The following is a 60,948-nucleotide window of genomic DNA, read 5'->3' on the forward strand; positions in this document are numbered from 1 at the left end:
TGACTTCTCAAGACTTGGGACAAGAACTTCTCAAGACTTGGGACGAGTGACTTCTCAAAACTTGGAACGAGTGACTTCTCAGGACTTGGGACAAGTGACTTCTCAAGACTTGGGACAAGAACTTCTCAAGACTTGGGACAAGGACTTCTCAAGACTTGGGACAAGTGACTTCTCAAGACTTGGGAGTCTAGTCCTGATAAGGATGGGACAGGTCAAATTTAGAAGGAAAAACTTTCAAATTTTTCGAAAAATCAAAAAACGCTGCAAACCTTCTGAAATGCGCACAAAACCAAAAATTTTCGGAATATTCGGAAAAAAATTAAAAGTTGAAATTTTTCAAAAATTCTTAGTTTTGTGCGCTTTTTGGACGATTTGCCACGTTTTTCGATTTTTCGAAATTTTTCGAAAAAATTGAAATTTCTCAAAGGGGTACCCCTTTGAGAATTTTCAAAAATTTTCGAAATTTTAAAAAAATTAAAAACGACTGCAAATGGCGCGAAACGCGAAGAAAACTAAGAATTTTCGAAAAAATTTGAATTCAGCTAAGACAGGTGAGGCACAGCCCTAAACAAGCAGACAAGACTTGGGACAATAACTTCTCAAGACTTGGGACGAGTGACTTGTCAAGACTTGGGACAAGAACTTCTCAAGACTTGGGACAAGAACTTCTCAAGACTTGGGACAAGAACTTCTCAAGACTTGGGACGAGTGACTTCTCAAGACTTGGGACAAGTGACTTCTCAAGACTTGGGACAAGAACTTCTCAAGACTTGGGACAAGTGACTTCTCAAGACTTGGGACAAGAACTTCTCAAGACTTGGGACAAGAACTTCTCAAGACTTGGGACAAGTGACTTCTCAAGACTTGGGACAAGTGACTTCTCAAGACTTGGGACAAGAACTTCTCAAGACTTGGGACAAGGACTTCTCAAGACTTGGGACAAGTGACTTCTCAAGACTTGGGAGTCTAGTCCTGATAAGGATGGGACAGGTCAAATTTAGAAGGAAAAATTTTCAAATTTTTCGAAAAATCAAAAAACGCTGCAAACCTTCTGAAATGCGCACAAAACCAAAAATTTTCGGAATATTCGGAAAAAAATTAAAAGTTGAAATTTTTCAAAAATTCTTAGTTTTGTGCGCTTTTTGGACGATTTGCTACGTTTTTCGATTTTTTTAAATTTTTCGAAAAAATTGAAATTTCTCAAAGGGGTACCCCTTTGAGAATTTTCAAAATTTTTCGAAATTTTAAGAAAATTAAAAACGACTGCAAATGGCGCGAAACGCGAAGAAAACTAAGAATTTTCAAAAAAAATTGAATTCAGCTAAGACAGGTGAGGCACAGCCCTAAACAAGCAGACAAGACTTGGGACAATAACTTCTCAAGACTTGGGACGAGTGACTTGTCAAGACTTAGGACAAGTGACTTCTCAAGACTTGGGACAAGAACTTCTCAAGACTTGGGACAAGAACTTCTCAAGACTTGGGACAAGAACTTCTCAAGACTTGGGACGAGTGACTTCTCAAGACTTAGGACAAGTGACTTCTCAAGACTTGGGACAAGAACTTCTCAAAACTTCGGACAAGTGACTTCTCAAGACTTGGGACAAGAACTTCTCAAGACTTGGGACGAGTGACTTCTCAAAACTTGGAACGAGTGACTTCTCAAAACTTGGGACAAGTGACTTCTCAAGACTTGGGACAAGGACTTCTCAAGACTTGGGACAAGTGACTTCTCAAGACTTGGGAGTCTAGTCCTGATAAGGATGGGACAGGTCAAATTTAGAAGGAAAAATTTTCAAATTTTTCGAAAAATCAAAAAACGCTGCAAACCTTCTGAAATGCGCACAAAACCAAAAATTTTCGGAATATTCGGAAAAAAATTAAAAGTTGAAATTTTTCAAAAATTCTTAGTTTTGTGCGCTTTTTGGACGATTTGCCACGTTTTTCGATTTTTCGAAATTTTTCGAAAAAATTGAAATTTCTCAAAGGGGTACCCCTTTGAGAATTTTCAAAAATTTTCGAAATTTTAAAAAAATTAAAAACGACTGCAAATGGCGCGAAACGCGAAGAAAACTAAGAATTTTCGAAAAAATTTGAATTCAGCTAAGACAGGTGAGGCACAGCCCTAAACAAGCAGACAAGACTTGGGACAATAACTTCTCAAGACTTGGGACGAGTGACTTGTCAAGACTTGGGACAAGCACTTCTCAAGACTTGGGACAAGAACTTCTCAAGACTTGGGACAAGAACTTCTCAAGACTTGGGACGAGTGACTTCTCAAGACTTGGGACAAGTGACTTCTCAAGACTTGGGACAAGAACTTCTCAAGACTTGGGACAAGTGACTTCTCAAGACTTGGGACAAGAACTTCTCAAGACTTGGGACAAGAACTTCTCAAGACTTGGGACAAGTGACTTCTCAAGACTTGGGACAAGTGACTTCTCAAGACTTGGGACAAGAACTTCTCAAGACTTGGGACAAGGACTTCTCAAGACTTGGGACAAGTGACTTCTCAAGACTTGGGAGTCTAGTCCTGATAAGGATGGGACAGGTCAAATTTAGAAGGAAAAATTTTCAAATTTTTCGAAAAATCAAAAAACGCTGCAAACCTTCTGAAATGCGCACAAAACCAAAAATTTTCGGAATATTCGGAAAAAAATTAAAAGTTGAAATTTTTCAAAAATTCTTAGTTTTGTGCGCTTTTTGGACGATTTGCTACGTTTTTCGATTTTTTTAAATTTTTCGAAAAAATTGAAATTTCTCAAAGGGGTACCCCTTTGAGAATTTTCAAAATTTTTCGAAATTTTAAAAAAATTAAAAACGACTGCAAATGGCGCGAAACGCGAAGAAAACTAAAAATTTTCAAAAAAATTTGAATTCAGCTAAGACAGGTGAGGCACAGCCCTAAACAAGCAGACAAGACTTGGGACAATAACTTCTCAAGACTTGGGACGAGTGACTTGTCAAGACTTAGGACAAGTGACTTATCAAGACTTGGGACAAGAACTTCTCAAGACTTGGGACAAGAACTTCTCAAGACTTGGGACAAGAACTTCTCAAGACTTGGGACGAGTGACTTCTCAAGACTTAGGACAAGTGACTTCTCAAGAATTGGGACAGGAACTTCTCAAGACTTGGGACAAGTGACTTCTCAAGACTTGGGACAAGAACTTCTCAAGACTTGGGACGAGTGACTTCTCAAAACTTGGAACGAGTGACTTCTCAGGACTTGGGACAAGTGACTTCTCAAGACTTGGGACAAGAACTTCTCAAGACTTGGGACAAGGACTTCTCAAGACTTGGGACAAGTGACTTCTCAAGACTTGGGAGTCTAGTCCTGATAAGGATGGGACAGGTCAAATTTAGAAGGAAAAACTTTCAAATTTTTCGAAAAATCAAAAAACGCTGCAAACCTTCTGAAATGCGCACAAAACCAAAAATTTTCGGAATATTCGGAAAAAAATTAAAAGTTGAAATTTTTCAAAAATTCTTAGTTTTGTGCGCTTTTTGGACGATTTGCTACGTTTTTCGATTTTTTTAAATTTTTCGAAAAAATTGAAATTTCTCAAAGGGGTACCCCTTTGAGAATTTTCAAAATTTTTCGAAATTTTAAAAAAATTAAAAACGACTGCAAATGGCGCGAAACGCGAAGAAAACTAAGAATTTTCAAAAAAAATTTGAATTCAGCTAAGACAGGTGAGGCACAGCCCTAAACAAGCAGACAAGACTTGGGACAATAACTTCTCAAGACTTGGGACGAGTGACTTGTCAAGACTTAGGACAAGTGACTTCTCAAGACTTGGGACAAGAACTTCTCAAGACTTGGGACAAGAATTTCTCAAGACTTGGGACAAGAACTTCTCAAGACTTGGGACGAGTGACTTCTCAAGACTTAGGACAAGTGACTTCTCAAGACTTGAGACAAGAACTTCTCAAGACTTGGGACAAGTGACTTCTCAAGACTTGGGACAAGAACTTCTCAAGACTTGGGACAAGAACTTCTCAAGACTTGGGACAAGTGACTTCTCAAGACTTGGGACAAGTGACTTCTCAAGACTTGGGACAAGAACTTCTCAAGACTTGGGACAAGGACTTCTCAAGACTTGGGACAAGTGACTTCTCAAGACTTGGGAGTCTAGTCCTGATAAGGATGGGACAGGTCAAATTTAGAAGGAAAAATTTTCAAATTTTTCGAAAAATCAAAAAACGCTGCAAACCTTCTGAAATGCGCACAAAACCAAAAATTTTCGGAATATTCGGAAAAAAATTAAAAGTTGAAATTTTTCAAAAATTCTTAGTTTTGTGCGCTTTTTGGACGATTTGTTACGTTTTTCGATTTTTTTAAATTTTTCGAAAAAATTGAAATTTCTCAAAGGGGTACCCCTTTGAGAATTTTCAAAATTTTTCGAAATTTTAAAAAAATTAAAAACGACTGCAAATGGCGCGAAACGCGAAGAAAACTAAGAATTTTCAAAAAAATTTGAATTCAGCTAAGACAGGTGAGGCACAGCCCTAAACAAGCAGACAAGACTTGGGACAATAACTTCTCAAGACTTGGGACGAGTGACTTGTCAAGACTTAGGACAAGTGACTTCTCAAGACTTGGGACAAGAACTTCTCAAGACTTGGGACAAGAACTTCTCAAGACTTGGGACAAGAACTTCTCAAGACTTGGGACGAGTGACTTCTCAAGACTTAGGACAAGTGACTTCTCAAGACTTGGGACAAGAACTTCTCAAGACTTGGGACAAGTGACTTCTCAAGACTTGGGACAAGAACTTCTCAAGACTTGGGACGAGTGACTTCTCAAAACTTGGAACGAGTGACTTCTCAGGACTTGGGACAAGTGACTTCTCAAGACTTGGGACAAGAACTTCTCAAGACTTGGGACAAGGACTTCTCAAGACTTGGGACAAGTGACTTCTCAAGACTTGGGAGTCTAGTCCTGATAAGGATGGGACAGGTCAAATTTAGAAGGAAAAATTTTCAAATTTTTCGAAAAATCAAAAAACGCTGCAAACCTTCTGAAATGCGCACAAAACCAAAAATTTTCGGAATATTCGGAAAAAAATTAAAAGTTGAAATTTTTCAAAAATTCTTAGTTTTGTGCGCTTTTTGGACGATTTGCCACGTTTTTCGATTTTTCGAAATTTTTCGAAAAAATTGAAATTTCTCAAAGGGGTACCCCTTTGAGAATTTTCAAAATTTTTCGAAATTTTAAAAAAATTAAAAACGACTGCAAATGGCGCGAAACGCGAAGAAAACTAAGAATTTTCGAAAAAATTTGAATTCAGCTAAGACAGGTGAGGCACAGCCCTAAACAAGCAGACAAGACTTGGGACAATAACTTCTCAAGACTTGGGACGAGTGACTTGTCAAGACTTGGGACAAGAACTTCTCAAGACTTGGGACAAGAACTTCTCAAGACTTGGGACAAGAACTTCTCAAGACTTGGGACAAGAACTTCTCAAGACTTGGGACAAGAACTTCTCAAGACTTGGGACAAGAACTTCTCAAGACTTGGGACGAGTGACTTCTCAAGACTTGGGCCAAGTGACTTCTCAAGACTTGGGACAAGAACTTCTCAAGACTTGGGACAAGTGACTTCTCAAGACTTGGGACAAGAACTTCTCAAGACTTGGGACAAGAACTTCTCAAGACTTGGGACAAGTGACTTCTCAAGACTAGGGACAAGTGACTTCTCAAGACTTGGGACAAGAACTTCTCAAGACTTGGGACAAGGACTTCTCAAGACTTGGGACAAGTGACTTCTCAAGACTTGGGAGTCTAGTCCTGATAAGCATGGGACAGGTCAAATTTAGAAGGAAAAATTTTCAAATTTTTCGAAAAATCAAAAAACGCTGCAAACCTTCTGAAATGCGCACAAAACCAAAAATTTTCGGAATATTCGGAAAAAAATTAAAACTTGAAATTTTTCAAAAATTCTTAGTTTTTTGCGCTTTTTGGACGATTTGCTACGTTTTTCGATTTTTTTAAATTTTTCGAAAAAATTGAAATTTCTCAAAGGGGTACCCCTTTGAGAATTTTCAAAATTTTTCGAAATTTTAAAAAAATTAAAAACGACTGCAAATGGCGCGAAACGCGAAGAAAACTAAGAATTTTCAAAAAAATTTGAATTCAGCTAAGACAGGTGAGGCACAGCCCTAAACAAGCAGACAAGACTTGGGACAAGCACTTCTCAAGACTTGGGACAAGAACTTCTCAAGACTTGGGACAAGAACTTCTCAAGACTTGGGACAAGAACTTCTCAAGACTTGGGACGAGTGACTTCTCAAGACTTGGGACAAGTGACTTCTCAAGACTTGGGACAAGAACTTCTCAAGACTTGGGACAAGTGACTTCTCAAGACTTGGGACAAGAACTTCTCAAGACTTGGGACAAGAACTTCTCAAGACTTGGGACAAGTGACTTCTCAAGACTTGGGACAAGTGACTTCTCAAGACTTGGGACAAGAACTTCTCAAGACTTGGGACAAGGACTTCTCAAGACTTGGGACAAGTGACTTCTCAAGACTTGGGAGTCTAGTCCTGATAAGGATGGGACAGGTCAAATTTAGAAGGAAAAATTTTCAAATTTTTCGAAAAATCAAAAAACGCTGCAAACCTTCTGAAATGCGCACAAAACCAAAAATTTTCGGAATATTCGGAAAAAAATTAAAAGTTGAAATTTTTCAAAAATTCTTAGTTTTGTGCGCTTTTTGGACGATTTGCCACGTTTTTCGATTTTTCGAAATTTTTCGAAAAAATTGAAATTTCTCAAAGGGGTACCCCTTTGAGAATTTTCAAAAATTTTCGAAATTTTAAAAAAATTAAAAACGACTGCAAATGGCGCGAAACGCGAAGAAAACTAAGAATTTTCGAAAAAATTTGAATTCAGCTAAGACAGGTGAGGCACAGCCCTAAACAAGCAGACAAGACTTGGGACAATAACTTCTCAAGACTTGGGACGAGTGACTTGTCAAGACTTGGGACAAGAACTTCTCAAGACTTGGGACAAGAACTTCTCAAGACTTGGGACAAGAACTTCTCAAGACTTGGGACAAGAACTTCTCAAGACTTGGGACAAGAACTTCTCAAGACTTGGGACGAGTGACTTCTCAAGACTTGGGACAAGTGACTTCTCAAGACTTGGGACAAGAACTTCTCAAGACTTGGGACAAGTGACTTCTCAAGACTTGGGACAAGAACTTCTCAAGACTTGGGACAAGAACTTCTCAAGACTTGGGACAAGTGACTTCTCAAGACTTGGGACAAGTGACTTCTCAAGACTTGGGACAAGTGACTTCTCAAGACTTGGGACAAGAACTTCTCAAGACTTGGGACAAGGACTTCTCAAGACTTGGGACAAGTGACTTCTCAAGACTTGGGAGTCTAGTCCTGATAAGGATGGGACAGGTCAAATTTAGAAGGAAAAATTTTCAAATTTTTCGAAAAATCAAAAAACGCTGCAAACCTTCTGAAATGCGCACAAAACCAAAAATTTTCGGAATATTCGGAAAAAAATTAAAAGTTGAAATTTTTCAAAAATTCTTAGTTTTGTGCGCTTTTTGGACGATTTGCCACGTTTTTCGATTTTTCGAAATTTTTCGAAAAAATTGAAATTTCTCAAAGGGGTACCCCTTTGAGAATTTTCAAAAATTTTCGAAATTTTAAAAAAATTAAAAACGACTGCAAATGGCGCGAAACGCGAAGAAAACTAAGAATTTTCGAAAAAATTTGAATTCAGCTAAGACAGGTGAGGCACAGCCCTAAACAAGCAGACAAGACTTGGGACAATAACTTCTCAAGACTTGGGACGAGTGACTTGTCAAGACTTGGGACAAGCACTTCTCAAGACTTGGGACAAGAACTTCTCAAGACTTGGGACAAGAACTTCTCAAGACTTGGGACAAGAACTTCTCAAGACTTGGGACGAGTGACTTCTCAAGACTTGGGACAAGTGACTTCTCAAGACTTGGGACAAGAACTTCTCAAGACTTGGGACAAGTGACTTCTCAAGACTTGGGACAAGAACTTCTCAAGACTTGGGACAAGAACTTCTCAAGACTTGGGACAAGTGACTTCTCAAGACTTGGGACAAGTGACTTCTCAAGACTTGGGACAAGAACTTCTCAAGACTTGGGACAAGGACTTCTCAAGACTTGGGACAAGTGACTTCTCAAGACTTGGGAGTCTAGTCCTGATAAGGATGGGACAGGTCAAATTTAGAAGGAAAAATTTTCAAATTTTTCGAAAAATCAAAAAACGCTGCAAACCTTCTGAAATGCGCACAAAACCAAAAATTTTCGGAATATTCGGAAAAAAATTAAAAGTTGAAATTTTTCAAAAATTCTTAGTTTTGTGCGCTTTTTGGACGATTTGCCACGTTTTTCGATTTTTCGAAATTTTTCGAAAAAATTGAAATTTCTCAAAGGGGTACCCCTTTGAGAATTTTCAAAAATTTTCGAAATTTTAAAAAAATTAAAAACGAATGCAAATGGCGCGAAACGCGAAGAAAACTAAGAATTTTCGAAAAAATTTGAATTCAGCTAAGACAGGTGAGGCACAGCCCTAAACAAGCAGACAAGACTTGGGACAATAACTTCTCAAGACTTGGGACGAGTGACTTGTCAAGACTTGGGACAAGAACTTCTCAAGACTTGGGACAAGAACTTCTCAAGACTTGGGACAAGAACTTCTCAAGACTTGGGACAAGAACTTCTCAAGACTTGGGACAAGAACTTCTCAAGACTTGGGACGAGTGACTTCTCAAGACTTGGGACAAGTGACTTCTCAAGACTTGGGACAAGAACTTCTCAAGACTTGGGACAAGTGACTTCTCAAGACTTGGGACAAGAACTTCTCAAGACTTGGGACAAGAACTTCTCAAGACTTGGGACAAGTGACTTCTCAAGACTTGGGACAAGTGACTTCTCAAGACTTGGGACAAGAACTTCTCAAGACTTGGGACAAGGACTTCTCAAGACTTGGGACAAGTGACTTCTCAAGACTTGGGAGTCTAGTCCTGATAAGGATGGGACAGGTCAAATTTAGAAGGAAAAATTTTCAAATTTTTCGAAAAATCAAAAAACGCTGCAAACCTTCTGAAATGCGCACAAAACCAAAAATTTTCGGAATATTCGGAAAAAAATTAAAAGTTGAAATTTTTCAAAAATTCTTACTTTTGTGCGCTTTATGGACGATTTGCTACGTTTTCGATTTTTTTAAATTTTTCGAAAAAATTGAAATTTCTCAAAGGGGTACCCCTTTGAGAATTTTCAAAATTTTTCGAAATTTTAAAAAAATTAAAAACGACTGCAAATGGCGCGAAACGCGAAGAAAACTAAGAATTTTCAAAAAAATTTGAATTCAGCTAAGACAGGTGAGGCACAGCCCTAAACAAGCAGACAAGACTTGGGACAATAACTTCTCAAGACTTGGGACGAGTGACTTGTCAAGACTTAGGACAAGTGACTTCTCAAGACTTGGGACAAGAACTTCTCAAGACTTGGGACAAGAACTTCTCAAGACTTGGGACAAGAACTTCTCAAGACTTGGGACGAGTGACTTCTCAAGACTTAGGACAAGTGACTTCTCAAGACTTGGGACAAGAACTTCTCAAGACTTGGGACAAGTGACTTCTCAAGACTTGGGACAAGAACTTCTCAAGACTTGGGACGAGTGACTTCTCAAAACTTGGAACGAGTGACTTCTCAGGACTTGGGACAAGTGACTTCTCAAGACTTGGGACAAGAACTTCTCAAGACTTGGGACAAGGACTTCTCAAGACTTGGGACAAGTGACTTCTCAAGACTTGGGAGTCTAGTCCTGATAAGGATGGGACAGGTCAAATTTAGAAGGAAAAATTTTCAAATTTTTCGAAAAATCAAAAAACGCTGCAAACCTTCTGAAATGCGCACAAAACCAAAAATTTTCGGAATATTCGGAAAAAAATTAAAAGTTGAAATTTTTCAAAAATTCTTAGTTTTGTGCGCTTTTTGGACGATTTGCCACGTTTTTCGATTTTTCGAAATTTTTCGAAAAAATTGAAATTTCTCAAAGGGGTACCCCTTTGAGAATTTTCAAAAATTTTCGAAATTTTAAAAAAATTAAAAACGACTGCAAATGGCGCGAAACGCGAAGAAAACTAAGAATTTTCAAAAAAATTTGAATTCAGCTAAGACAGGTGAGGCACAGCCCTAAACAAGCAGACAAGACTTGGGACAATAACTTCTCAAGACTTGGGACGAGTGACTTGTCAAGACTTGGGACAAGCACTTCTCAAGACTTGGGACAAGAACTTCTCAAGACTTGGGACAAGAACTTCTCAAGACTTGGGACAAGAACTTCTCAAGACTTGGGACGAGTGACTTCTCAAGACTTGGGACAAGTGACTTCTCAAGACTTGGGACAAGAACTTCTCAAGACTTGGGACAAGTGACTTCTCAAGACTTGGGAGTCTATTCCTGATAAGGATGGGACAGGTCAAATTTAGAAGGAAAAATTTTCAAATTTTTCGAAAAATCAAAAAACGCTGCAAACCTTCTGAAATGCGCACAAAACCAAAAATTTTCGGAATATTCGGAAAAAAATTAAAAGTTGAAATTTTTCAAAAATTCTTAGTTTTGTGCGCTTTTTGGACGATTTGCCACGTTTTTCGATTTTTCGAAATTTTTCGAAAAAATTGAAATTTCTCAAAGGGGTACCCCTTTGAGAATTTTCAAAAATTTTCGAAATTTTAAAAAAATTAAAAACGACTGCAAATGGCGCGAAACGCGAAGAAAACTAAGAATTTTCGAAAAAATTTGAATTCAGCTAAGACAGGTGAGGCACAGCCCTAAACAAGCAGACAAGACTTGGGACAATAACTTCTCAAGACTTGGGACGAGTGACTTGTCAAGACTTAGGACAAGTGACTTCTCAAGACTTGGGACAAGAACTTCTCAAGACTTGGGACAAGAACTTCTCAAGACTTGGGACAAGAACTTCTCAAGACTTGGGACGAGTGACTTCTCAAGACTTAGGACAAGTGACTTCTCAAGACTTGGGACAAGAACTTCTCAAGACTTGGGACAAGTGACTTCTCAAGACTTGGGACAAGAACTTCTCAAGACTTGGGACGAGTGACTTCTCAAAACTTGGAACGAGTGACTTCTCAAGACTTGGGACAAGTGACTTCTCAAGACTTGGGACAAGAACTTCTCAAGACTTGGGACAAGGACTTCTCAAGACTTGGGACAAGTGACTTCTCAAGACTTGGGAGTCTAGTCCTGATAAGGATGGGACAGGTCAAATTTAGAAGGAAAAATTTTCAAATTTTTCGAAAAATCAAAAAACGCTGCAAACCTTCTGAAATGCGCACAAAACCAAAAATTTTCGGAATATTCGGAAAAAAATTAAAAGTTGAAATTTTTCAAAAATTCTTAGTTTTGTGCGCTTTTTGGACGATTTGCCACGTTTTTCGATTTTTCGAAATTTTTCGAAAAAATTGAAATTTCTCAAAGGGGTACCCCTTTGAGAATTTTCAAAAATTTTCGAAATTTTAAAAAAATTAAAAACGACTGCAAATGGCGCGAAACGCGAAGAAAACTAAGAATTTTCGAAAAAATTTGAATTCAGCTAAGACAGGTGAGGCACAGCCCTAAACAAGCAGACAAGACTTGGGACAATAACTTCTCAAGACTTGGGACGAGTGACTTGTCAAGACTTAGGACAAGTGACTTCTCAAGACTTGGGACAAGAACTTCTCAAGACTTGGGACAAGAACTTCTCAAGACTTGGGACAAGAACTTCTCAAGACTTGGGACGAGTGACTTCTCAAGACTTAGGACAAGTGACTTCTCAAGACTTGGGACAAGAACTTCTCAAGACTTGGGACAAGTGACTTCTCAAGACTTGGGATGAGTGACTTCTCAAGACTTGGGACGAGTGACTTCTCAAAACTTGGGACGAGTGACTTCTCAAGACTTGGGACAAGAACTTCTCAAGACTTGGGACAAGAACTTCTCAAGACTTGGGACAAGGACTTCTCAAGACTTGGGACAAGTGACTTCTCAAGACTTGGGAGTCTAGTCCTGATAAGGATGGGACAGGTCAAATTTAGAAGGAAAAATTTTCAAATTTTTCGAAAAATCAAAAAACGCTGCAAACCTTCTGAAATGCGCACAAAACCAAAAATTTTCGGAATATTCGGAAAAAAATTAAAAGTTGAAATTTTTCAAAAATTCTTAGTTTTGTGCGCTTTTTGGACGATTTGCCACGTTTTTCGATTTTTCGAAATTTTTCGAAAAAATTGAAATTTCTCAAAGGGGTACCCCTTTGAGAATTTTCAAAATTTTTCGAAATTTTAAAAAAATTAAAAACGACTGCAAATGGCGCGAAACGCGAAGAAAACTAAGAATTTTCGAAAAAATTTGAATTCAGCTAAGACAGGTGAGGCACAGCCCTAAACAAGCAGACAAGACTTGGGACAATAACTTCTCAAGACTTGGGACGAGTGACTTGTCAAGACTTGGGACAAGAACTTCTCAAGACTTGGGACAAGAACTTCTCAAGACTTGGAAGTGGTAGTGTCTTGTGTGAATCTTGTACGTAATTGCCAAAACAAACCTCTGCCTTGTATTAAAAGTGGTAGTGTCTCGGTTGAATCACGCACGTCATTGCTAAAAGAAACCCCTGCCTTGTCTTGGAAGTGGTAGTGTCTGTGTCATGACCTTGACCTAACAGTGACATCAATGTTACAAGAGAATAATCACTCTGATAACTGATGAAGATGTGAGGGCGAAATAATGTACAACAGTGGTCCCCAACGCGGTGCCCGCGTTGATACGTAAAGAGGTTATACTGAATAATAAAGGCCGTTCAACCATGAACATTATAAAATCAAAGCACAGTTCTCTACGTACCAATGCCCATCTTGACGATTGCGAGCAGCAACATCATCCTACTCTCCCAAATTTGAAAAACTGGCCGCTGAAATGCAGTGCCAAACATCACACTAACTTCCCACTTGAGTAATAATAATTGTACTTATAAAAGTACGTATTTTTGATTGCGTGGTTTCTTGTATCAATAAACGTCGTGTTGTTTTGTGTATTATTTGGTGTCCATATCTTATTTGTCCAGAGAAAAGAAAATTTGGCTTTGTTAATTGGTTGGCGCCCGCCACGATCTCATAAACTCTGAAATGTGCCCTTGGGCAAAAAAAGGTTGGGGACCACTGACGTAAGGCAATACATGCCAAACATTACCATCAGTGCGTTTGGTGTAATCACGCACGTCTGCTGATATCGAAGTTTCAACGTTCCTACGTGCGGACATCCGTATATCCCATGTACACATAAGATAGAGATTAAATACATTTCTTTTGTACATTCATGTATGTCTGATGGTACTCATGTTGATATGGGTTGCCATTATCCACACATTGAAGGCAGATTCAGATTTATTTATGACGGATTTTGCTCGACTGTCTTAACTACCACGCACCGTGGGACATAGCCGCAGAGCTCGACCGTCCATGTACGACGCAGTGCGAAGAATGAATCAATAAGAGAAGGGGGGGAACTCCAAATTAAAATATAAATAAACATCAGCAGCTTACCGTGTCTCGTTTGTGTGCGGTGTGCGGTAGTTGGCTGCCTGAGTCAAAGTCACACGGTGCGTGATATCTGACTGGCTAACTTCTTCGGTGCGTGCTACTTTCCGCGTTGCCTGACAGCACAAGTCCCTCGGCGATACCGACTACATAAGAATAAAATTAAGAATATATATACGCATGTGTATATAAATATGGATATATATTTTTGAGAGAATAAGAAATTTGGGTAGAATCAAAAAAGAGTAAAAACATAATATAATAAGAAATCACATAAATTACGTTGCCGTGGGTTCTGTGTGTGCGCGCGAGTGCGGTGCATGCTACTTGGTCGGTCGAGTTCCGAGTCAATGTCCGGCGGTGCGTCGTAGTCAGCAGGTCCCGTTCTGAGGCAAAGTCAGACGGCGCGCGGTAGTTTTCTGTTTTGCTTGGCACCAAACCCCCAGACAATAAATCAAAAGGAAATGACAAAACTCCAGAATAACGTACTTGCGAATGTCTGCTGGTTAGGTAACTAAGAAATCAATCATATAACCAGCAGACAGTTCATAGTCACCAAGTTTGTGCAAACGTAAGACATGCGAAACAACACTGATAAATGTCAAATCACAATTTATAATAAGATGATAAAATATTTAAAATATCATTTCACGTTCCGCATCGAATGATCGATTTAGAAATTGGAACGTCTCTTACGACATGTTTCGGTTATATTTAACCGTCTTCAGGTATAAATTAGATTGGTAAATTTAAAACTCGAATTACAACCCTTTACAATGTTATGCAGTTTATGGAAGATGTTCTTATCAGAATTACTCTTATATATTAGAACGAAGGTATTGTTTTTTATATGGCGTGGTTCATCTGATGTTCATTATTAGTCTGTAAAGCAATGATTTAAAGAAAACATTAATAAATATGGAGTAATATAGAAAACAAAACGATGGAAGTAAATAAATGATAAAATCAACATAAAATGCATCAGCTTGAGACTGGGAACAAGCTCTAGGGGAAAATAAATCCAAAAACGTAACCAGATTAGAAGTGGTGGATTTGGATTTACTAAAACCATGTTGACAAGGGATTCATTTAGAATTAAAATTATAAGAAACATGGTATGTACAATAATTTCAAATATTTTGGAAACATTATTAATTATGGTAGTAGGTCTATAGTTTATAACAGAAATAGTTTTGTCTTCTTTTTTGAAAACTGGAACAATAGCTGCTTGTTTCCACAAAGTGGGAAATTGTTGCTGAGAGAAGCTAAAATTGAAAATAAATTTAAGAATAGTAGCAAGGATTTCAGAACCCTTAATAATAACTTGGTATACCATCTAGTGCAACGCTTTATAGCATTACGAATATGTCTGCGTTTGCGGGTAATATTTTCTTTGCGATATGGGAATGAAATAAAAGTAACGAAATGGATATATGGCTTTTATTTAGCACAACAAATATACAGCCACCTACAGATGCACCCGATGCACCCTAGTCAAACAATATCTATGCCACTGAACTGGTAGCTAGCTAAGAACACAGACAAGCCAAATCAACTCATCCACATGAGAAAGTACCCTGCTTTGGACGCAACCAAACCCAACAAACCTAAGTTACTAAGGACGTATGCTGTTACGGACACAGCCTAGCCCAACAAACCTGAAGCGGATTAGACGAACGAATGAAGACAACTGTGGACGCAGCCTAGCCCAACTAAATAAAGCGTATGCAGTAGTATCCCGTTTCGGACGCAGCCATCTCCCAGTAATCTGTTTCGTACGCGGTTTACGGAAAATAACTCTGCTTCGAGCAAAGCCTTGCCTAAGCAACATATGTTCGTAGTGAGGTCGGTGAATGGTGGTGACCTGTCAAGTATGTGTAAGAAGCCTCCTGAGCATAGAGCACAGCCAAACTAAATTATGCCCATAACAGAGCAGATCGCTGCAGAAAAAATCGTGTATATTGAAATTAAACAAAATTTTTGTTTTGAATCGTTTAATTCATTTGCAACTTACATTTATTGAATACAGGGTAGTGGTATGAGAAGTAGGATACATATGGCTTTGAAATTATTTGAATACCTCTTGCAAATGTCAAATCTATACAAGTTTTCCCTTGCGTGGTTGGTTTGTCCAAATTATTCACTAGTTCAAGTTTAAAGAATTTCTGAAGGTACGCACATCAGAGTTCTAAATTTTCGTCACTATTATATTCTAGTTCGAATGTTCGAACGTTTTCACGTCAAAAAGTATGGCCAAACATATCTGGAACTGAGCACGTAACCTGCGACGGACGTAGCCTACTCCAACCAATCTATGCAATTGAGCCTGTATCCTGCTTAGAACGCAGCCAACTATCAGAAAATTAAACACGCTAGGATGTAGCTCGCTTGCCTCGCAAAAATTACCGATAGCCTTAACCTGCTTCAGATGCAGCCTTCACCAACATACGACTCCCACGTACTTGATGCAGCCTCGGCTAAAGAACCTATTCACGCTTTGGACGCACACTAAAGTAAACAACCTATGCCAATCAGGTGGTAGCCTGTTTTAGACACAGCATAGCCCAATCACCCAATACACTCGAGAAAGTACCTTGCTGTGGACGTAGCCTAGCCACACCAACCTATGCCTCTAAGAATGTAGCATTTTAGGGAGTTGTCATCAGACCTCACTTTATCATAACTACATATCAACTGTATGATACTACAATTTTAAATTCAGTTTTACTTAATTGCATCTTTCCTTCTGTATCTTTATCAGTTGTATTGTACTATAAATCATCTTGTATCTTCTTAAATAAGTTGCCTGTCTGCTTCCTCGCACAAACAAGAAGCAATGACAATACAAACACATTTACAGATCACTTAATGTTACTGCTACAGTGCGCCGGCCATGCATAAGCAACATAAGGAACCCATCACCAGTAGAAGGAAGAATTAGAACTTTGTTAGTCGGTTAATAGACACACAATATCTTTAAGAGTGATCTGTTAATGTGTATGTAAGCATCATCTGTTGCATTTATGGCTTCCCATCTCATGAACATAATGTACTACTTCAACTTTAATAAGTGTTTGCCAGAAATGTTTTAACGCTTAAAGATTACCATAGTAAAGTGAACAAGTTAAATAAATTTCTTTATTTTTCTTCTATCTAAATTAAACGTTAAGAATTAATTTAATTCAATTTTTCTGTATTTGAAACAATTTATTATATTTCAAAATTTCATGTGCTCTTAAACATTCTTTTCTGTGCTTCCGTGCACTCCAGTTCTTCTTAAATCACTTTCTTTCAATCATTCTTGTGATAGACTTCCTAAGATATCAATTATAGTGAGCAATTAGCCAGCTACGGACGCAGCATAGCAAAGGACACTGCCTAGTACTATCGTAATATCCACGTTACAAATTATCCTCCTCTGGACGAAGCCTGACACAACAAACCTATGCAAGTAAGGCAGTAAGCTGCTATGGACGCGGCCTTCAACACAGTCGATCTCTTCGGACAGAGCCTTGTCAACCCAACCTGTGATTTATTCAGCCACTAGGAATCTATGTACGCAACCCAGACTGACCAATGTTTGCCTGTGGTCTTGTTGCCTTCTACGGCCACAGCTGGGCCAAACTAAGCACGTGAAAAGATTTATTGCTACCGCAGCAACCTAGGATTAATAACAAACCTCTACAGTGGTGGCCTATTTCAGACACAAAGTAGGCAAGCAAACATAAACCTAACTGGTACAGCACTGCACATGCAGCATTACCAAACAAACCCATACAACTGACAAGGCACACGGCTACAGACGCAGCCTAGGCTAAGCAAGATATTCACGTCAACCAGTCGCCTGGCATGGACAAAGCATCGCCCAACAAAACTATACATGTCGACCACTAGCCTGATGGCCAGCTACTGACGCACTCTAACCCAGACTTCTTAAGCCCTGCAGATGCGGGATAGCCGAACGAAAGTGTGTACCTGAGATCGTAGCCAACTACGGACACGGCGCACCCTCAACAATTCATGCAAGTGAGCCAGCATCCTGCTACCTATTCACGCAGAGCACGTACCTTGCTGTTTCTATAACCTACAGAACATGATGTATCACCATTTTCTTTTAGCCTGATTCCAACGCAGCTGCTCCTACTCCTAGTAAATCCAAGCTATCCTCCAAGAGCTGAAAATCTCGAAGACGCAGCATACGCAAACTACACCGTGACCCTTTTCGGGTGGCCTGATTCAAACGAATCCACAATAAAAACATACATATGCTAGTGAACATTTCGGTAGAGGTGGCGTGACATGTGAGAAAGTAGGTGTGCCTCTTCGCAAGCAGAAAAGACTAAAGGCTGATGGATACATGCCTACGCTTCCGACCTCCTTGTCATAGTAGAGTAGTAGTAAACTATGTCTTATGCAGGAAATGTCTGAGAAGTGTTCGCCAAAAAACAAAATTGACAGCACAATCTTCCACGTGCCTCATGGTGGTGGTCCAGGGGGCAAGTAAACAGAGCGAAATGCACAATGCAACCAATTTCCTTCCATCCATATCTCTGCTTCTTAAAATAAATTAAAAAATAAGTCACTCTGCCTCAGTCTCTCCTTGAGGCTGACACTTGCCGTGGTGAGCCTCGTGGTCAACCAAACTCAAATACTTTACCTACTCAGAGTGTGTCATACTCTACATTTAATGGGGCTACACGCAATCTGCCTACCTCTTTGACCGTTCTAAACAGCCAACAGAGGGCACATGTCAATGTCTGATTTCAAATCAGAATGAAATTTCAAAATTCCTTTGCGTTCGTCGGACTCCGTTAGAGACAATAATAACTCTACGTGATCGAAAAAATCAACTACCTTTGCACGTTGCACCAAGTACTGCACCATACGCCATTCAAAGTAAGCTAATGAACGATACCGCAACACACGCACAAAGAGCCCTTCGCTTCGAGTCCCCTCCAGAACACGCCGCGTCCACTGGTACGTGTCCGATGCACTGGCGTACATGAAACACAAACACAGAATATAAGTCAAACATACCAACCACCGATCGCCAATGCTCAGAAATGACATCGATAAAATGGAAAGAAAACAAACCTTTTAACAGTATCGGCCTTTCTGAAGTTAAAATGGGGAGGTTCTTGGTGTCATTACATCCACCGGCAATCCCATTTTATGTAAACTGGATGTAAATGAACAATGATAAGGAGATATAAATACAATATCAATTTCAAAAGAATCAAACATGAGCAAACATTTACAAAGTTCAAAACCACGACAACGAAGACTCAAACGATATCTCAACCTCTCACAAGAAATAAATAAAACACTCTCTCAAAAAAGAGAAACTCGGCCTCAGTCTCTCACCGAGAGATAGGGCAGCTATCTTACCTATCCTAGAAAGCCCCTTTCTTGACCAAATTAAAATACCAATGCCAAACACATAAAATGAAGGCAGAGCTACCTCCAATGGAAAACATGGTAGAATACTATTATTATTATTATTCAGTGTTCTGTCTTACAACAGGTCCATTGCTTTGCCCAAAAAGAACTCTCCAGTTTTCCCTATTCTCAGCTTCTCATTTTAATTCCTGGAACTTCATCTTCTTTCCTTGTTTCAGATCGTCGGTTAGCTGTATCAGTCTTCTTCCCAGTCCTCGCTTTCCTTCAACCTGACCTTCGATGATGCCACTCAGTAACCCATTCCTTCTCGTAATGTCCGAGCCAGTTAGCTTTCCTTCGTGTAATCGCCTGCAGAATGTTTCTTTGCTCGTCGACTCTCCTCAATACTTCTTCGTTGGTAACTCGATGCGTCCACCTGATCTTCTCTATTCTTCTCCAACACCATATTTCAAAACTCTCCAGGTATTTCTGTTCCTTCATCCTGAGTGTCCAGGTCTCTGCTCCATACGTAACACTTCACTAGTTTCTTCTTCATCTCCAATCCCAACTTGTTAGTGAGAAGTATCCTCTTCTTGACGGAAAACTGCCTTGGCCATGGCTATCCTTGCTTTTATTTCCTTGGTGCATAGGGCGTCCGTCGTGATTATGCTTCCCAAGTACTTGAAATTCTCCACATTCTCCAGCCGTTGGTTTCCAACTACAACGTTCAATGGTTCTGCTCTCGATGCCATCCTCATTACCTTTGATTTTTCAATGTTGATTTCCATTCCATACTCTCTACCTGTTACCACTAACTTGTCCATCATGTTCTGTAATTCCTCCTCTTCCTTCGCCAATACTACCAAGTCGTCTGCATACTTTACAGTCATTATCATCTTCCTCCAATTTTGAAGTCTCCACAGCTTCCTTGGCAAGCCATTCCCCGTACAGGTTAAAAATAAGTGGTGATACGCAGCATCCCTGTCTTACACCTCTACCTATCTCAACGCTGTTGGTGTCTCCTGAGTCCAGTCTCACGTTGACTTTCTGCTGCATGTACAGGTTTTCGATTAGTCTTCTATCTCTCCAATCAATTCCAATTCTCTGTAGGATCCTCATTAATTTCTTCCATTTTACTCGATCGAAAGCCTTCTTCCTGTCGATGAAGCAGGCACATACTTCTTCCTTGACATCGAGAACTCTCTCTGAAATTATTCTCATAACTCCGATGGCATCTCTGGTTCCTCTTCCTCTCCTGAATCCAAATTGGTCGTCTCCCATCACTCTTCTTTTCTAGTCTTTTAGTCAGTATGGTAGAATACTAACATCAAATAATTAAAGAAATACATGTCTTTGACGGCCCCTACACCTCATGTAAAGCAAATAAATTCACATTCCATTTTGAGAAGACATTTTTTGTCATGGGTCTATTTTAGGTTAAGACACCTTATATTATTAGGTCTGCCAGTACTCCACACCACACCCTAATACTGTCCTTCAAACTGTGAAACTTGTTCCAATGCAGATATCAAAACATCTTGTAAACATAAACAAGATCTTTACCTAAATTGACAGGTATTTCTACTTACAGACCAGTTTCATTACCAACGGCATTCTCTAAAAAATTTTCAAAAAGACATGCAACAACGTGCTATTGAATTTTACACACAAAATCTTAAGTGAACTAAATAATGAAGAGCATGTTGGTGGAATATTTCGCTATCTTGCCAAAGAATTTGATTGTGTGAATCATGAATTAGCACATCTGATAATCATATTTCTCGTATACTTACACAATGCATGTCAAGTTGACACAGAGATAAATCTCTCGCAGACATGAGGTCCTTCGTGATAACAGCCGATTGATTTCCTGTCGTCATATCAGTGAGCCACCATAGTGTTTCTGCACATACTCCACTCTTTTCCTGGCAAGCAGTAGTCATGTCAGGTGACGCATCCTTCAACCTCAGTAAAGTCCCATGGATCAATCAAGCTTCTTCTCTGCAGCTATTACCAGAAAAAAAATGCAATCACATTCAACACATCACCTAATTTAAAGGTTTCATAACCGATCCCCTTGCTCAAAATTAACCAAAAGCACAGAAAATATCCCAGCAGCTCCGGTCACTGTGCACAATACTCACACGTCAACAAAACTAAATTCCTCACCTTGGCAATTACTCACTTATTAATTAGTAAACACATCACATTAAAGGCTCCACAGCACTACACACATCACACATGTAACAAAACCACTCATTAACAAAACCTTATCACAAATAGTCACCACCCTCGTCTACAAGCTATACCTAACCTCCAATTTTGATGTCCTATGAACAATATATTCACTAGAGAATCATGAATGCCTCTAGCATACCACAGATACTGCAATTATGCCAATCTCTCACCGCACATAGGTCTTTCAACATATCAAATCTCACATTTAAGTTCACAACATCTGAAGTACCTAATAAAATTGGACAGACTCATCTCTCTCACACGACAACCACATCAAATACATTCTAATGCTCATGTACTCACACAACGAATGCCTCGTTCAGACTGATATCAGTTTCTTGCGGATACGATGTTCCTTCTTTGTCCCAGCAGGTTTAATCTTCTGACATCAAGTCGGTCTGCCAACTGTTGCCGCACGTACTTCAATGCTTGTCTGGCTGGCAGTACGCAGGTCACGTGACAAACAGCATGGTGCTCAGTAGAATCTGAAGGATCATTCTGTTTCTCGTAATCTGCTACTCCCAGAAAGAGAAAATACAGTCACATTCAAGAAATCAAGACATCACACTCTTCTAAGAGCACACAGTTTTACTTCACCAAGCAGTTAACACTCCTACCTTAGCCAATGAACAAGCACCTTCCATTTTCAGAAGACAAATTCTGTCAAGTTCATTACAAACCCATTCACAAGTTAACTTTAAATACGGGTCACGACAGTGTCACAACCAGCGACCTGACAAATTCTGAACTCCCTCACTCACAGATTCATACTGGAGCCTTTCTTTCCTCCCCCCCCAGCAAATTTAAAGCATTCGCCAAGTGGGCCATTATTCCACACATCATAATACTGCAACTACAAACTCTACAACTCACACACATCACGTCAGTCCCACGCAACTTCTGTTGCCACTGATTCAGTGGATATTTAACGAACAGTTCGCTTGCCGTCTGTTTGGAGCCGAGGATGTTGATCGCTGTCTCCAAGATACACGGCTCCCTCTCCTCGTGCCCCATTATGACAGCAAGGGAGTCTACAAACACCAGTCGGTCCATGCCCCTCAGGTTCGCCTGTTTTGATGTCATGGAGAAAGGACCTAAATGAAAGATTAAGAAATGGCAAGCCACTACAACACAGCCAACATCTGTAGCACTTCTACTACTAAGGTGAATTCAACCGACAAGGGGCAAGAGGTAGCCGTAGCAATTAGATTTTTTTTCCATATCACCATCAGTAATGCCACTTTATCATACCTTCTGGAAGCAAAGGTGGAAACTTCACCATCAGTAATATAAATTGTTTCAATGTTGAACAATCTAAATTTATAAAACTGAACTCACCAGCTACCTGAGATATCGCCACCATTGTGTAGTGACAAACAAGGAACACACCGTCGTAACTCTTTCATGGCTGCAGCAACAAACACTCCTACCAACATACACAACAGGCCTTACTGGCTTTTCCAGATATGAAGCAGACGCTTTCAACAAGTTCACATACTAAATGTGGTTTTAAGAGAGATTTCAGGTTCTCACAGTGGTCTTTGGGTTCTAACACCACTTGGACTTACAGAAAACCAACACAGATTATGATTTTTAAACATTTAATGGTTCGCTATATCAGCTGCAGTTATCCTTGTGACTAAGCGCAATGCCATGAGGCAGTGGGAGCATGGAGGTACACTCCATGCATTCTCAATTAAAGAACAATGTGGAGGTCAGCCTCAAAATGTGGTTCCTTAAACTGGCAAAGAAAAATCACGTTCTTCATTGTTTCTTTGTAGTCTCAACCATTTACTACTTTTCAGGAAAAAAGGTCTTCTTCTTTCAATAATGGCATTGCAATTCAGAAAATAAGTTTATTAAACAATTTACTCAAATGGATGAACTTGCCTGTGACTGCCATCTGGTGAGTGGCTCTGGCTTGCTTATCCTGCAATCTGCACGCAATCCCATGGACTGCGGAGATCTCCACATGTGGATCATCAGAACTGCAACGGCGAATCACAATGAGTACAGATAATTACACTCACATCCTAATGTTCAGTGTACAAAATGTTGGTCACAACAGTGGCCAATGCAGTAGCTGCTTCCTAAATCAGCAACTGATGTAAAAGGGACAGAGAAAATGGGAAATCTGGGTTTATGATATGAGAAAGAAATACATTACGTGCAGATGCCTCCTGGTACTGGCAGGATACTAAACACAAACTAATTGTGATACAGCCTCTAACAGGCTCACTGTACCAGTAAATAATGAGTTCTGGGTGCTCAGAGAAAGATCTATACCAGTGCCTCATAGACTGCCATGGGACTCGCTTACAATTCTGCGTTGAAAAGCCAGTGATTAACAATCTGTTATGTCATGTTAGTACCATCAGGCTGGAAAAACATCTTTTATTTTGTACACTTTTTTAATATCAAGAATGAGGTTAGTTTTACAATATTCTTCTGCCTCCAACTGCTCTTATATACCTTGGACAGGAGAAAAGCTGCTGCACTGTATTCTCATCTTCATTAAAATTCAGGGATGCCACCAAGAAACAGCAAATTATTTCCCAGCACTGACGACGGTAACGGATCCGTCGTGCTTGACTTCAGAGCAATACATGCTGTCTCCACGACCTGGAAAACACAAGCAACAGTTTCAAGTTATAACGAGTGACAACGCAGGCCAGATTCACTGGTAAGGGAAGTCAAATGTTTTAGTTACAGTAACTTTCAAGTACTGCACTTACTGTAATACTCTAAACACCTTTTCTCCACATCAGGGCGCATGTCATATTTATTTCCAGAACCTTTGGGTTTCATGGACACCAACATATCATTGACTAGACTTTTATTTTGTAAGTGGAAACAAGTTTGACAAATCTCAACAATAAAATAAAAATTAATTACCAGTATATAATTTTTCTATAGTCTATGCTAACCGTAATAAACGTCAAAAAGGAACGTATTATACGCGTATCAAGTCATTTAATGATCTTCCACCAACAATTAAAACTCTAAATGATTTAAAGGTGTTCAAGCCTGCATTTAAATTATTTTTCATACTTGAATTGCAGAATCTGAAGGTTATGTACATTCACATGTGAAACACATCCTTGTAATTGTGTCAAAAGTACTGAAGTTTATATGTATTGTATGAAATGATTTGTTCTCCATCCTTTGGTTTAGTCCTAAGAAGGATCTATGGAATGTAAATAAACTCTACTCTCTAACATACCTGAACAATGCAATTCCTTATCCAAGTCACAAACACTACAGGTGCTTTGTTCTGTCTGGTTCTTCACATCTCCAACTCCAAAAAAGCTGCTTCCCCATCACGCACACAACTTATCTTCTGAAACGCTGATATTCAGACAAATTAGTCCTCCATGTCTTCGTTGATACCAGTAAACACACACTACAGCTACAGTTCACATGAAAGTTGCTACTCAGTACATCCCCTGATCTCAAACTACTCTTTGAGACAGACTAGGCACTCCCACTAAATCTATAACCGTACACCTCCTCGGAAAGCAAGGTAATCGCACGAGGGCCTGAGGTCTTCCTTGTGGCATTGTGAGGCATGCTACGAACACCCCATACTTGGTCACTAGGAATCAAAAGTGGGCAACGGCTATAGTATCCCACATGCTTGCAGGCACTCCTACCTGAAACAATACCAAATACCAAAATAAATATCCGCATTGTGACAGCAGTCGTAACTGCTACTACGAATGCACTCTACACCTCATCAATAATCAACTGGCCAACTAAACCAACCCTCCATGCAACCACAATATTTCACACATTACGTCCTTCACACAAGGGAAAGATGACACACATCAATTCAAATTAACTTCCACGCCCTGGCAATATATATGAGAGTAAATCTGCACTGGACTCAGAATGCATCCTAGCAGCCAAAGAAATACAGAGGGGCAGAACGCCCACGCCATTTTATCATAGGCAGGGACGGCAACGTCTGAAAAACAGCGAACTCATCCGACCTCCTTGTCATAGCAGAGTAGTAGTAAACTACGTCTTACGCAGGAAAAGTCTGAGAACTGTTGGACAAAAAACAATCTTCCACGTGCCAAATTCCTGTTGCGATAAGAAGTGAGCCTGCCAAGTGTACTGAACATACTCCACTGATTTCCTGGCAAGCAGTAGGCTCGTCAGGTGACAGACAGCTTTTCCCCGAGTAAAATCCCAAGGATCAATTAAGCTTCTTCTCTCAGCTATTCCCAGAAAGACAAAATGCATTCACTTTTAACTAACACAAATGCAAAAATAAACAGCATTCTGATGACGCAGTTGATTGAACATGTACTTTTGTTCTTGGGGAGGGGGGCACACCACACACACTTCTGAGTATATAAATGTCACTTATCAATGCCGTAAACGCCTCATGGCGTTTATTTATTTGATTCCTCGGGAATCATCGACACATAACCTCAACCGTTAAACGAGAACACCCCCATCATTCCGTAACCTGATGACAGCCCACCTAGATCGCTGTTCGCACACATAAACTTACAGCACCTCCAAGACTCCGAAGACTAGATTCACGCTTACCAACACACTCTCTCTCTCTCTCTCTCTCTCTCTCTCTCTCTCTCTCTCTCTGCGCGAACTTGACCACAGCGAATTCTAGTAGCGAACCCAGTAAACTACGTATTGAGCGGGAACAGAAGGGCAGCCGAATGGCATCGGCAGTTCGAGACCCAGCGGATTCTTACAGTAGTATTAAGTGTAGTATTAAGTTCTAAATATAAAACGAGGGCAGGACTGAACCGATTTCTGATTTCTGCCCTCTAAAAAAATAATTGAGGGTTAACGGGTGGGTGGGGAGCCGAAGATGAGAGAATGAGGGAGCAGCCAAAGGTGGTCCAAACAGACATCATATCAATCAACAATCTTTAACCAAAATGTGTTCAAAGCACTTGAGTCCGGTCACAGCACTACATAACAAAAACCAAAATCACTTCACAAATAGTCTCCACCCACGCCTACAAACGATACCTATACCAACTGGAAACAGCAATAATGTCAATCCCAAACTGCATTTACTTCTGTCAACATATCATCTCACACTTACAATCACAACATTTAAAGTACATCCTATAGTTCAGGTAATTACACACTTCATTCATTGTCAGGTCAGGTTTCCTGTTCAGATATCAAGTCAGTCTGCGAACACACTCAACAGCTTACATGACAAGCATGCAGGTTTGATGGTTTGATTTCTTTTTCGACTCATATGCTTTGATGTCTGTATGTTGTTGGTATACCCCCAACTGAGCCCCCTTTTATATATTTGTGCATAACCCCCCTCATTCTATCATATTAGGCGCCCCACCCTCCCGTTAACCCACAATTATTTTTAGAGGGCAGAAATCAGAAATCAGAAATCAGAAATCGTTTGAGTCCTGAGTCCTGCCCTCGTTTTATATTTAGAACTTAATACTTAAGTAAGAATTAATACTACTGTAAGAATCCGCTGGGTCTCGAACCGCCGATGTCGTCCTCCGCACGCCAGCACGCTATCCATTCGGCTACCAGGCTCCTACAAGATTACGATTCTGGATCTTCCTGATATATCGATGCCCTGTTCTTTCCCGCCAATACGTAGTTTACTGGGTTCGCTACTAGAATTCGCTGTAGTCAAGTTCGCGCAGAGATAGAGAGAGAGAGAGTTGGTAAAATTTGTTGCGTGAATCTAGTCTTCGGAGTCTTGGAGGTGCTGTAAGTTTATGTGTGCGAACAGCGATCTAGGTGGGCTGTCATCAGGTTACGGAATGATGGGGGTGTTCTCGTTTAACGGTTGAGGTTATGTGTCGATGATTCCCGAGGAATCAAATAAATAAACGCCATGAGGCGTTTACGGCATTGATAAGTGACATTTATATACTCAGAAGTGTGTGTGGTGTGCCCCCCTCCCCAAGAACAAAAGTACATGTTCAATCAACTGCGTCATCAGAATGCTGTTTATTTTTGCATTTGTGTTAGTTAAAAGTGAATGCATTTTGTCTTTCTGGGAATAGCTGAGAGAAGAAGCTTAATTGATCCTTGGGATTTTACTCGGGGAAAAGCTGTCTGTCACCTGACCAGCCTACTGCTTGCCAGGAAATCAGTGCAGTATGTTCAGTACACTTGGCAGGCTCACTTCATATCGCAACAGAAACCTGACCTGCCTACTGCTTCCTCAATTTATTTTTATGTTTTGCCGTATCACAATGTTGTTGCACATTAAATCCCTTACCAGCTGTAACATTAACTTCACAAAGTTTACAGAACAGAATTGTTCCATCAGAACTAAAATATTCCTCACCGAAATCTTTAATGAAAGCTCTTAACTTTGCACTTTCAGAACACCACTTTTGGCATCTGAACTAAATGAAGGATTCACTGTAAATGCCCGAGAAATGTAGTTTCAAGTAAGAATTTCATACCCAAAATATGAATTTTATCCTCAAAATATAACCAAAATGATCCTAACCATGAATCACCAGTATTGTTCCCAACAAACTGTGGTCAACCAGTGTCCTTGAAGATCTAAACATGATTTTGTGATTGTAAATAAAATTTTCATGAAGCAGAGTCCTTGAGAAGCTAATAGTAGATCATACAGTAAAGACTGCACCAAACCCTTAATTTAGTATGACTCCTTCTTGTTCCTGTACGAACAAATATCTTTGAACAGAATGAGCAGTTGATTGATCCACTGGTTGCTTAGCCGCCTGACTGTGATTAAGAGATCAAGTGGCTAAAAGGGTGAATGAACTGACTAATTGATTCGTAGGCTATTTAATAATTATATTTCAACCGTACAAATTACTTAATACTAAATGGGATTAGGATTATTGTGAATGGAGGATCCAAGACATGAAATTGTAATCTGAACAAAATTAAACAAACAGCGATGCAAATACATAGTAATTAAATGGCTAATTTGAAGGGAAAAAAACATGCACAAACAATATTGATTATATAACTATCCACTGCTAATACTGAAGTGCCACTACATTCCTTGGGCAACACCAACCACCCACTGGTTTCTTGATTTGAACACTTTCCCAAAAAAACAGCACAATTCATGAAGCTCCTCATTATGTAATTTTCTCTCGCTGCCTGTATGTTTCTCTTAGTTACATGTATTCTGCTCATCACAGACATCAGTGCAAGACACCAAGTTTAACACCCACACAAAACAGCAGGTGAAATAAGTAGCCATTATTATCTGTAATTAAGAACTTTTCCAAAAGCAGGAACTTTGAACAATGAAGCATGAACTGGCCTTCAACCTAATAGAGGAAATAAATGTCTTAAATATACTGTCTCTTAGTATAACGATATTGCACAGTTCAGTATCACCTCACAATTGAATAAATATAGTCATTTCTTGCACTCTGATGTTGGAAACATACATGGCACCTATCACACCGTGCAAAGACGTCCATTCGACACAGCCCACACTGACAGGTTAATATTTCCCACTTATAGGACCACAGTTCCCTTGTTCTGTAGTGTCCTCTGTATCAATGAAACATTATGTCCATGTGACCATGCACTCTTTCTCCTACACAGTAACAATTCTAAGGCCATGTGATATCCCCAATTTCATCATGATCATGTAGTGACTGCTTACCATAATATACTACCAACATAATAAACAGCAGGAAGCAGCAATTACCTGGCATCTCACAGAATTAGTGGGGGAGCCTACACAGACAAGACATGCAACATAAATCACATGCGTTGCGCATATGCGCATGCCAATCCAAATGTTCTTGGATCAGCACACAAGAACAAAACACAATTCTAACACACATGAAGAATCACAGCAAGGTGAAAAATCACTAACACACTCTCTGACCGGTATTCTACACTACTGTGAATGAAACAGTGATCCACAGAGCAATAAAATTAATTTAGTGTCCTACAAAACAACTCATTACAAAGATGGTTGCCTGCGACGTTGCACAGACTGATTTTTACATTAAATGGTGCAACAACCTGCAAGACAGCCACCTCCATATTCACTATCATAAGAACCTCAAAACTCAATTCAGTAATGGCAGATGACAAAGTTAAAATGAACAGAAGATCAAGAGAACTGAAATGGTAGATATTCACACCAAATTTCACAAAAACCAGTCAACTGCTGTGTAACTGAATCAGGCTAGATGGACATACACATGCAGCGTACTTAATTAATAAGACTGCTTTATAAGTCATTCAAAAACCACTGGATCAACTGGCATATTCTGATACACTATGATCAGATTCAACTGGAAGATCTGAGGAAACTGACAAAAAAAACCCTCTTCAGTCAGGACAGCAAATCCCCTGCTGAGACTTGTGCATAGGACGCAATTCATTTGAGAAACAGGAGTGCTAACACCACACTGCTATAATTTACTGGTAGAATCACTCCTTCCCAAACGAGGATTTGCACAGAATAGTTTTGTCCATGTACTACACAACAATTCAGATCATTTCTTCCTTACGCATAGGATATATTTATTTATGGGGGATTTACACTAGTGACAGACTTCCTTCCTGTTGCTATAAAACAAGTTTGTGTCCCAAATTCCCCAAACCCTATTTCCTTCATGTATTCTAAAACACAGGTAACCCACAAATTTAGCATTCTGTACTTGCTATAGTACATTCTTTTCCAACTGAAACACATTTGCTCATCTTACATTCAGTTCACATATGAATAAAATTGGAAGAACCCTGAGAGAAGGCACAGACAGACCACAGAAATCACGTCCACAACATTCACAATAACACTCACCTGCGAGCTTCTTCGTACTTAATCTGCTGTCGCAAGAACACCGCATTCTTCAGCAGTTCCTGTATGTTACCAAGGTTATCCTCTGCCCCCTCCATAGACTTCACTGCCCTGGAGAACAATACAACTGCTGAAAAAACTACACAAAGTTCTGGGAAGGTCTTGTGATTCTCACTTTTCTTCCAAATCATATATATATAGATAGATAGACACACGCACACACACCATATTTGGCGACTTTGTGTCAGGACTCAGGATCTTATTCCTTTGCCAGGCAGAAATGTCAAATGAATGAAGGTCTAAAATCACTAAGTTAATTGATTAAATAATAAGCTTTCCTTGTAACATAAAGAAATTACACTTCACATAATTCAAAATGTCAACTAGAAATGAGCAAGATGCTGCTACAAGCCTGTGGAAAAGTATTCACTTGGGAACAAGGTTCCTCTTGAATACTAGTGAACTAACAGAATTTCCTTTAAACCTTACCCAACGGCATACTCCACATCGTAGCAACGTCCCTGCAACTCATGATGCAGTCTGGTAACTTCTACCCTCTTCTCCACCATCAGGGGGCAGTGCTTTGCAATGTTATGTATATAAGTTCAACATAAACAACTCAATCCATGTTTGACACGTTTTCAAACCTTTTTTAACTTTCATTTCCAATTCCGGGTCTGATGACAGAGACATCGACACGATTCTCAACACAGTTACGTTATATTACCGATAACAAAGCACATCCATATGTGCCTAATAATTATTCCAAATAATCGCATACGAAGTACAGCCGATTAACAAACTACAGTTCTGAGTTACAAAGCATGTTACAAACTATGGAACTTCTAAACTTCCGTGTTTAACAGTGAAGCCAAAACAGTTTCATTTTAACATTGGCAACGGCTGGAACGGTATATTTTATCGTCATTAACTTTTAAATTGGTGACAATGAAGGGAACCGGAACTAATTTTTAAGTGCGGTCATTGCCAGTAGGAGTCGAATTACATGCTTTGTTGCTTGTGAGTTGGCAACGAGTTGGAAGTTTTGATAAAGAAGTGCCATTCCGTTGGGAAAGATTCGAAGTACTCGTGCGTACAACACGTTGGGGAGTGTATAAATTAATATTTCGTTAAAAGTCTTGAAAGAATGAAATTTCTAAGTATTTTTGTTCTCGCAGCCCTAGCTGCTTATGTAGATGGTAATGAGGAAGAAGAAACGGGTGCCAGATTGCTAATTTCGAAACAGATACTGAATAGATATCTGGTTGAAGACATGGACATAGTAGCTGGGATATTTAGATGTCATATTGTTTCAGAAAAATTATCGTCCGGTTGTTTTTGCAGAATAGAAATTTTTACATATCATAGGCCGTTTATGTTACAAGCCAAAGAATATGGAGCATCTCATGATAATATTGTATTTAGTACCCATATAATACCAACATACCTCATAAACTTGTTTGATTATAACACACAACATTCTTTGCAGTACACACTATATAATGTTGGCACAAGTACTGCTCTTGGTGTTAAGCTGAGTGACAGTAGCTTTCACAAAGAGGCCTTCACTTTGGTGGGTGGTCAGATCAACATCAAGATTGACAGGATCCCTGCAGGGACAAATGTATCTCATGTAGTAGTTGTCAGACCAAGGAAATATGGATACTTCAACTTCACAGCTGCAGAAGTCAACTACAGACCAACAGAGGATGCCTCTGAAGTGAGTTATCACTTGCATGGACCGTGGTCAAAATTTATAGAAATGTTTGTAATTTCCATTGTGCTGGTCCTAAATTATATATTTAGAATGTACAGGAAGCCATTGTAAAATAATGAGCATAAAACACAAATTCTTCAGATTGATAAAATGATTTTCATTTTGAAACATTTAAATATTACTTGGAAAATCCATCTATGGACACCATACTTGTTTCTGTCTGCTTCTCTGATATTCAAAGCTCATAATTAAAATGAACTGAGGACTGAATATAGCTAACATCAAAGCTAAAATTGAATATTAATCTCCAAACTTCTTACAAGTCTTCCAAGTGGTGTTCCTCAGGTTTCACCATCAAATTTCTGCATACATTTCATTTTTCCAGAACTTCTTGACAAATACATATGCCACAAAGCCTGTAATCATGTAAAATTCCTAAGTTTATCTCTTGTTTTGTTTTTTGGGTTTCTGTTAACATCGTCACACACTGCTCCTGTAGGACGCAACAGAAATGCATAACAAGTCTTTCCGTTTCAGCTGCAAGTGGCCGTGACAAGCGAACCCGGCGAGGGTCTCATCATTGCCTTCCGTGACTATGATAAGAAAACCCTGTCTCTCAAATGAGATACAAACCCAAGATCTGCCAGATATGAAGTAGGAGAGTTAACCGCACAGACAAAACGTTTAACAGATGAAAGTTTTAAGTTAGTCTGTATAAAATTTACTCTCTAACAGTGCTGTAAATCCATGACAACTGTGTGATACATACTCCAGGTGGCAACAGTATTGCCATCTTTGGTGATGATGTACTGCAACACACCACCGATCTTCTTGGCACGCTCTGGGTTTGCCGCAACCCGCTTTATCAGCAAGTCAAACACACCATCCGAATCCAGCGCCGATGTGGATGCCTGCACCAACAATGCAACCTCACATTACAGTTTACAAAGCCACCAACATCATACACCATTTCTGCATGTCTCTAGGAACCTGTTAACTCTCTGGTGATAGAAAACGAAGGTCGAACATTGCCAATACCAAACAGTATCACTAGCTGCAGGACCAAGCCACTTTGGCACAGTTCAAACACATCTGTATTTGTCTAAGATCCAGCTTAATATTATCCTCCCCTTAAATTCTCAGTCTTACTTATGTCCAATTTTTTTAACAGGATTCCCACCAAACTATGCATACATTATGTGTTTTCATCTTATGAACAACACATTTAGTCCTTTAGTTCACTATCCTAAGAATCCACTTATTTGATCCTTCAAGATCCCAAATAATATTTGGTTGTTTTCAAACACAATTTAGGTTCTTCACACAAAGAAAGAAACCATATTTTACAACCATACAAAAGTGGAAAAATATGGATATGATGTAATTTGATCTTTAGCATTACTGAGAGTAGTTTCGATGGTTACACACTCTGTAATCAATAATGAGTACTTCCTGAACGTGTTAAATATTTATGAATACTATATTTTTAGCTTAAAAACAAATGCAAAACCATGTTCATATTTTCATTCTATGTCAGGACATGAGATATGCCTCTGAACTACAAATTCCAGTTTTCACTTCCCTCACCTTGGTGGACCTCATCACAGCAGGCATAGTGACTGACTGATGCAACCAGCATACATCAGAGCTACTCACTTGTGTTTCTTCCATGACCTTGAACACAGCTACTGTACTGTACTGTACTGTACTGTACATGTTATCAAGACAACCTTACATGTAGGCTAAAGTGCAAAGTCTTTCCTGCCTCCTTGACAGTGACTCAGCTAGTCAAAAAACTTACTGCTTTTACAAAACAAAGGTTCATTATTCTGTTACACAAAACACACACAAATGGCCATATCATGACTCGGCTCCACCCCCAGCATCATGCCAAAATTTTTTTCCAAGTCTAAGCCAATTTCTGACCTAATGACATTTTACATAAATAAGTGTAGTGAAACAATGTATTCATGTGACAACTTCTCTTTGTCTCCCACAGTTCACTATTCACAAAGCACTAAGTGAACTGTACAAATCGTGAAGTTTCTTCCTCACTTTGCCCACTGAAGATGCAAATATCCTGAGAAATTGATTTGCAGATATTTACCATAAGCTGGAAATGTAACTAGGAAAGAGAAAACAAAGAAATTCCATAGAGCTTTTGAGTAACCTCTGAAGACCAACTAGGAAATTAAAGAAAATAATTAACCCCTTCAGCCACAGTGAAGGTGCATAATATTCTATCAATCCATTGTTACCTCAAAGAAAACACAACACGTCTCCACGACAACACTAAACTAGTTAATGCTGCTTAGAGAAATAAATTACTGTTTATTCTGAGATCAATATAAAACCCACATTATATATTCTGTGGGCAAAATGCAGAGATAATGACTGTTACAGCAGGTGGTACATACAGTTACAACTCAGCTTTAAAGGGTTAAAATGGATCTTACTGAAGATGTGATACTAGCAATGCTGTAATGTTTGGGATCTTAACAAAAAGGAAACATAACCTTGTCACTGAGAGTAAGAAATTGCTAGGCTGAACAATGCAGGTTATCACAAGATAACAGAATATCAGTTACACTTTATATCGATTATAAACACAACTTGCAATCTGTAGGCACAAACACCACACAGCTCAGGCCTGCCTCATGGACTTATCTTGAACCACTTGAACACAATCCACAACCTAACACCCAGTATTTTAAAGAACCATTTTAATATTACACTCCCATCTATGAGTTGGTCTCTGAAGCCATCTCTTCCCTCAGGTTTTCCACACAAAATTCTGTACTCATTTCATGTCTTGCTCATGCATGCTGTATGCCCTGCCCATCAGAGCTTTCTTATCATTTTACTAAAAATCCAGAATTAAATCTTATATTTGGCTCATTAAACCCACACTAAATTAAACATTCTCCAACACACAATTACAGAATTTACATCAAAATGTACATTTATATTAAGTAAGCTTTACATGCAAACAACACAGCTCAAATGCTTCGTCTTGTTTAGTAGCAGTGTACTGCATAATCAAATTGCATTTTTCTGTGAGGAACCTTTTTATTTCCACTGCGTAGACATGAAATTTAACACAAAAATTTCATTGGAAAAGCTGAAAGGAAAACAGTACTTGGGAGATCTACACACACACAGACATTACTAAAATGCACCTTAGAGAAATATGATGTGAAGAAATAGATAGACTCAACCAGCTCATGACAGAGCATAAGGGCAGAATTATGTGAACGTGGTGAAAGGCCAGCAGCAACGAAATTTCTCACCAGCAGAACAACCATCATCAAAGATGATCTTGGCCCATCAGTCAGCCACAAAAACGTACCTTGTGCTGCGGGACGGATGCCTCGGTGAGATCGACATATGCGCCAGATATCACCACGCTCCCCGTCTCTTTCACCTTGGTCTGAAAGTGGATACGGTTACCCTGTTGCCACATGTCAGTCTGTAGTGTCTGCCCAGGGATAACCGGCTTGCTGAACCGAGCCTGTAAACCAGTGACAGTCATCATTTTCTTCGTACCCTCGCCCTCTGATGGCCTGTGTAGTGCAACGATCTAAACCATATTAATGGGGATATCAGGTTGCATCTCAGTCCAGTTTCAGACTATCCTTCTCAGGCTAATCAGAGTTCTCCTCAGTCCCTCCAAAGAACTTCCAGCATAGTAACATGAAAATTAATATTACTGCCCCTTTCCAAATTCATACCCATTCATTATCCTCTCATTCTATCTGATGCTATATAACCTCTGAAAATTAAACACATTCATGAAATAACATCATATTTAACAATCTCTCTGATGGAAAAAAAGTACAAAGAACTTACAAAGCAACAAGATGATAAAATTAAAAAAAAGAGACTGAAATGGTAAAATGTTATGAACAGTCCTCCGGAATTACAACTTAGAAATCTACTATCAAGCCACACCATTGCACCATGCTTCACATGAATATTTTTTTTACTTACCATAGGCCTCCCTTAACGTATCCACTGTGAATGGGAGTCACGGTTATGAAGTATTCCAACACATATGCGAGAAAATAGGAAAGCATGTGGAAAGAATAAGAAAGTACAATGACTGACATCAACTGAACTGTACATCAGACACGGAAGAGGCAAGTGAAAAATGCTGTGAACACAAACAATCCATAGAACAACAGAAAGAGGGTGCTGGAATGTTATCATGAGAATGTGAAAATAGGAAAGCCCCAAAAAGAGATGTTTCTATTACACACCTTTATGGCTTTGAATTTGGTTGGATCATTATCCGCATACTGCTGTAGGACATGGCGGGCTGAGAAGCCCAGCGAACACAGACCGTGCAGGATGGGCCGATCAAATCCACCAAATGCAGCCACATTCGGGTCAATGTGAAGTGGGTTGCGGTCTCCAGACAGTCGGTAGAGTGCAGCCTGCAGGAAATAATGTTGAAGTGAAGAAACATTGACAATTAATTTGTAGGTGTGTTTATGATCTCTCTCCATACTAAATTCTACAGACTTAGCTGCAGTGTTTCATTAGTCATAATTTTCACACACAGCAATAAGTGCAGATTCAAAGCAGTCAGCATTTTCAGTCTACATCAAATAATCTTAAGGATGCACATTTTACAAAGCTCTATCACCACAAATATGTCAAGATCTTAATTAGATTGTGCTTCTTCTCCATATTTTACATGTTAGTACTACTGACAGAAGAAACTAAAAATACATACACAGAATAAGAAAAGTTACATTCACCCCCCCCCCCCCCCCCCCCGCCCCTCAAAGAAAAATAACCAAAGAGCCTCACACGTAACACATGCTTCCCTCTATTCTGACCTGATCAAGAGACGTGTGTTGCTCAACAGACAAATCAGGAATCCGCTTTGGTGGTTCTGCTGTTGGCACATCATAGGGTGAAGTACGCTTGTCTGTAACACCCTTCATTCCAACAGCAAATGTTGTCAGCAGGGACTGTGCCACCTTCTCACCACTTTCATCAAATGTCTCCACTGCAATAATGACAACAGACAGCAACTGAATTTGTATCACCTTGAAGACTAGACTTTTAAACCACTTATATTCCCCCTAGCCTAGACAGATCAAAGAAAAAGAGACACGTTACAACTGCACGAACCAAGTTGACAGAAGTTACAAATGGAATGATCATACTGCACAATTTTATCTCACCTTCCACCAGCACAACAGTCCCGGATCCCTTGTCCAACATATCCACCACCTTGCAGTGCACCTCAAGAGTCCCTTCAACTGTTGATGGGACGCAGAACCTCCAAGTACTGCTCACCATGCAACATCTGGCAACATAGCAGCAACACGATCCTCCTCAGTCAACTCCAATTATGTACTCAATCGTTTCTCATTCCTTTGTGCCTCATCAGCAACCCTAAGGTTCATAATCCAATCAGTCTCTACGTCGAAACCACTGAACTATCTTTAAGTTAGCAGAACTTCTCAAATCCATTTAGTGGAAAGAAAGAAAGAAATACTTTATGATATATCTGCAAAAACAACTGAATACTGTCATTTGTTTACATGACCGAGTGGCATGCCAGTGGGAAGCATCTACACTCTGTGCAGCTCACTGAATCAGTGTGAATTCTATCCTCACTCTCTCTATGGTGCAGGATATTCTTTGAAAAACTGACTGTATACTTGGCTTCTCAAAAATTAGAACACTTTCTTTATAGAAGCCAAAGGTTCATCACTGAGTTCACAAAAGCCTGCCATAAGACTAACCTGAGCCAGCTGCATCCAGTTTGCTCCATAGATTCCTATCTCCCAAAGGTCCATCTTAACGCCATCCCACCTACGCCAATGTCTCACCCACAATCTCCTCCCTTCAGGCCTTCTAACCAATATCTTGTAAACACCCCACCCCTTAACAATGCGTTCCGCATGTCCCGCCCGTCTTATCCTCCTCGATTTAATCGCCCTAGCAGTATCAAGTGAGGGGTACAGTCCGTGAAGCTCATAATGCAATTTTCTTCCTGCCTCTTAGGTCGAAATATCCTAAACACTCTGTTCTCAAAGACCCTCAATCTATGTTCCTCCCTCAAAGTGGGAGACCAAGTTTAACACCCATACAGCACAACTTTTGTATCTTTAGTTTTCTTGATGTGAGATGAGAGGACAAAACATTTTGGACTGAATGATAGCAAGCATTCCCCGAGTCCACACCACACTGCTCAATTACAACTTCACTAGCATAGAATACGACCTGAATGATCCTCCGTTGCACTGAACAGAAAAACAACTCACTGCAGTATTATTTTTGCAGAAGCTGGATCTGCTTTCATTCCATGAGGACCAGCAGACTTTTAATTTCTTCCTCACTGCATGTACAGTGAACTAAACAAGTCAAGTGCGATGGAGACTGGCTATTATATTCGTAATAGACAAAGCACAGGCAGTAAAATGTGCCTTGCGTTAAGATATATGGACATGTTCAGCTGCGAAGGCAAGAAATGCACATACAGAGATGAAAACACAGCAAGAAGATTGTGAGGTGGCTCAGGGTTGCATCCGAAGGCAGGCTTCGAAATGCCCGATGCTGAACCTTGCGGTTATCCTCAAAAGAGTCTGCTTATCAAGACATAACCTCACTTACCCTGGCAGGATTGAAATCCCTGCCACTGAACACCTCAGCAGTAACACTAGACTCCATCACGGCAGACACGCCTTGCAACACGAGGAACGTCGGCAACGCAGAGAAGTCTGCGTGGCCTTCATACAGGAATCTCAGGTCACTTGGGTTGGTCACAGTGCTACCAACTGCAATAAAACAAACACATTACTTGTCTGTCACACTGTCACAAACACACGCACATAATGGCACATTACTCACCTCCCAGTGCATACAGGATCAGGTCATGAGGAGTGTATTGGAACTTTGTCACAACACTCTTCTGGAAAGGAAATCAGGACCTTAAACCATGTTCACAGAATAAGTGTCACCAAGAAGACAAAAGAAGTTCAAGTCTGCACAAAGATTAGCCACCATCAATACTTGGATGGCAGCACCAGCCATTGCCAAAACTAATGTACACCTCATTTAACAAAATACTGGACCTCCAGTGGCGTAAGCCACAACTGAAGTAACGTAAACCACGTACTACAATTATGGCGACGGGCTAAAATCCTGTGCACAATAAACAAAATTAATTCTGCTCATTCATACGTCTTATACTACACTCCCTCTATACACCTCCACTGGATGGTGCTTAGACACAGGGGTAACTTGAAGAATTACTATCTGAAAGCATATGCAAAAAACTACATCGAGTCATAACTCACGCCATCAGAAGAAAGCCCAGAGTTCGACTTCATCTGCTCCAGAACGGTCATCAGGGTACCAGATGCCTCCTGGATGGACTCCAATTTAACGGCAGCAGACATATCTGTCACCTTGCCCCAGTTCTCACGTACAGCCTCTGGCGTCACCAGCTCATTCATCTGTGCACGCAGCAGGCCGCCCGGTGAACGCACCAGATAACCTGAAGGTTGTCAGACAAGAACGCATCCTGATGGAAAGTTCTGCCGACACTCAGCACGGGAGGTAAACGGTTCTCTGCTTGTCTATCATTACTGCGCTTCATGGCTATTCCAAGCTGTCTCACTGAAATCAGGACCCTTGAAACATGAATCCGGTCATTCTACCGCTGTTGACACATCTACGGAAGTCCACATGCAGATTCTGCGACTTATCTACGATTGTGATTTGCAGTGAAAAAATCATTTCTGCATTTCACTGAAAGAGCAACAACAGACCCAACCTTCATGACCCTAATGAAATGCAGTCCTGTTTTGGACGGCATCACATGACTCAGAACCAGTGGTGTCGTTACAGGCATCGAGCATATTCCGAACAGGGGTGCCACTGACCCTTACATTTTCCTGCCCAGCCAGCAGCAGACTCGATGATGGAGCCAGTCTCCTCACAGGATTCGTGACACAGCCACGCGACGACTGGCGCAATCAGCTCTGGGCGCAGCTGCGCAAAGAAATCTGTGCAACAAACAAGTGACTTATCAGTATCACATTAGTGTTTATAATCATGAGACAATATTAAAAACTGCTGATAACAGATCTCCAAAACATGAACTATTTATTACAACTGATAATATGACAAAAGGGTGAATATACTTCCAAAATGCACTGTTTGCATCATTTTGATGTTCATTTATTGTAAACAGAAGTGACACACTGTCAGGCTTTAGTATCAGCAGCATTAAAAGTTCAGACCCACCAGGTGGCAGGATGTCTTCAGTAAGCCGGGATGCCGCAGTTGGCACAATCACATTGCAGTGGATGTTGTCCTTCCTGCCCTCTATCGCTAACGTATTGTTCAGACCAACCAGCCCCATCTTGGCAGCACTGCAACCATAAAAAAAACATACATGGACTCCTCCCAAGAAATGCATAAAGCGGCCATCACTCACACCAAATTTCTTATTTGAGAACAACTTTTCAGCCGCACAAATTACACAGTCCTGAAAGGAAGAGCGAACTGGAGAGGATGTAGAAGTGACCCTCGGTTATATAACACACTAACCCAGCATCTGTCTTGAGGAACTGTGGGGGAAAACAGTTTCTACCATTTCTGGCAACCAAAGACAAACTTTTATTTTTATAAATAACCAGAATGTTAAATCAATATTTCATAGGCGGGGGGAGGGGTGTATTGTAATTAATACTTTTAAATCCCAAAGATATTCAAAGCAGAACAGATTAATGTCCAAGATATCACGCACACATTATACAAATGATCAATCCTATGAAAGATAAATATACTGAAGTGTCACTAACACCGACCTGTAGTTTGCCTGCCCAAAGTTCCCATATAGACCAGAATTGGAGGATGTCACAATGACACGTCCATACTTTTGTTTACGGAAGTGAGGCCACGCGGCTCGAGTTGCCTTGAAAGCACCTGTTAGGTGTACGTCCTGAATTAAGCCTGCAACAGTAACAAATGATCATTAAACCTCAACAGCACTAGTAACTAGACAAAAAAGCATGCAAAACCATCCCTGAACTCAAGAAATCTACCATAGACCCTTTTCTTTTGGCCTCCTATACAATATCAATAACAGTCAAACCAGCTCAGCATAGCAGACAGTATTTGTCAAGGTTTTCCTCAGCCTCTCTAGGCAAATGCCATGGACAGTCTCTTGAAACTGGTCAGAACCACAATGAGAATAGACGCTTGTGAATTTTAACTCTTTCAGAATTAGTCTCTGCAGAAAAATGATATTCCAATTTCACTGAACTATCAGACTTTAAGGTAAAATGGCCCCTGGGACAGCTACATAATATCCAGTCACTGGCGCTCTTAGTTTTCTGACTGACTGACTGTAGCAGTCCAAATACACTGAAAGTACCCCACAATCTGATATTATGGCCAAGAATAAGATTTAATCTCAAACATACTCCAGTCTGCGTCACTAATCCTGGAGAATGACTTGTCCAGGATCCCAGCATTGTTCACTACCACATCTACTCGTCCAAACTCTTCCAGAGCCGTCTATATAATCTTCTCTCCATTCACCACACAATCATAGTTGGCTACAGCCTTGCCACCTACCAGAAACAAAACAATCTACGATACAAATGCAATCCCGCGGTGCTGTGACTTCACCGTAAAACAGAAGTTGGAAAGGAAAGGGAATCAGATGGAGGTGGTAGAGGGGGACACAAGGAAGCAGTTTGTAAGAAGGAAGGAGAAAGAGAAGAGGTGAGAGGACAAACAAGAAACTTACATGCGAATGCAGTAGCAGCCAACAAGCATCATAATGCACTAAACCCACCTTTGTGCCGGATCTCTTCTACAACACTGTCTGCTGCACTGCTACTCTTCCCATCGCCATGGCGACCACCACCAAGGTCATTCACCACAACTGATGCTCCACGCTCCGCAAACAGCAGGGCATATGCTTTACCCAGGCCTGAAACATAAAGTCATGGCTGGTCAGAATTATGAGGAACTGGCACACAAGAAATGATAAGTGGCTGAAACGACACACAGAACTGTTCATTGCAAGAAGTTGTAAGCAAATGCCATGATTAATACGATTATGAGACAATGGAAACAGACAAATGATAAAAGAGAAGGGTATTAACTCACCTCTGCAGTGCACACATCACATGGCATGTGGAGTCTCATCATACTTTAATATTATCATGACAACTTTTATCCATGGAAATGGACACACACAAACTGGTACAATTAAAACTGGAAACATACTGTTGTAGCAGCCCACACCCTTCAATTTCATATTTTTGTCTTAACAAATGAGGGAAAGAACTATATTTTTTTTGTACAATATAGTCATTAATGAAGCTGAAACCGCGAAGACAAGAACGATAACCTAAAATAATTTCGACAAGAATTAAATATTTCCGAAAGAAAGTCTTGCATACTAGAAAAGCGATCAGGCACAAACATTATTTTCGTGTACGATAATCACCTGCACCAGCTCCTGTAACTACAACCACTCGGCCATCGAATCGCAGATCTGTCATGCTTAATAGGGCCCTACAGAAGTCCGAACCTGAAACAAGACGAAGTTACGTGACCAAACACACGGATAAGGTAGTACAAGTGCAAGATTAACCAGTACTTCGTACCTTGTTTACTTTCGTGTGTATAACTGCGAAGTCATCGTCAAGAAATAATGTAACCGTTAAAATTATAATACAACGCACAAATTGCTAAATCTTACTACGTACGATAAATCCGCCGCTGTCTAGTCGTAGACTCCAAGACACAATCCACTACCACGAGATCATCACAGTTTGTGTGCTTGTTTTTTCAGACCTTCGCATCAGATACGGCCAGTCTGCTGTCTGACATAACTGCAAAACCTCTGTACAAGAAATATGTACTGTACTTCAAAACAGGTTACGAAAGTGATCGACGCAATTTCGCTAGTCATTCTTTCCCATATCGATATATTTAGATTAATGCAGTGCTACCAATAGTATCAGTAGATCTAGCGAAAATGTTCGAAAGCAACAAATGGCATTTTACCTGTCTGAATGTACAGTTCCCAAATTGAGATATTTCCTTGCCCTACTTTCACATTTTATACATTGTATCATAATATCCCATAGAAACTGTACTTACTGCTTTTATTTTTCTTAACTCATGTCACAGTTTTCCTGCCTATGTTATTAATACAGAAAAGAAACATGACTAACTTAAAAGCATGAAGTAACAAGGGGAATATGCTTACTGCCTTCATCACCAGAGAGATCGCCTAATAATGGTGTCAATTTATATTACACTACACTGCGCAATATCCCACAACGCTGTCATCTTCACACTCTTTTCCCATGAGCATCTGCTCTACACAAGGAAGTTAAATCAGCAATTAGGATGTGTCTTACTGAAGAACATTAGGAAAGAGCATGCAAATTGCAACAATGAAAATTAAATGTGATACTGAAAGCTGAATAAAGCTAAAGCAGTGTTAAATGTATTTTTTATAAATTACTATGATATTTTAATGTCCCCAGTCCAAGACTGTGGGATTTCATGTCAGTGACAACTTCAGATCAATTTATAAGATGTCACTAGTAAGATGGGATGTCTTAAAATTCAAGGTCGTGCAGACACATGTTCATGAATTTCTTATCTCATACCATCACACTGACAGTCCCGAGTTTCAGGCACACAAAGTTACAGCACAACAAAAGCATGCGAGTCACAGTAAGAATTGAGGTTCTCACAGTGGCGAGTACGAATATGACTCGTTTTCTGTGTTGTAATGCTACAACCCAGAAGGCAGCCATCTTCATGTGACTCACAATTTATTTATACTTTATTTAACGATGCTGTCACTAGCTGAGACTTTATAATGTCGAGTGAGAGGATGATAGTAAACAGAGAATTGGAAAACATGTGGACAGAAGTGATCATGGCCTAATTTAAGGAACTATCCAAGCATTTTCTGGAGGGACTGAGGAAAACCACAACAAGCCTTCGTCACGATAGCCAGTCTGCAGGCCAAGATCTGAACCCAGGACCTGCCAAACATGTAGCAGGAGTACTAACCATTCAACTATGATGTTTTGTGTGATTCACAAGATACAAACAATTTTATTACACATAATCAACTGGTTACCGTAGTAAACCGACGTTTCGGGAACAAACTCTGTCCCCATCTTCAGGGTTTGTTCCCGAAACGTCGGTTTTACGTGGGCAAGGAACTGAGACAATTGTCTGTATGTCGGATCTCGCGTGGTGGCAGATTTTGAGCAACTTCAATTCTATCTCCGATAATGACAATGACTTCGTGGATTCAAACTTGTTACCCTAAAATATGAAGCCAGCGAATGTGAACATTTGCCAAGTGAACTCTGAAAACCAGAGATGAGCTAAATGTGGAGCGGAGAATTTCCCGAAGCGATGCCTACCGACGCCAGTTCGCGTTCAGTTTCATCAAAATCCGTTCAGCGCTGTTGAGGGCAGCAACCCGAAAGTTCGCTACGCGGGGCATTCTCCTCCTGAGCCAGCTTTATCCACACAACCTACTTCCCTCGCCGGCCCGCGGTAAATTCGAGTAAAGATTCCTGTTAGTCCCCGGGTCTGGATTAATCGAGCAGGGCGAGTTATTAAGCGAACGACCAACATTCCGTAATTCTTTGGCAGGCCCAGCCCTCGCACAACGCCGAAGGCCAGATCACAAATAGCGGTCAAGGTCAGGGAACCGTCTCCATGGAAACAACCGACAGTCGGAGAGACCCAGAAAAACGACTGGCGGCATTTCTCAGGAGCTACAAGAAAGGAATTAGCACGTCTCTCGAGCAACTGACAGTTGCCTACACTTCCGCGAAGGATCATCACCGCATTCCCCAGAAGCTGAGGTCCGAACTCCATCCGAATTAAATTCAGACACTGTGTAAGTTCCACGTATTGAGATTAAGCAGATGTAATATGAGAGCGCCCTCACAGCTCGCAACGCCTCCTGTGATAACAGTTTCCTTATGATGTCATCGCCTGTAACGAGATCACGTGTGAGGTCGCACTCATAAAGAGAATGACATCACGCCACCTTCTTCGATATTATACATAATCTTCATGGTCCCAGGGCGCGTGAACTTGATCTTGTCTTGAGACTGAATAAAACTCTTCATATTATTATCTACAAACTGACAACCTTCAGCTATTTCAATCTGCCCGCCAATCCTACGAAATACTACCAACGTCTGAGGAAGCCGATTACCAACTTTACCTCAGGCACTTCCAAGCGTATTACAACTGCACGACGCACCTTCACATTCTCCCGCCCGCAGTTCACAATCTTCTGTTTCCCGTCTCCTCTCTAACAACGAATGTTTCCTACTGTTTTGTATGGGTGTAAAACCCGGTCTTTCACTTCAAGCGAAAACACAGACTCGGGGTGTCTGAGAAGAGAGCGCTGAGGGTAATATCTGGACCCGAGACGGATGAAGTGACAAGAGCGAGGAGAAAACTGCGTTATAAGGAGATAAGAATTTCGTTCAGAATTTAACTAGCCGACCGACCGAGGGCTGAAGATGGACTCTGCTCCATGCAGCTCGTTCTGGTCAGACTTTTACATCGCCAAGGATGCTGCAATCAATAGGCGTTCGGTGTAACCCAGTTATCGGCAACGTAGTCTGAAATCGGTTGTCAGCTTTACTGCGGGGCGTGGTGGCAACTTAACTTTCACAGAATACATTTTTATACGCCAAGGAACGGGGTCCTGCTCGATGCCTGACAGTCACGAAATTTGCAGGACTCATAAGTTCACTGTCGCTTTCATAAATGCCAGACTTAACCCTCTAAATCCCGAAGCTCGCCTAATTAGACAAAAGTGGTTAGTTGTTTGCGTTTTTATAATACAATATAACGTCTTCTAGATTTAAACACGTCATGCAATGAATGGATTATTACCAGGTTTTTGCGATCTACTTCCCTAGAAACTGCACCAGCGTCTGACATGAGATATTTTCTCAACTCTTCTCTTATCTCGCCTCCTGCTCGAGATAAGGAGTGCGTGTTTGGTGGCGTTGTTTCCACGTCATTACTGAAGTGATAGAAAGTTTTTCCAGATTTTTACTAGGAATCCATCGCGTAACAGGCGACTAATATCAAATCATCACATGTCTCCGGCAAAATGTTTATGTGTGTATAAAACACTCAAAATACTTGGCAAATCAACCCAAATGCATTTTCCGATACCCTTCCGGCACGACAAAGGCGATAATTGAATGTCTGTTCAGTTACGTCATTCTTTGCAACTTCATCAGATACGCGTCGAGACCCGATGCTTCGCCTGAAAGTTAGAAATGGTTCCCGGAAGGCACTCAGGACCCGGAAGATTAAAGTTATTTCCAATAATCACCTTCTTTGCCATACGCACCGACGTCGACCGCAACAAACTTGTAATTAGCGTCCACGATGGCTAAAAGAACGATAGAAAAGAAAGCTTTGTAGTTGAAAGAGATTGGCTCCAACGGCGTTCGGAAAATTCCATTTTATCCAAAATTCGTTTGAAATGCGTTGAAACTCTCGTTGCGTAGGTTCAGGCATGAGTTGAGGTACCAACTTGTTTCTTAGACACCTAAGAACCTCTTTCACGATTGGTGAAATATGACGCGCTGATATACGGTAAGCAAACGATAGTGAAGCGTAACTTTCGCCAGTCGCCATAAATCTGAAGGGAAAAAATTGTCAATCACTCAATAAGTGATATCGTACACAAAGAACACGCACACGAAAATGGGCGTATTTTCTCATTTCAGATGGAGACTGTAGAAAACGCTGGAAGTATATACGGGATTCATACAATCGATTTAAACGCAAAAGAAAAATGTCAACCGGATCAGCTGCACCACCGAAAAATTCTAAGTGGGATTTTTTCAAGAGACTCCAATTCTTAGAACCGGTTTCAACAGAAAGACCTACTGCATCTAATGTTGAGTCAGATTCAGCGGCAAACGCACAGTTTGAGACTCGGACTGAAAACAGCGAAGGTTGTCCAGATGAAGCATCGCAGTCCTCTGTACCACAGCCTCCACGACGAAAAAGACGCAACAACAATCATGATGATATTCTTGATAATCTCGTGCAACAGTTAAGTGCCAACACTGATACAGAAATTGAAGACGAAATTGCTTCATTTGGGAACCACGTAAAGGCTCCACGTTTGAAAATACAAGCTAACATTTTAAGTCACTATGAAGTGATTCAGATGGATATGCGAGGAGCAACATGGGATGTCCAACCCAAGTTCATCTGAGGTATTCTCCTTTAAGAACTGCCTCGACCCCCGAACCAACCAACATCACAGAATGAAGACAATTGTCATTACATTTGTGACATAATTAGTAATAATACAATATAAGAAACTTAACCGTAACGTGAGCGACAGTTTTTGTTGTTTGTATGTTTTTCCTATTAAACTCAGTGCGTAACCAAACTGCTTTTGATTCAATCTGAAATAACTCCTGAAACTTTCTTCTTCTAATGATAAATGATTCTTTATTAACAGACAGAAAGATCCTTCTTCGCGTCTGGTTTTGAATATTGAACTCGTAGGTTTTCTTTCTTTCTTTCTTTCGCAACAAATAACACAGCAACACATCTTCTTCTTCTTCTTCTTCGAGTAACCTTTTTAGAAGCAGTTTTATACTCATTTTTCACAGAATATGTGCAGGCGTCTCAACAAAACAAACACTTTGCCGCATGTCTCGGTCGTCACCTCAAAAGTGAGTGGCGGGAAGCTGCGATGAGTCCGTCTCCCGTCTCTGTCGCGTGCAGCCAAATTGTACCTTAAGAAGACCCATTAATATAACTACAGGTGGTACATATAGTTACCACTGTGCTTCAAAGAGTTAAATGCATCTAAAAATATTTGAGACACGACCTGCAGTTTAACATTCCGTGATAAGAGAACTTTTCCATCACAGTTATCGTGTCGACAGCCATAAAATGCAGACGTCCTCTTCAGGAAATTCTGCCACGAGCTCTCGTACCGGATCCTGCCTGAAGCAAGAAATCGCCGCGTGAACCAATTACTTAGGTCAAGGCCAGCGGGAATCAGGCAGAGCCGTGCGTGAGACGACGCAGCTGCGATAATGATAAAACCTCCTCGTGATTATCTTTTTACAATTCAACGGATTACACAGCGTCGAATGAGAGGAAGACAATGAATAATGAATTAGAAAGGATGTGGAAGGAAGCGGTCGTGGCCTAATTTACGGTACCATCCCGGAATTTGCCTGAAGGGGCTGAGATAGCCGGGCTCTGAGCCGAGATTTTAACCCGGGACCTGCCGAACACGAAGCAGGCCTTTAACAGAACCCCGAGGATCAACAGAATCCTCCGTCTGTCCTAGTGCCAAGCCACACGGATCCAGTCCACGTACTCGCAACTTATTTCCATAAAACCAACCTCAATGGTATCCCCCATCTCCTTCTTGATCTTGCAAGTTGTCACTTTGCCAGAAACATCCTTGCTGTAAGTGAGATTTCAGCTTCTCACAGCGGCAAGTAATCTAGTAGAAACTGGCCGACGTTTCAGAGGTGCTTATTACCTACCATCATCAGGGCGATGAGTGCCCAATGATGCAGGAAGTAAGCACCTCTGAAACGTCGGTCAGTTTCTACTGCATTATACGGCGCGACATCCCGGAGAATTTTCGTCTTAATATTGCAACTCTGACACCAGATTCAATCGACCTACGAGTCCAGTCCGTCGAAACCTTTCACTGCATCAGCACAGCTGAGTGCGATGATGAAACCATTAATTCATTTTATGCCAAGTACCCAATGTTTCAAGCTTTTCAACACAAAGCATTCGCCCAAAACGCAAAATGTAGGCGTTTGTGACACTGCATAAATGCCACTGACCAAGTTTCGCGTCGTAAATAATCCAAACACAAGAGAATTATTGAACATACATTAACTTGGAAACATCCAAGTTTCCCAATTAAAATCTGAGGGCCCACAAAATTGAGCCATCGTAGGTTTAGCTTCATGAAAATCTGTAGCCATTATTCAGTCTTTGTATAAATGTATTCAAATACATTAGGACTGTTCTCGTCACGTTATGAGCTCTAGATTTGACTGCGAAACAAACTATAGAACAGAATGCTTCTTGACAATGTAATAGTCGCTGGGCTATTCAAGAAATCTGACTTCTGGAAAAGTATTCTTGACTTCCGTGGTTTGCCCTATTAGATCACAGCGCATGGAGCATTATATTTGTTATTGACGCTGAGAACCAAGCAACGAACAGGCATCGACGCGCGGCTTGGGAACTGGGCGCTGTGGAATGGGGTTCGTACTCGGCAGGTTACTGGTTTGAATCCAAGCCTGTATGCTCTGCTGTTGTACTTAGTTACTGTGTTTTATGCGGAAACTCTGGATAATAAAGACAGGTGGATGGACTTTCGGACATGTAGATAGATAGAGATCTGCTCTGCCATAATCTTAAGCTCAGAGGGGGTTCGAAACATTTATTACATGAATAACCATCCCCTCATACATAAAAAGTAAAGATCGAAAGAGGTGTGTTATACATCTAACGCACAGTAAATTTTATTTCAACGACAATTAACATGAAACACCCTGTTTCAGCTCAACCTTCTTTTAAATGGGGGTGGAGTCGCATAGCGTGTGTCACCAAGCAAGCTACCACAGCTGCAGTTTTAGTAAGTTCACTGTGACAAGAAATTCAGGAACGCTAAAATTGTTGAAATAACACGCACGTTGCATTCTGCATTCATGGTCAGTTGCATCGTAACTCAGTAAAGTCCCAAAATTTAAAAAGTTTGCCTGCCGCATTTGAACGTTAAACAGTGAACGAAAGTTCTGACAGCGTACAGAAGTAAAACGCCTGTCGTCATAACCGGTTCTTTTTAAATTCTAAATTACGCATGTCTTTTGAAAATCAGCCTCGAGCACGTGATAAAATAACTCCACCCCACAAAGTATTCTTGTACCCAATCGGTAATAGTCGCCACAAACCTCTAATTAGATCACGTGGCTAATAAAATATGCTCGGTACGGAATGATTTTCTGGATATGGACACTTGTTCTCGAGTCTTAGCTCTGTCTTCTTCTTCTTCTTTTTATCTTTAAGTTTCATTTTCACTTCTCGGCCTCTTAAAGCCGGGTCCACACTGACGCTCACTGCCATAACATAACAGCGGAAGGCGAAAATGTGGACCCAGGTTTGTGCCCGAAATATTCAACACAGTAATGTCAATGAAATTGACCATGTTTCGCACCCATACAAAACAACAGGCAAAATTAGTATTTTGTATACTTTAATCTTCAGGTTCTTAGAAATCAGACGGGAAGACAAAATATTTTGAACTGAGAAGTAGCAAGCATTTCCATAATTTAATCTCCTCCTAACTTCCTCGTGAGCATCATTTTGAATCGTTATTGTTTTTCCCAAGTATTTGAACTTCGTCACACTTTCAAAGGATTTATGAGCCTCCTTAATGTCTGTCGCGTACATCGCGGTGTCCGCTACGACGTGGCTGGTCGCACACTGCGTCCCACCCCGGAGAGTGACGTAGCTGGTGGGATTTTTAGGGGTTTTGATGGGTTGTCTCAGGGATTCTTAATTAGCTTAGCGAATCGGTAGGCATGGACTCGAGTCTCAGTTGGTGTCACGGCCAATTCATAACCTGCGTGATCGTTGATCTAGAAATGTTGATCCCGCGTCTCGCAGTCCAATCCTTGATGCTTTATGATCCACGGCGCACGCTTGAGATGGCTCCCTCGCCCCTTCCGGGTCTCCCACTGAGGCTTTATTCTCATGGCCTTGTTTCCGTCGGTCTCTCGACTCGCAGTTGTTGACATCGCTCGGTTAATCCGTGTCTTCAGAGTCCTGTTCTGTCCTGGTTGTGACGCGAGGCTATGACGTCATTTACTAACCCACGTGGTACTACCACCTGATCGGGACAATGACCTCCCGCTCGCCTATGTAGTAGTCCATCTTTGTCAAGGTAGAACTGACCTTTGTCAAAGCTATTTCTACAGACGCTGACGAAAACTGTCGCTCTGCTGCTTTAGCCATGTTTTCCCGACTCAAGGGGTCGTTTTCCAGGGTCGCGATGTGTCGACTTAGGGCGTCTACATGCTGGATAGACTATCCTGGGCGGAAATCGAACTCCACTAATCTGAGAGACCATCTCATTAACCGGGAGTTGGTGTCTGAGAATTTCTTTAGATAAAGATCGATGGTCAGATCGGGCTACGAACTGACGACCACGCAGATGGCTTCGGAAGTGACGTGTGGCCCGCACTAGAGCTAAAAGTTCTAATTCACTAGAGCTCAATATCTGTTCGTGTTCGTTTAACTGTCCAGAAGCACAGGCCATGGGTCTTTCTTTCTAGCCTTTTCGCGTAGTTTTCAGGAGTAGAACTGAAAATGATCAAGTCATTTGTGTAGAAGATGACCTCCCTGCCTATTAAATCTCCCAACACTTTGTCCATCAGGGACTGAAACATCGCATAAACCAAAACATAAGCGATTATATTCGTAATGCCCGAAGGGTGCGCCAAATACAGTCTTTTCTGTCCTGAACCAACTGAATGTGGTTCAAACCCCCCCAACCATTACCCTAAGATCCATTCAAATAAAATTGTCCCATCCATGAATAAGTCTTCAAGTGGTCTCTTCCTTTGAGTTCTTTCAACCAACATTTTATATGAATTTCTTGTCATCTCCATTAATGTTACATCCTCCTGATAATATTTTATGAAGTATAAATCCTAGTATGCAGTTTCATCCAGCCTTCAACCTTTCCTTTACACTTAGGTCCAAATATTATCGTAAGCAACCTTCGGTGTTCATCTGCTGTGTATATTATTCTTCACAGTCTGCCTTTGTGAGGGAGTGGGAACTCTTTTTTTGGTGCAACAGATTACATAAACATAAAAGTAGAGATATTTTGAAGGGCCCATTTCTTTCGAGGATTATGGGTGGGGGTTAGCGAATGTTTACTTAATTCACTAATCAAAATGCAATTTGTTAGATGCCTGAACATTTCACTAGAAAACACAAGAAAATACATTTCAATGTCCCGCGCCGTAGCCGCGCGGTCTGAGGCATCGTGCTTCGGAGACGGAATGCGCGCTGGTTCGAGTCTCGGGGGAGGAGAGATTTTCTCATGAGCTTTCAACCAGTGCCAACCCAGCATCGTGAGGAAATTGGGGAGCTACAATCCGGTCAGGAAAGCTAGCAATGGCTGACCACACGTCACCCTAGATCTGGTTGGATGATCGTTCACCTCCGCTTAGGCGTGTGAACGTGAGGCCAGCAGTCAAGTTAGTCGGATTTGGCTCTCTGGAGCTGTTACGCCACGGATTTAATTTAATTTCATACATTTCAATAGAGTACACATAGATGCAGCGTATAATAATAAAATAATTTTTTATTCTGTATGATTTTCAGCCTATTTTCCTTTCTTAAAGAAACTTACAGGGTGTTCGATCATCACACTTTGTGTGTGTGTGGTAATGAGTTGAGCATTTTGTTTTTGTTTGGTTACAGAACTGTTGGAAAAGTGATGCCTGGAATTATTTCCAAGTGTTTTGCTGCACCAAAAGCAAGAATAGGGCAACTGCTGTTCAGATTACTCTCATAGGAAAAGAGGAATTTGAAGCTGTTCAGGAGGAACTTCTGAAAGGAATTGAACATAAAAATCCAAACATTGTTTCAGCTTGTCTCAGCAGTTACACAGGCTCTCAGTTTCTTTATTCTTGAAGGATGTTACACGTGATAGCATCTTTCAGCTCTCCCCCCCCCCCCCAATCCCTTTCAGTAAGTAATTCCACTTTACCATGTGTTCTTAATGGGACTGTCTGTTTGTAATAAACATGGGATAATTCTCTACTCTACAAAGGCCACTGCAATGATAAACAGTGACACATATTTTCTTGGACAGACTTAACTCTATCACATGACAAGCACATCTAATACATCATATTGCTCATGTACTTACACAATGCACGTCAAGTTGAGACATAAATCTGTAGCAGACAGGAGTGACCATCGTGATCACAGCCAATTTCCTGTTGCGATACCAAGTTCCCCACCCCCCCGACACAAATGCATAAACAAACAGCATTCTGATTAAACATGTACTTTGGTTCTGGGGGGCACACCACTCAGGCACCATTGCTAAACTAGCATTACTTCACGTTCCAAGGCAAACATATTTAAATTCCTCAAGTAACTGTACAACGCACCAAACCCGCAAATAATACACACTACAGAGTACATAAATGTCAAGTCTTACATACATAAATGTCACTTATCAATGGCAATCCTAGGACAACTGCTATTGCGCATCTCCCGTTAAAGACTGTTTGGAAACTCCCTCTCGGTGATGATCACTAAATATTCCCATTACCTCCCACTTTGACATCTCTTGTGGTTTACGCTGTTGTCCACTGTGAACCGTGGCCTAGTAATAAACCGTAATAAAGTAAAGTTTCACATATAATAGATGGCCACACTGCTTGCCATAGTGTTTATAAACTCCTGCACACTTTCCGAGCTGACAGTAATACCCACACACATGTAGAAATTCACGATGGTCCAGGCGCAGACAGCACAGCCATGGCTCACGGTGGACAACATAAACCACAAGAGACACTTCGGTCATTAGACGTAGTGCTGCTACACAAGAATGCCTCCACCTTGAATAGAACAAGACAACCAAGCGTATATGGGTGACTCAGTGGGATAATACAATAGTTCGTGTGCAACGTAAACCACAAATTGTGGTTTACAAACATGACATAAAGCAGGACACCATCTTTATACACAGTGTTTTGTGACAACACATTGTTGCATGAACTATATGGATTTTTATGGACTGATTTTAATATGCCACGCCACTGATGATGACCTCATGAGGTTGAAACTCGTCTGGCACAATGTGTTTTAAAGTGGAAACTGTTGGTTTGTGTATGTTTTTTTATATATAGAAATTTGATACATGGTATGCAAGGTTTTAAGAAATGTAAACATTTATGATCCCCACAGTAACATTGTGGGAAAACTGCTAGTCTATGACATAACAAACTATATCCTGCTGTGAATCTTAGGTAATTCTAATAATAATTGCATTTGTAAATCTTTATTTCTTGCCACACAATTAGACACAGGCAGTTTCCAAGAAAAGTTTTAAAAGTCCCTGAATCAGAAAATCTCAGAATAACTACTACATGTAATCTCCAAAAATGTTAATGTAACTCGTAAATCCAACAAATTTATAGATCCAAAAGCTACTAGTTCAGTAACACCAACCTTGATCAAAACAGTCACTGTTTAAAATGCTGACAAGCCTTTCGGTCAGTGAAGAATGTTTAAATATGTCTGTTGTCTGTGTGTCTCCACAGCACATCTCATTCTGTCAAGCACTTTGTTTCATCTAACCTTGAAACAAGATATGTTAACCTCTAACATTTTTACAATAAAAAGAAAATAGCATATTCAGATTCATTTTACTGCAGTTGTGTCATCTGGCTGCAACTTGGTGCTTGGAAGTATCAGTTTTTCGTAACAAGAAGTGACAAGCGGCAAGAACCGAGCAATTTCACTTGGATCAACCAACCTTGATGGAGGAATCTGAAACATCCAGAATTTTAAATAAATTTACTTTGTTATTAAAAAATAAACACACAAAGGCACTTCAATCATGAAAATGAAATACACAGTATTCAAATGTGTTCTTTGCAATTTTGTAACTCCTACTGGCTTTATATTTTCATTTACTGTGGGTCACTGTTTATGAACTCATCAACAGTCACAATATTACACTGCACAGAGGCATAAATTATTTTGTTTATTTCACCAAAATACACCAGATGGACTAAAAAATGTTTCACATACAAGTTGTAAACGTCAATGAAATTTATATTTCATGTCAGATAAGTTTTTGTATGATGGGCTGTTTTTAAAAGCTTGATGAAGTTATAATACTTATGCGTGTAAATCAATGAGCTACCTGCAATTTATAGGACTGGAACTCTGAAAAATTTCTGAAATAAGAAAACAAATTTGAGCACAAGCCAGAACTTCCTTTTATTTTCTAAATTTATCATCCCAACTGGGCTTATTAAATTTCCTAAAAATTTAACCTGACACATTTGTGCTAATGGCTTATTATCTACCAGTCACACTATTCTAACTTACTAGAGAAAATGGGTCACCCATAACTTATGAAGAATCAGGTATTTGTTTACTTACACTTAGATCTTGTGCCTTTGCTTCTCTGGACGTATATTCTCGTAGAATGAAGTCTGAGCCAAACTCGTGGTAATAGCGAGTGTCATTCATCCTTAACATCACACTGTCAATTCGAAGGAAGTACCTTAGCAGAATAAAGAAACTGCTAGGCATTACCCTCTGAAAAAAGGCATAAATTGACCAATTATCTTATGAAATATCAATAAAAACAAATTTAAAGTCCAAAAACACTACTAATGTCAAAATTGTGGACTCTATTATCATAGCATGGCATTTAAAAATGTACTTTGTGCAAATGCTCGCAAACCTAGCTGATTGATACCAGTTATTAAAACTGAAAACATGTAAAAGGATTACTTTCTTAATAACTAACAACTAAAAACCCTTTTTGGGAAGTTAATAGTTGCTCAGCTAGTCAAGAAATTTCCTGCCTTTTATGGAACCTGAAGGTTTATGACAACATTCACAAGACCCTGTATAACATTTTGTTATATCCTGGAGCTTTATGGTGAGAAATTGTTGGTCCGCTCAGCCCCAAAGTTGGAAGACCACCCTTTGTTGACTCTCCACACATAGTTGTAGAGTATATTTACAGCTAACTTCCATATCTGTGGGAAGGACTCAAAAAATTGTTGAAACTCAGTAGACAGACAAATATTCTGGTTGCGGGAAGGGGGGAGGGGGGTTATAAGGTATTGGGGCATTCAGAAAATTTGAGATGTTAGGCTAGGCTGGTGTGTCAAAAGAAAAGAACTCTGATGTCACTATTCTGGGCAGCAGCACATGGCACCTGATAAACCTCATTTCATGAAACTGAACCAAACTTCCAAATGTTAAGATGGAAAATTGTCACACTGTCTGTAATTTTCTGGCTGCTGGTGGCAACCAGGCAACTACACGTTTTGAGCCCTGTCAAGAGGCACTTTTCTCAATCGGAGAATGCAGCAGGCTGTACCGACAGCAACAGTATAGGTTATTAAAACTACCAGGGCCAGAATGTGATTACACGTATGTACAAAAAAAGTAAGTATGGAAACATGCTAAATTTTCAGTTAGCCAGAACCAAACAGGAAGAAAGTTTGATGCAGGACTGTGTAAATATGACAATTATATAAGACCTACACAAAAGTCAAATACAAATCTCATTATGTCATAAAGTCCTCTACATTTTTATACCAGGCTTATGGAAATGTTTTCAGGATCCTATGTAAATGGCGAATGAGGACAGACAGGATTAAAATTTATATTCTAATAGAATGATTGATTATTAGTACCAGAATAAAGGATTTAAGTCCTTGTAATACAGAGCTGATGGCTGGACTTCAACTCTGAGTTTAAACAGTTTAGTGGTATCCTGCTACTGCAACCAACAGGCAGATGGACCATACATCACCAATGACACATGGCTGAAAATGTTTCAGCTGCCTTGAAAGAGATGGGAAAATGTTCAGAAATTGTGATTAGATAACAAGCTGGAAGGAATAGATTGTTACTTGTATGAAGGCAATGTCCCAACATTTACCTGGGGAGACAGAAAAGCATAAAAAATTTGTGTGGATAGCCAACAACAAAGGTAGGATTTGAGGTTTTCACAGCAGTGCATCTAAAGATGGCTGTCTTCTGGGCTGTTGCGCCATGTGGTCTTGTAGAGGTTTACTGGCGTTTCAGAGGTCCTTGCTGCCTCCATCAACAAAGTGATGAGGCCCATCACCCTGATGATGGAGGCAGCAAGGACCTCTGAAACACCAGTAAACCTCTACAAGACTACATGGTACAACTGCCCAGAAGACAGCCATTTTCAGCCAACAACAAAGTTGAGAACTGAACTGGATATATCCCAAATATAAGCTTACAGCACTGCCACTATACCACCCTGTTCAGCGTGGTCCTTGAGTAATATATTGAGAGTGGTGAAAAACAATCAAGACATCAACACATCATGGATTAAACTATCCAAAGAACAATGTAAAACACTGAACACTTCTACAAGTTTTGTATAAATATTCTTCCTTCCTCGTCCTACTCACAATCTTAACGGAGCACACGGCTGTGCCATTGTCGTGCAGCTCATCTTCAAACAGTAAGAGATCGTGGTAGAAAAGGATCTTTTCTCTTTGGCGTAGTTTTTCTACATCTATTCTAGAATCTGTTGGTGTTACTGCAAAGCCTCCAGTCAGGGTACCCTTATAGTCTGTTGTAAATGTCCAGTCAAATGGTTTCACCTCATCCATATGACCTGACTCCATCCTGCAAAGTCATGAGTTTACTTAGAAAATGCTACTCAAACTTTGTTCAGAACTGGTAATTCAAGACCAACATACTTCGGGATTGGTTGAATCTGTCTACTCTTGTGATGCAGAAGCCAGTGGTAGGAACAGCAAAAGATCTTAGTGCAGCTACTAAACAGGGGCAAGTTTACTGAAAAGAAATCCTTGGACCTCTAGGTAAGGGTTTGGGGAATGTCTGACATGGAGATGTCAGATTTGTGATGAGCGCGACAGACGGTCTTCTTCTACAGTATGCCTGACATCTCATATTGATACTACCGGGTCTACAATTTATGCTGTAACGGCCTTGCTTGCATTGCGTGCTCGGCCGAGTGCACTGTTGGTGTGGGATAGAGATAGCGTGTTCTTCCCGTGAACACAGGAGAATCAGTTTCATTGCGTCTCTCGTCGCGGATTGACGTTGATAATATGGTGTACAGTATTAAGCAACGTGTGTTCTTAGTCGAAACATATGCCAAATATTCATCCTACGGAAGATGCCGCCATAAATATCGCAGACATTTTCCCGGTGAAAGTGTTCCTAGCAGGCTCACGATAGAGAGATTAATAAAAAAATTTCGTAGTACGGGATCAGTTTTGGTTAAAAAGAAGAACAGGAAACCACAATTCATTTCGGCAATTTCCGAAGAAGAGCTTCGTCAAGTATTTAGAAATATGTTAACGAGATGTGAAGCTTGCCTGCAAGCACAAGGAAGTCACTTTGAATATCTTTTGTGATTTAAGGTAAGAACAATTAATGTAATAACATGTATTAGTGACGAGAAATATTCGTAGTTCGCTGTTACTAGCGGCACTGAAACTGATTCGCCTGTGACTCACGGGAATAACACGCTACCTCTATCCCACACCAACAGTGCACTCGGCCGAGCACGCAATGCAAGCAAGGCCGTTACAGCATAAATTGTAGACCCGGTACTTGTATATACACAGATCATAAAATGTAAGCAGAATTAAAGTCACGCTGCATTACTAACCTTTCACTATATATGTGCTTCTGGTACGTGGAAGAGTGGGGGGGGGGGGAAGAGCAGCAGAAAATGGGATGGTTTTATGGCTTGGAAAATTCTGGCAAACAATTACTAAAACTACCAAATACTGCATACTTGCTGCTGGATAGGTCTTTCCACTGTGTGGTAAGTAACATGAAGTCATCGTAGCCACAAATATGTGAGCAAAATTATTGTCTTTTTGTGAGAACTAGTGAAAACAAGCCAGTGCTGCATATATGAGTGAAGAAATGGACAAGAAAACAAGCGTGTTTTAGAGACCAACAAAGAAGAGCAACCAACACAGAATAATTATTCAAGTGTTACTATTTCAGGTATATTAAGTATAGTAAAGAGGAAATCATTACCAATTACAATAATGGTTAAATATATCCATTTTTTCCATGAAGAACCAGTGTGGTATAAATGAAAAGTGTTACAATATCTTCATGAAAATGTTCCTTTATTTGGACACTTCCCAAAAATATGATTTAGGTTGCCTGAGGTTTACAATCATGTTTGTTCTTGGGACCCAAAGTTCATTTATTTACAAAAACATGAAATGCAATTATATTATATTACACAACTAACCTTGTCTCTTCTGTTGCCTGACTTGTCAATTTGGTAAGTGTAATTTGAAACAGATTTGTCAGTCTTGACAAGTATAATTTTAAAGTAAAGAAATACTCTTATTAAGTTGTTTCAAGAATACATTACCGTGATTCTTTCCAGGCATCCGCACATGCTATTTTTAGACCTAATTTTCCATTGCAAACACGCTTCAATGCATCCAGAGCATTAAACTCAATATTACAGCCACTGGTATGCATCAGTTGTAACGAATTGTTGGCAAACACCATATCGGGCAAATGTGGCACCTCAAGAATCTGATTGTACCTGTAACATTATTGTAAATTTAAATTTATTTTGCTAACTATGAGGTCATTCAAATGAAACAATTTGTAGGTGATCATGTGGCTTCAGAAGTTCACCAAGAACTGTGCAACAAAATGGCCATGTTACAGCAAACAGGAACAGTATGACTTGGTTAAATGCTTTTATTCCAGGTACAGAATCTCTGCAGAGTCATCACTTTCGTGGAGCCAAGGTTTCAAGGACACTGACATTAATATTAATGCACAACACTGTTGTGTAACCCTCAGTGACCTTCATACTGACATAAAGAGAAAGCATCCCAGCATGCTAAGAACACCTTGTTGCCCAACAATGCCTGCCCGCACTGACGAGGGCATACTGTGCTGCATGTGCTGGCCAATCTCATACATCCCAGATCTGTCACTATGTAGCTTCCATGTGTTCAGACCCATCAATAAAGAGCTAAATGACCCTAGATTTGGGTTGGATAAAGATATAAAGTGGTGCAGTGGGTTTCATTTGAATAAGCCACACAAAAGAGAGACACAACATCCAAAACAATTTACATGCATCAGTGGCAATGGAGTATCATAACAGATGTATTTATTTAAAATGGAACTGCGCATTTGACTATGCCCTACACTATCTATCTTGGTTGCGTTTCTTATGGGTTTTACCTTAAGTAAGAATTCACACCAAAACTACGCCACAACTGTTACCACCAAAGGAGTGTTATCTGGTAGTGCTTTACAGAAACTTTTGTATCCAATTTTAGAACCTTTGATCATATAAGATGTATCACTGGTCAGTATTGGACAGTATGGTATGGCATTTATCCAACATGAAAATGTAGTAAATTTACATTTCAATACTGTAGTAACACCCTGTCAATAGCAACCACAAATAAATAATTTAACCCAATATTACACAATCTAGTTCACCACCTAACACAAACATATTACCATTAGTAATTTCCGGGTAGACTGGCTGGTAACAAGTAAAGCACACCGATTTTAAATTTCATGGATTTTTAATTAATTTACTTACAGGCAGAACAAACAACATTCTGAGGCATCATCACCACAATGCTCGTCATTGGAACATTTTGAGTGTAAGATGTGGCTCCGTTTATATTTCACTTGCCATGAATTAAATGTGTGCTCTTCCGACGTTACTGGCAGTCGCAAAATATCGCCACTGTTCTCTTGAGGTTCCATTGTCTAACGAAAATTATATTCAGTCGGAACACCCTTGTAAATACATGTAGCGTTCTCAGTGTACATAACACATATTAGGTCATCTTAAACGAACTGTACAATTGCGTTTACTCACTTTCCACAATTTCACTCCAACTTTTTAAATCACCAAGACAAAATAAAAAATGTATACAATACCGTTCAGCACTAACGATCACACACTTTACAAACCACACATAATATCAACATACAGTTCGCTAACTCAACGTTTTAAGTTGGCAACAAAAACGGCTTACGACTGTGCTTCCATCCATCTGCAGCTGGAGTGAAGTGGTATAGAAGCAGTAACAACCGGAATAAAACATGGCGGCATGTTGTGGCTGTAAAGGCCAGCCTCATCAGGCTATCTTTAATGGTTCTATGTTTGGTTCAACTTTACATGTTAAAATGTATCGCCCTAAAAATTGCTAGTTAGTAAATAAATGGTTGGAAATTTGTGGTATAGTTACATGTACACGGTATGCTCTCTGGTGGCGGAACCCGCAGGTCCAACGCCGCCACCGGACACGATCGTGAGCGAACTCCATCCATTTACCATCCCCACAGCCCACCTCCCT

General features: G+C 40.2%; 3 protein-coding genes and 1 pseudogene across 14 annotated transcripts; 1 reads left to right on the top strand and 3 right to left on the bottom strand.

The window, feature by feature from the left end:
• Positions 1–13,424: 13,424 nt before the first annotated feature.
• Positions 13,425–25,758, bottom strand: LOC147871134 (transcription-associated protein 1-like). Of its 11 annotated transcripts, none has more exons than XR_015532564.1 (10): positions 25,342–25,356; positions 24,436–24,865; positions 23,685–23,834; positions 23,103–23,200; positions 22,551–22,638; positions 22,086–22,306; positions 21,516–21,727; positions 20,768–20,981; positions 18,450–18,588; positions 13,425–13,741 (listed from the first exon to the last, which is right to left on the bottom strand). XR_015532564.1 is itself a non-coding variant. In XM_087340372.1 (10 exons), the coding sequence occupies exons 4-6, from the start codon at positions 23,113–23,115 to the stop codon at positions 22,138–22,140; spliced, it is 270 nt and encodes an 89-aa protein (XP_087196498.1). In that variant the 5' UTR covers positions 23,116–23,200; positions 23,685–23,834; positions 24,436–24,865; positions 25,705–25,722; the 3' UTR covers positions 13,425–13,741; positions 18,450–18,588; positions 20,768–20,981; positions 21,516–21,724; positions 22,086–22,137. The 11 variants fall into 11 exon arrangements, 6 of the variants coding, with proteins under 6 accessions (XP_087196498.1, XP_087196495.1, XP_087196494.1 ...); XR_015532561.1 differs by lacking the exon at positions 25,342–25,356 and adding an exon at positions 25,244–25,331; XR_015532563.1 differs by lacking the exon at positions 25,342–25,356 and adding an exon at positions 25,039–25,053.
• A 2,230-nt stretch (positions 25,759–27,988) lies between these two features.
• On the bottom strand, positions 27,989–42,529 carry LOC147871135 (peroxisomal multifunctional enzyme type 2-like; annotated as a pseudogene). Its single transcript, XR_015532503.1, has 17 exons — positions 42,469–42,529; positions 42,207–42,290; positions 41,547–41,684; positions 41,170–41,319; positions 40,552–40,696; positions 39,986–40,113; positions 39,628–39,744; positions 39,034–39,233; positions 38,585–38,645; positions 38,351–38,511; positions 36,910–37,028; positions 36,559–36,731; positions 35,974–36,150; positions 35,064–35,225; positions 32,484–32,625; positions 31,445–32,130; positions 27,989–30,108 (listed from the first exon to the last, which is right to left on the bottom strand). The product of XR_015532503.1 is annotated as a peroxisomal multifunctional enzyme type 2-like (transcript).
• A 20-nt stretch (positions 42,530–42,549) lies between these two features.
• On the top strand, positions 42,550–47,205 carry LOC147871136 (uncharacterized). The gene is made up of 2 exons (XM_087340366.1): positions 42,550–44,642; positions 46,510–47,205. The coding sequence occupies exon 2, from the start codon at positions 46,578–46,580 to the stop codon at positions 47,004–47,006; it is 429 nt and encodes a 142-aa protein (XP_087196492.1). The 5' UTR covers positions 42,550–44,642; positions 46,510–46,577; the 3' UTR covers positions 47,007–47,205.
• A 6,652-nt stretch (positions 47,206–53,857) lies between these two features.
• On the bottom strand, positions 53,858–60,671 carry LOC110832079 (TIP41-like protein). The gene is made up of 5 exons (XM_022068730.2): positions 60,183–60,671; positions 58,977–59,156; positions 57,013–57,232; positions 54,986–55,144; positions 53,858–54,364 (listed from the first exon to the last, which is right to left on the bottom strand). Exons 1-5 carry the CDS (start codon positions 60,350–60,352, stop codon positions 54,236–54,238), a joined length of 858 nt encoding a protein of 285 aa, XP_021924422.2. The 5' UTR covers positions 60,353–60,671; the 3' UTR covers positions 53,858–54,235.
• Between the last annotated feature and the right edge of the window lie 277 nt (positions 60,672–60,948).

Source organism: Zootermopsis nevadensis, unplaced genomic scaffold (genome assembly GCF_977971745.1).
Source record: "Zootermopsis nevadensis isolate Lab colony 2312 unplaced genomic scaffold, Znev_1.0 Znev_ptg000061l, whole genome shotgun sequence".
NCBI classification, from domain to species: domain Eukaryota; kingdom Metazoa; phylum Arthropoda; class Insecta; order Blattodea; family Termopsidae; genus Zootermopsis; species Zootermopsis nevadensis.

Coding starts and splice junctions, on each gene's coding strand:
- LOC147871136 (XM_087340366.1), top strand. CDS start 46,578: ATGTCAACCGGATCAGCTGCACCACCGAAAAATTCTAAGTGGGATTTT.
- LOC147871134 (XM_087340367.1), bottom strand. CDS start 23,727: ATGAAGATGAGAATACAGTGCAGCAGCTTTTCTCCTGTCCAAG. Junction 23,201..23,684: donor CAGCTTTTCTCCTGTCCAAG/GTATATAAGAGC, acceptor TCGCCGTTGCAG/TTCTGATGATCCACATGTGG. Junction 21,728..22,085: donor GTGGGACTGACGTGATGTGT/GTGAGTTGTAGA, acceptor TTCTGGGAGTAG/CAGATTACGAGAAACAGAAT.
- LOC110832079 (XM_022068730.2), bottom strand. CDS start 60,352: ATGGAACCTCAAGAGAACAGTGGCGATATTTTGCGACTGCCAGTAACG. Junction 59,157..60,182: donor GAATGTTGTTTGTTCTGCCT/GTAAGTAAATTA, acceptor ATAATGTTACAG/GTACAATCAGATTCTTGAGG. Junction 57,233..58,976: donor GATGCCTGGAAAGAATCACG/GTAATGTATTCT, acceptor ATGACTTTGCAG/GATGGAGTCAGGTCATATGG.